The following is a 72,089-nucleotide window of genomic DNA, read 5'->3' as shown; positions in this document are numbered from 1 at the left end:
AGTCAGCCTGTCATAGGTTACTTGGGCAGTGAAATTTATTAAGTATGGTGAGAATTATATAAATGAATAAAGAAAGAGACTGGATTAGTTTTCAAATTTTATTTATTATAAAGCAATTCAAATATATATATATATATATATATATATATATATATATATATATATATATATATATATATATATATTAGAAATTGTTAAATAAAGTGATAAAAAGATTGACAAAATAAATATAACTTAAATAAATAGTGTAAGTGCATCTTCCATAATCATATAAATATAACATTAATATTCTTATTAATTTGGTATCTTATCTATAATTATGGCCAAGTTATGAACTAAGTACTTCCAAAAGGGAGTGAATTAGAATAAAAGATAGTTGATATTAGAAATTTTATACGAAATTGAATTAATTCTCGATCATGCAAATTATGCCTTGTTTCTATCATTGTTTGTATATGGTATTTCTTTGTTATATTATCGCATCACTAAGCAGCAATGCTTAGCGCGATGGATTTGTTTTCTCGCGCCGGTACTGAAGATAAAGTCCAGTGGATATTAGACTGGGATTTTGGAGTCCGGATCTGCAGAAGTGTCAAGGTTGTCACCTCCTCAGTAATACATGTAGATAGGGCCCATATGAGTCATGTGGTGTATTTTGCATATTACAAATATTCCTTATATTGTAATACAAATTAAGAATTGTATTTAATAAGTATGTGATGTAAATTTATAAATTAGCTCCTTTATATGTAATTAATTTGTATATCATGTAAACCATGAATTTATGTAATTGGATTGTAAATTATGTGAATTAATGAAATTTCAGTTATTTTGATATATGAGTTGAGTATGAATGAAAGTGGATGGAAATAAATATAAGAATTGAAATACATCAACATAGGAAATGATGAGTTAATATGAATGAAATTGAGTTTGAGAATGTTGGGAGTGTTTGTTTTTAAGGTTCAGAGGAACTATTTTCTAATTTATAGCCAGCACTCTGCCGGATTTTCTATTAAATTTGCAGACATTCAAATTAATCAAAATTTTAAAGGAAGGACCAATATGGTATGAAATTTATATAAAAGCCTTTTTATCAAGAAACTAAAAACTAGAATTTGGAATAAGAAAAGATAAGGTGTTTCGGCACACTGTATGACATGCCTCGTTCCGCTACACTGGAGATGGGTGAGGGGTGTCACACATAAAGCTAAAAAAATAATCATATCAGACATATGTTGTCTATCAATGATCATTCATATAAGCAGTACTGCAATCTGTGATCCCTAATTCGTATACCAATCGATCCAATCTCTACATATAAGTCTAGGCATACATTGGGCAATTTAGTGTCATTATGTTATTTTATGTACTATTCATAGGTACTATTCATTGGCATATCATGGTCATTCCATTTATGATGGGAACATAGGTCCCAATCTCATTTTCAAGTGAGTTATGTGGTTAACAAATCATTTTGGTTAATTCCATATTATATAACAAGTTATTTCATGAACCTTTCTCAAGGTCCAGATTTGGTGTTGCAAAGCAAAGTCTGTTGGATCACACTTCCTCCATGGAAGTTGTTCTTCTATGTCTTATCTTTATTTATTTATTTATTTAGAATCATATCATTTGTAGTTTTAGAACTCAAGTTATGGTCAATTTTCCAAGATTAGTCCATTGACTCATTACTGTTCTAGAACCAGGCAGATTTTAGAATCCCAACTTTATCTAGTTATTTGGACATGTTATAGTCATATTTAGGCCTAATGTTTGTTCCCTTATGTCTTAGAGTCACACAAGTTCAAGAATCACTGAGTTTCAAGTTGTGTAGGGTGAGTTATGGCTAATTAACTGATCTGGACTCATGAATCCTATACATTCAAGATTTTAGGTTTAGGTCAGTGTTTACAATTCCCATTTTAGGGTCCTTACTCTTAGAATTTGAGTAAAGTTCCTAAACCAAAGTTGGAGTCCTATTTCTTAAGTTTTCAGAATAGTTTGGCTCATCCCAATTGGACTTTCCTAATGGGAGTTATGATTTAATTACTGTCTAGGGGTCAAATGGCATTTTGGTTCAAGTTCAGGAAATCTAGAATTGGAAGTACTGAATTATCCTAGCAAATTGTTCAAGTTTCATTAGGTTCTGGGTTTTGGTCAAAACACCAAAATTGTAGTTCTAGGTCTTATGGAGATTTTGGCTTTTGAATCACTACATTTTCAATTTTGTAAACTGAGTTATGGTATTTTTGCCACAACTGGTCAGATGGCCTAAAGTCCAGAATTTCCAAGTCAGGTTTGGTTCTAGTAGGTTTGTTAGACTAACTTTGCTTAGAAAATTAGTTGGGTTAGGGTTAGAATTAGAGTTCCTGATCTCCATGAAAAATGTTCTACTATGTCTAAGCTTTTCATAAGTTCAAGAATCAGGTCATTTAGAGCTTTCTACAATGAGTTATGCCTATTTGATCATTTACTGTTCATATAATCATTTCTACAGGTTCAGATTAGGTCATTTCGGATTCATTCCAAATTTAAGGCAATTTGTGGTCAGTATCTAGGCAAGGTTTCTTCATGGAATTTACGGTTTTAGGTCTTAAGTTTCATCTCTAATTAGCCTCTCACCAATTGGAGCTATCTAGCTCTACTTATGGCCATATAAATGCACTGGACTCAAGGTCCAAAAATCCCTGCATGGAAACAACACTTCCAATACAACAATTCAACACTACTACCAACTTCAAAACTCAATCAATTCTTATCAAATGGTCAATAATTGACCTCAACAATCTCAATTAAGCCTCAAGGCATAAAACCCCCAACTTATCACAAACCCTAACCACCACAATTCATAATTTCATACCACACATGCAAATTAACTTGCTTTTCATATTTATCACATCACCAAGGTTAGAACTCAAGTTTAAATCCAATTAAACACATCAAACCCTCCATGTACCTAGGCTGGCCAAAATTCCTTCCATACATATATACACAATTTATCATTCTTCTTACTATTTCTCATGCCTAGGACTCAAATTCAAGAATTAAAGAAGAAAGTAGAGTGAAATAAGCACTAACCTCTATTTGTGAGATTTTCAAGCTAGGTAATTCTTCACTTTCTTCTCTTCTTCTTGGTACCAAACTCTTAATCAAGGTCTATAATCAAGTTTTTGTGTTGGAACTTATAAGAAATATGGAGACAATTTAGGGTTTTATGAGCTTGAAAAGCTTAACAATGGAGGAAGAGGGTTTAGAGTGAATTTCGGCCAAGGGAGAAATGAAGAGGAAGAAAACCAAGTTTTCATTTTAATGAATTCTTATCTCTTATGTTTATGGTCTAATTATAATTAGTGTGAATTTTAATGAGGTCATCATGAAATCATGCTTACGTAATAATTAGAATTAGATTTTTTATTTCTTTTATTTTCTTTTCTTCTTTTCTCTACTCATTTCCATTTGAAATTTTGCCAATATTTCTTCATATTTTATTACATAAGTCTCACTTAATTAAATTGATATGTAGGTCAAAAATTAACTCTCCAAGTGAAATGACCAAAATGCCCTTCATTGAACTTATCGAGTCATAATTGTCTTTACCGATTGGTATAAATTTTTTTTACATTTTCTTAACACTTTTATTGTCATTAATCCTCATAAATCCTTTAATTAAATCCCAATTAATTATCTCATAGGGTTTCTCCTGAGTATGGGGTTGGCAGCTAAACTCACAGTTGCTTCCCAATAGGGTTACCCCATTGTCGGAATCTTGGCTCCTTTAACCCATTTGCATTTTATTTCTTTGATTTCTCTTTGATTTTTCTTAACAATTATTTAATTTATTTATAGCTCCTCACTCTAGTTTAACTATAGTTCCAACCATTCTAACTGTCCGAACTGACGTTAGTCATTGGAACAGTCGAATGTACGGAACTACCTAAAACGAGGATGTCACAATTATAATGGTAGAAAAAATATTTTATCAATGCATGGAGTATTTTGATGCACAACGCATGATGTTTTAGGAATAAGAACAAATGGGCTTTAAGTTCATGCAATTGTGTAGCAAAATTTTCCAAGAAAATGTACGGAAAGCTAATGGACATCATTTATGGGTCTTTAACACTAATTGTGGTGAACTTGAAGTGAGGACTAATAGGCAAGGTCAAAAGCAGGTGGTAAAGCTGAATGATCGAAATTGCAGTTGTGAAAAATTCCAAGAGATGCGAATTCCGTGCTCTCATGCCATTGCAGTATGTCTATCCAAAGTAATAGATTATGAACAATATGTGTCTGATTATTATATGTTGCAACGAAAATTAAAATGTTATGAGTTAATGTTTCATGCTTTTGGAGATGAAGCTTATTGGCCAGAATTAGATGGCGATCCTCTTGTTCCTGACTCAACAAGGAAAAGGCAGAAAGGGAGGCCAAACTCCATAAGAAGGAAAAAAGAAATGGACTGGATCCTTAAGGGAAATTTGGGAGAGAGATCTATGATCCACTATTCAATTTGTCGTGAAGCAGGACATTATAAACAAAATTGTCCTATGAAGAATGTAGATCACTAATATTGTTGTTTATATATTTCATGACTTTATGTATTTTTCTAAATCACTAATGAAATTGAATATTTTCAATTGAATAAATTCTCGTAATGTACTAATATAAATTTATTTCAATTTTGTCGCTCATGTAACAGGTAATATGAGTAGGATAAATGTTAGTGCAACTGTAATGGCCCGGCCCACTAGTGATATTGTCCGCTCTGGGCCGAAGCCCTCACGGTTTTAAAACGCGTCAATAGGGGTTACGAACCACCAACTTATAAACCCAGCATCTCTCCCGTGTTTTGTCGATGTGGGATTTGCCTAGGGTGTTACAATCCACCCCCCTTATGGGACTCAGCGTCCTCGCAGAGGTTTGCCCCACCATCGTTCAAGGTTGCACGGGGAGCTGCTCTGATACCATAAATTTAATGGCTCAGCCCACTAGTGATATTGTCCGCTCTGGGCCGAAGCCCTCACAGTTTTAAAACGCGTAAATAGGGGTTACGAACAACCAACTTATAAACCCAACATCTCTCCCGTGTTTTGTCGATGTGGGATTTGCCTAGGGTGTTACAGCAACATTGAATAAGAAACATTTTACATGATCATATGTTAATGTAGGTGGTGTTGTTGTAGACAAATATACTGATACCAATGGATGCACATGGTATGGTCATAAAAGAACTTTTGTCAACTTGCCTAGTTACACTTGTATTCAGAAAGGCTATGCAAACCATATATTTATTGGAAAGCATTTGAAGAATATTGCTGATTTTGGTAAAGCTATAATTTCTCTACAACATGAATGGGAGAGATTATGGGAGATATGTTGTGAGATGGAAGCATATTGTAGATTCCATGATTTACTAATTCCAAAAGTGCGCTCAGCTGAATTAAAAAGGAATATTGATGGAGAAATATGCAAAGTGAAAGCACAATTACAACTTGAGATAGATAAAATGAATAGTCGTCTTGAACATTTTCATAATCAATTTTGTCCATACAAAGATATGGGTGAAAAACAAAGTCCAACTACGTCACAATTAATTGTTGATTATGATAAAATTTCTGATTTTAGTGATAGTGAAGATAGTGATTTTGTAAAATTTCTTCCATCTTCTCTTCTGCCATGTTGTTAGTAATATAATATTATTGTAATAAATTCATAACAATATTATTCTATATTGTCAATTATTACCTTTATTCATTATTATGTGTTCATAATTTTCTGCATCTTTAATATAAAGGAGCGGAAGCATGAAAAACACAAGTTTATACCATTGAATTCAAAAATTTTCACCTAGGGCCACATGCATCATGCAAGATTTATTTTTATCTATTTGATTTCAATGATAAACAACATATTAAAACACTTTTAATATGTTTTTGGATCTGTATTTGCCATTTAAGATTTTAGAATTAATCAGATTAATTTTAGAACCCTAGATTAAATCAAGAACAAATACACTAACCTCTTGATGCACTGCAGTGTATTTGTGCCTTTGTGATGCGTCTTCAGGACACCAGATGTTGTCCCTCTAGCTTGTCCACACCAAGAACACCTATGGTAGCCCTTGAACAGCTTCTAAATCTTTTTCTATTAATTAGAAAATCAAGTTTTGCCTTTTAAGAGATTAAAGATGTCAACAGGACACTAGAAATAATTTCTAGTATTTTTAATTCAAGAGATTGTTTGCTAATCTCTTGGAATAGATGAGAGAAGAAGATGAAGAGAAGGGAGAGTCTCTTGGGTGGCGGCACCAAGGATATCAGCTGCTGGTTGTTTTGTTTTCTTTTCATAACAACACTTTTATAGGTAGGTCAACACATAAAACCCTTGCCACATAACGCCCTCTGATTGGTTCTAGGTTTAATTGACCCTGATTAGTTCTAGGTTTAATTGACCCAATCACATTGTGCCAAGTGTCAAACCTATATTTAATCTTAATTTTAATCATCTTACGTGATTAAAAAATATTTGGCAAGCTTATATGTAGTGCCATGTGTTACCATCTCATGGTGCCACATGTCACCCTATGAAATGAAAAAAATGCCCCTGTGTCTTAATTTTGAGTTCTCAATCCAAAATAATTATTTCTCTTCTTCTAATCAATTTATATCAAATATAAATTAATTAATTAATCTCTATTAATTAATTTCTCATTAATTAAATTCATATTTAAACACTTTAAATATAAATTTAACTTATACTATACATCCAATAACCTAGATTTGGTTTCAAGTCATGCTAGGGACTTTGCAATCTAATTGTAAATCAAACCTATTTAATTAATCAATTAAACTCTTTAATTAATTAATTAATAAATCACATTTAATTAGGTGATAACTTGTGTATGTGTGTGACTTACTAGGCTCATCACTAATTGGTAATGAGACATGATATCAACCCTTAATATCATCAGAACTCTTTCTTACCATAAATGATTTCTCTAAATCATTTTATGCACCTCATAGACCATGGTTAACACCTAGCATAGCATCCCATGGCCACCCAATCAGTAATAAGATTTACCTTAAATGAATCTATAATCATATGTTACCATGCACTAGAATCTCTCTGTTACAAAATCCGAACTCAAGCTGGAGTCATGGTTTATGTCAAACCCCATTTGCTATGAATATTATATTCTCTTTTAATTCCAGTTCTTGATTAAAAAGATTTTCTCATCAGAAACTCTTTTCTGATTAAATCTATTTGTCTTGGCTAGGAACTTGAAATATCAAGAATAATTAAATGAACATAGGATTTTATCCCTATTTACTTAGAGGAACATATTCCATCTTGATCAACACCTACCTCCATATATAACTAGTAGGAGCCAACACATACCCATATACCCATACACAGTACAAGTATGAAAGCAGTATCAAACTCAAACCACCTATATACAAGATAACTGTGCTATCTCAGGTATAAAGATTATATGCACTAATATGATTTATGATAATACATTGACAAGAGTAAACTCCATGTGCTTGTCATAAGTGTCACTAGTTCGGCCTACTTATCATGTATAAGTGCCTATCATGTTTGTTATATGGCATGAGACTCACAATTTCATCTTATTTATATCGCATATAAATAACTTGGGAACAAACATGAATACAATCTTTCTGGATAAGTCATGTCCTTACTATGAAGTATCCTCGATTGTAAACCTATTTATGATACTTTGTACTAGAAATACTGTCACTCGTATTCTTAACAACTTAAGAATAGAATTTCTAACAAAATATCAATGGCACATAAATATATTATGTAAACGAAAAAGTGAAAATGCCTTTTATTAATAAAAACATGTACAAAATACATACTAAATGATATGCTCTAGGGCATACTACTAACAATCTCCCACTAGCACTAGAGTCATTCATTACAATATCTTAGACCCATCTTCTCAAGATGTCGGTCTAGCTAAGTCTGTGACATAGGCTTAGTGAATGGATCAGCTGGATTTTCAGCTGATGCTATTTTCTGCATGGCTACATCGCCTCGCCCAACTATTTCTTTGATAATGTGGTAGCGCCTTTCTATGTGTTTGGATTTTTTGTGAGACTTGGGTTCCTAGCCTGTATGACCGCTCCATTGTTGTCACAGTGTAGTGGAACTGCTGACTCAATGGAAGGAACTTCTATAAGTTCTGTCACGAACTTCTTTATCCAAACAGCTTCCTTTGCAGCATCTGATGCAGCAATATACTCAGCCTCGGTAATGGAATTTACAGTCGTACTCTGTTTGGAACTCTTCCAACTGACCGCACCTCCATTACAAATGAACACATATCCAGAGGTAGACTTTCTATCATCTATATTTGATTGAAAATCATAATCAGTATAACCATCTAATTACAAGTCTCCACCTCCATAGATCAAGAATAAATCCTTAGTTCTTCTCAAGTACTTAAGGATATTCTTGACAGTTATCCAGTGTTCCAAACCTGGATTAGATTGATACCTGCTAGTCAAACTAACAGCATATCTGATATCCGGCCTAGTACACAACATTGTATACATTACACTTCCAATAGCTGAAGCATATGGAATCCTGGCCATCTTATCTCTTTCTTCAGGTGTCTTTGGAGACATCTCTTTAGAAAGATGGATACCATGTCTCACTGGTAACAATCCTCTCTTGGAATCAAGCATGTTAAACCTTTTTAACACCTTTTTCAAGTATAGACTTTGGGATAAACCAATTATTCTTTTCGCTCCATCTCTATAGATGCGAATCCTAAGAATATAGGTTGCCCCCCCTAAGTCTTTCATGGAGAATGTATTTGACAACCATACCTTTACAGTTGTTAACATACATGTGTCATTACCCATCAACAGTATGTCATCCACATATAAGACAAGGAAAGTGATAGCACTGTCACTAATCTTCTTATATACACATGGCTCATCCTCATTTTTGATAAAATCAAATGATTTAATGGCTTCATCAAAATGGATGTTCCAACTCCTCGAAGCTTGCTTCAACCCATAAATGGATCGCTTTAGCTTGCATACCTTGGAACCATCTTGGGATTCAAAACCCCTAGCTTGTTCCATGAAAATGTTTTCTTCAATGTATCCATTGAGAAAAGCTGTTTTAACATCCATCTGCCAAATCTCATAATCATAGGATGCAGCTATTGCTAATAGAATCCTAATTGATTTAAGCATGGCAACAGGCAAGAAAGTCTCCTCATAGTCGATTCCTTGCCTTTAGCGAAACCCTTTCGCTACTAGCTTTGCCTTATAGGTCTCTACTTTTCCATCAGAACCAATTTTCTTCTTGAAAACCCATTTGTTCCCTATAGGTACAATACCTTCAGGTGGGTCAACAAGATCCCAAACTTGATTCTTATACATGGAATCAATTTCGGATTTCATAGCATCAATCCATTTTGAAGAGTCTATATATGATATAGCTTCTTTATAGGTAAGTGGATCATCTCCGTGATCTACTTTTTCATGAGTAGACAACTCTTGTTCCTCTTCATGAAGGAAACTATATCTCACTGGTGGGTGAGATACCCTAGTTGTTCTATGAGGAACAGCTGTAGATGTTTCATTAACGGGTGTAGGTTGACAAGATGGATCTATATCCATCTAATATGTTAGTTAGTCAGAATTCTCCAATTCTAACTCTATTTGCCTTCCTTTGCCTCCTTCTTGAACAAACTGTTGTTCAAAAAATGTGGCATCTTTGCTTATCACAACTTTTGGTGAAGTAGGCAAATAAAAATAATATCCAAAACTATCTTTTGGATATCCAACAAATCGACCTTTTTCTGATCTAGTTTCCAATTTATCAGTGTTCAGCTTTTTAACATAAGCTGGACAACCCCAAATCTTATCATGGTTAAGACTTGGTTTTCTTCCATGCCATATCTCATAAGGTGTGGAAGAAATTGATTTTGATGGAATACTATTCAGAATATACAAAGATGATTCTAATGCAAATCCCCAAAAGGAGATTGGCATATCATATAGCTCATCATACTACGTACTACATCCAATAGGGTACGATTTCTCCTTTCTGATACACTATTCAACTATGGCGTTCCTGGAGGAGTCAGCTGGGAAACAATATCATGCTCTCTCAAGTATTCATCAAATTCAGTACTCAAATATTTACCTTCACGATCTGATACAAGAGCTTTAATACTCTTTCCTGTTTGATTTTCTACTTCAGATTTAAATTCTTTGAACTTTTTAAAGGATTCATGTTTGTATTTCATCAAATACAAATACCCAAACCTTGATTTATCATCAGTAACGGTAATAAAGTAATGAAAATCGCCTCTAGCCATTTTCTTAAATGGACCACATACATCACTATGCATTAGCTCCAAAATATTTTCAGCCCTTAGCCCTTGTCCAGCAAATGGTGATCTAGTCATTTTGCCCTGAAGGTAAGATTCACAAGTTGGAGTAGGCTCAGAGCCCAATGAGGATAAAATCCCCATTTTCTCCAATTTTGCAATCCTATCTTCTGCAACATGACATAACCTTAAATGCCAAATATATTTTGAACTTGAGTTGATTTTCACCATGGCATTGCATTCATTTAGATCACTTGCATTCATTTTGTGTTTGTCATTATTATCTAAATAATAAAAACCTTCATTCATATAACCTGAACCAACATATTTATTTCCAAAATAAATATTGCAAACATCATCTGTGAATTGAAATTCAAAGCCATTTTTAGTCAAACTAAATATAGAAATGATGTTCTTAAAAGCATCAGGTACATATAAAATATTATCCAAACAAAAAACATGTCCAAATATGTAAAAAGATTTAGATCCTATGGCTAAAGCTTCAACAGTTGAGCCATTGCCAATCCGAACTCTAACATCTTGAGAACGCAAGCTGCTACTATTTGCTAGTTCCTACATATCATTAGAAATGTGAGAACTGGCACCAGTATCTAAAATCCAAGCTGTAGATGAACTATGAGTATCATCAGAATCTAAATAACAAGATATGGACATACCTTCCGAAGATTTATCCTTCTTGTCCTTCAGAGAAGCAAGATACTCTAGGTAGTTCCTTTTCCAGTGCCCATCCTTCTGGCAGTGAAAACACTTTCCTTTGCCTCCATCAACTTTAGTCTTCCCTTTCTGTTTAGCTATTTTCTTGGAAGGACCAGGAATCTGAGGTTTCTTTTTCTTAGTGCCCTTCTTATTGTTGAACTTTCCAGCAGAAAAAGATGTAATCAAAGTTATCTCTTTTCCTTTACTGCCCTGCATATTCTTTTGGGCAATAACCATCATGTTAGCTAAGGTGTATTACTATTCAGTCATATGGAAATTCATCACAAAATTCCCAAAAGACTCAGGAAGGGACTGAAGGAACAAATTCGTCTGTAGTTGGAAATCCATATTGAAATCAAAATGTTCCAACTGCTCAATCAGCCGAATCATCTTATCGACATGATCCCCAACATTTTGTCCCTCAGACATCCTCATGCAGAATAGCTGTCTAGATATCTCATACCTAGCATTCCTGTTATGCTCACCATACAACTCTTGTAAGTGAAGGAGGATTTCACTCGCACTCTGCATGTTCTCATGCTGCTTCTGTAACTCATTACTCATGGAAGCAAACATGTAACACTTAGCTCTCATATCATGCTCCTTCCACTTGTCCAAAGTTTAATGTTCCTCTAGAGTGGCCTCTGGAGGTAAGGGACCAGGAACATTTGAATCTAAAACATATCCTATATGTTCAAGGTACAAGTTTCAAATTTCTTAGCCAATCAGAGAGATTAGGTCCTGTCAACCTATTGCGATCAAGTATGCTTGCAAGGATATTGGATGGTGGTTGTTCTTCTGTGCTCATTATTATCAGAAAATTAACTGCAAAAAATAACCAGATTAATTAGCAAATGTATCAAGTAATTAACCAAAATGATTATCATCTTTTAATCAAATTGGTCCTCCCACTAACTTAGCAAATCCTACACTTCCAAAGTAGAAAACGGAAATCCTAGTTCGATGGATTTCTAGTGGGTGATTGAATTCTTATAATTATATTGATCATCCTTAGGTACTTCCATTATTGGAATTACAATAAACTATAAGTGAGCAACTCCTTGCCCATCACATCTCAGGTACATCCAATATTGGCCACCAAACCATTTACATATTTACAATATCTCATGCTTAACAATTATTCTTAAGAAAATCTCTTAAATTAATTGCATCTTATACAAGTATTTAAAATTTCTTAAAATAATTGCCTCAATGGAGGGCCCATATTATAATTACTTTAATTATAGCATTTCTAACTTAACCATTTGTTTGGAAGATTTTATGGTCATCCTAATTACTATTAAGGTCTCACTTTGCTCATTATCCATTTAGCATGCATATATCATATACTGCATACATTCTCATGCATTCATGGACAATAAATAAATATGGTATGATTATGGACTTTCTAAGGGATTCAATTCTGAGCCACCAAGAATTGAATCAGGTTATTCCTAGGTGCATTTCATTCATTCATTTTACAAGAGTTGCTGAAGGAGTACATAATCAACACTTGATCTTGAATTCCTCCCACTGGTCCCACCAATGCTCTTGACCTCCTTGAACTTCTTGCAATCCAATTACATAGTAATCCTTGGCATACCAAGGAGAATTTACAAGAACATAAATAAATGAAATTACAACCCAAAAATTATTACAAACTTAATAATACATGCCCAAGATAAATTAAAATAAATTAATTAATTTACAATCCCAAAGAAACATAAAAGAGATAAATCCAATCACATTGGTTTTTTATAGTCCATGATCATCCATCATGCATATCACTATTTAACAATTAAATAAAATATACATACTTAAATTAAATTGAATATCTCATATTCAACTTAAAAATCTAGATTTGAATATGATTCAAATAAATTTAAAAATTCAGATTTGAATCTCATTCAAACAAATTTAAAAATTTAGATTTGAATCACATTCAAATAACCTTAAAAATTCAGATTTGAATCACATTCAAACAATTTTTAAAAAATCAGATTTGAATCACATTCAAACAATTTTTAAAAATTCAAACCTAAATATTATTCAAACAACTTTAAAAATTCAGATTTGAATATAATTCAAACAACTTTAAAAATTCAAATTTGAATCACATTCAAACAACTTTTAAAATTCATATTTGAATCACATTCAAACAATTTTTTAAAATTCTGATTTGAATCAAAATTTAATTGTGTGATTGAAACTCTAATTAAACAATTTAATTAGACATAGGTTGAGCTTTTAGATCATACAACAATTGCAAATTAAAAGTCAAACCTTGCGCCACCATGAAAGCACCAACCATGCGCACCATGTTGGTGTTCTTCAAGTATGCCACCACACATCCATTGCAACCAGCAATGGATAAATCATCTCATGATCAAAACACGCAATTAAATCATATAATCAATAATCTAAATAGCAAATATAGTGGCTCTGATACCAATTAAAGGAGCAGAAGCTTGAAAAACACAAGTTTATACCATTAAATTCAAAAATTTCCACCTAAGGCCACATACATCATGCAAGATTTATTTTTATCTATTTGATTTCAATGATAAAAAACATATTAAAACACTTTTAATATGCTTTTGGATTTGTATTTGCCATTTAAGATTTTAGAATTAATCAGATTAACTTTAGAACTCTAGATTAAATCAAGAACAAATACACTAACCTCTTGATGCACTGCAGTGTATTTGTGCCTTTGTGATGCGTCTTCAGGACACCAGATGTTGTCCCTCTAGCTTGTCCACAACAAGAATACCTATGGCAGCCCTTGAACAGCTTCTAAAACTTTTTCTATTAATTAGAAAATCAAGTTTTACCTTTTAAGAGATTAAAGATGTAAACAGAACATTAGAAACAATTTTTAGTATTATTAATTCAAGAGATTGTTTGCTAATCTCTTGGAATAGATGAGAGAAGAAGATGAAGAGAAGGGAGAGTCTCTTGGGTGGCGGCACCAAGGATTTCAGCTGCTGGTTGTGTTGTTTTCTTTTCATAACAACACTTTTATAGGTAGGTCAACACATAAAACCCTTGCCACATGTCACCCTCTGATTGGTTCTAGGTTTAATTGACCCAATCACATTGTGCCAAGTGTCAAACTTATATTTAATCTTAATTTTAATCATCTTACATGATTAAAAAACATTTGGCAAGCTTATGTGTAGTGCCATGTGTCACCATCTCATGGTGCCACATGTCGCCCTGTGAAATGACCAAAATGCCCCTGTGTCTTAATTTTGAGTTCTCAATCCAAAATAATTATTTCTCTTCTTCTAATCAATTTATATCAAATATAAATTAATTAATTAATCTCTATTAATTAATTTCTCATTAATTAAATTCATATTTAAACACTTTAAATATAAATTTAACTTATACTATACATCCAATAACCTAGATTTGGTTTCAAGTCATGCTAGGGACTTTGCAATCTAATTGTAAATCAAACCTATTTAATTGATCAATTAAACTCTTTAATTAATTAATTAAATCACATTTAATTAGGTGATAACTTGTGTATGTGTGTGACTTACTAGGCTCATCACTAATTGGCAATGAGACATAATATCAACCCTTAATATCATCAGAACTCTTTCTTACCATAAATGATTTCTCTAAATCATTTTATGCACTTCATGGACCATGGTTAACACCTAACATAGCATGCCATAGCCACCCAATCAGTACTAAGATTTACCTTAAATGAACTTATAATCATATGATACCATGCACTAGAATCTCTCTGTTATAAAATCCCAACTCAAGCTGGAGTCATGGTTTATGTCAAACCCCATTTGCTATGAATATTATGTTCTCTTTTAATTCCAATTTTTAATTAAAAAGATTTTCTCATCAGAAACTCTTTTCTAATTAAATCTATCTGTACTGGCCAGGAACTTGAAACATCAAGAACAATTAAATGAACATAAGATTTTATCCTTATTTACTTAGAGGAACAGATTCCATCTTGATCAACACCTACCTCCATATATAACTAGTAGGAGCCAATACATGCCCATATACCCATACACAATACAAGTATGAAAGCAGTATCAAACTCAAATCACCTATATACAAGATAACTGTGCTATCTCAGGTCTAAAGATTATATGCACTAATATGATTTATGACAATACATTGACAAGAGTAAACTCCATGTGCTTGTCATAAGTGTCATTAGTTCGGCCTACTTGTAACACCCTCCCGGTAACTACTCCGTACATCATACTGTTCCGGTGACCGGTGTCGGTCCGGATAGCTAGAATGTCCAGAAAAATATTTAAATTAAAGTCAGGAACCATAATTAACTCAAATATTAATAAGAAAAATTTAGTAAAAATTTTAGGAATAAAATACAACCGAGTTAAACGAGCCGGTGCCCAAGCGATGGGTAACCAGAGGGAAGTTGCGGTTCTCGCAACGAGGAGCCCTAGACCCGGGAGAAAAATTATAAAATAATTTTTGGGACTCCGGAGAAGGGTTATTGAGATTCCCATGGCATTAGAATGCCAAGAAAATACTTAGAAAAAATTTTCAATCGGTACAGACAATTTTGACCCGTTAAGCCAAACGGAGGGCATTTTGGTCATTTCACCTTCAGAGGTGATTTTTGGCCGACTTGTCCAGTTGAGTAAATAATTAATATGACATAAAATATGAATAAAAATTACTAGAAATTAAATTGAAATTGAGTAGTGATGAAAAGAAAAGAAAAATCAAAGAAAAGCTCATTTATGACATCTTGATGATGTCATTTATAAATTATGACCAATCACAATTGAGCTATCCTTTGACTAACAAATAAAAGAGACTAAACAAGACCAAAATAACAAAATTTCAGCAGCCCTCTCCCTCCCCAAAAAGCCAACCGAAACCTAGCTCCATGGCCACCCTCCATTGAAGCTTTTTCAAGCTTTAGATTTCCATCACTTCCACCATATTTCTCTAACCTCTCTTCATTAAAACTTTACCCCACATCTTAAACAAGCTTTTGGCAGCCAACAAGAGGAAAGAAAGTGAAGTTTGGGACTTTGGAAATTCTGCCCATTCAAGGTTAGTGCTACACTTTCATTTTCACTCTTCTAATCTTAGTTGGAACATCATTTTGAGCTAAGAGATTTTAAGAAATTGAAGTAAATTACATGTGTTAAGGGTATCTTCAATTTTTGGCAGCCCTATGGAAGGATGAGTTTGATTGTTTAATAAACATAGAGTGGCTAGAAATGATGGTTAAGGTATTAATATGCATGGATATGGAACTAAGTATGTTAATTAAAGTTTATGAGCAAATTGATTTGGACATTAGGGTTTGGAAAGGTGAAAATGTGACTTGGCTTAGGAAATTGTTAGAGAACTTTTTAATGGTCAATTAGTGACTATTTTAGGTAGGTTGACCATAGAATGGACTGAAAAATAGGATTGCAAAGTGACGTTGCAGGCTGCCCTAGGACAGCAGCAGAGGGACTGAAAATTCAGTCCACTTGCACTGCCATAACTTGGGCTGTGTTGGTCCAATTGGTGTTTGGCCAATTGGAGATGAAACTAGGCTTATAATGGCACATTTTTTCTGAAGAAACCATGCCCAAAAGATCAAAGCAAGAGGACCAAAACTTGGCCCCAATCCGGATACCCTGCCACTGATTCTGCAGAATTGACCAAATGAACAGTATCTGTTCATTTGGCCATAACTCACTGTAGATATGGTCAATTGAGCTGAAATTTTTACAGCAATAAGTTAAGACATAGACAAACAAATTTCATGAAGGAACCTACCCCAAAGTATGGCCAGAACCTAACCTAAATGGCAGTGGAAGTCACTGTTCATGTTACTGTAGATATGGTAATTTCTGCAGAATGGGAATCCGGCCAGCTGTGGTTTTTGGACCATATCTGGAGCTACAAAACTCCAAATGGAGTGATTCAAAAAAGGAAATTCAACTAGACAAAATAAGGAACAACTTTCATGTTTTACATTTCTTTAAATTCCCACAGAAACAGTATCCAATGGAACAGTGAAGTTGACTCACCAAAACTGAAAATTCTGCTTGTGTTGGTTTAAACTTGAAATGGTATTAACACTTAATGCCAACAAGTTTTAAACACAAAATGTGGTATGTTGGGAGTGCCAAAGTCAATGTACATATTTTTTATCCAAAAGTCAACATTTTTGTTGACCAATGAGGTGAATAGTAACACCAAAACATGAAATTCACAAATTGAAGAATTTAAAAGTTTCAAATGCCCTAGTATACCTAACATGATTGGTTTGGATAGTTTGGCATGCCAATAGGGTTCAGTTAGCAGTACTGCACATGGAAAAAATGCCATTTTGTGATTTCATGACTTTTAGCCATTCTGACTTTGTATTGAGACTTGGCCTTGTGCCTGATATTATTCTGACTTGTTAGTTTGCATTTGCATCTGGGAGATGCATATGTGACCGATGGTGTGACGGCCCGAGGTACTAGGTACCCAGTGCCAGTTTACCCATTATCCAGTCCAGTCTTCTAGTGTAGGTTACTTGGGGCAACCAAATGAATAAAAGTGAACAAAGTTAATGAAATAATGAATATATCAACACCAAACAAAGAAAGCATACACATTTATTTTCTTGCTATTTTCTTTTATTATATTATTGCACCACTAAGCATTATTGCTTAGCGCGTTGCTTTTGCCATGCGTAGGTACTGGAGATCCCGATTGTGAGCCCAGTAGACCACAGACTGGGTGAGTCCATCCTGCAGTTCTGCACAGTGTCCTTGTCACCTCAACTTCTGCAGTGCATTGGTAGGACATTAGGTGTTATTTTGGCATTTTGTAACTTAATTTTGATTTTTCTTCATATGTAATTAAACTTGTGTAATGTATATTGATGTATATGTAAATTATGAAAATTGTATTTGTTAATGGAAAAGTAAATGTTTACTTGTGATTTATATGTGAACATCACATTTGAATGATGAATGAGAATAGAAATTGAAATGTTGAAATCTTGATATTGAGTTTTGTGTTGATATTGGAGTTGAGAATGAATGAATTTGTTTATTGGAAGTGTTTTTAACAGGTTCCGAAGAATTGTTTTCTCCATTTTTAGCCGGTATTCTATCGGATTTTCTATAAAATTTTCGGAACCTCAAATAAATTATGAATTCAATAAATGACTTAAATGAGTTATATTTTACAAGTTATATTCAAAATTATGATGAAAATTAATTAAGGTATATTAGAGTGTGCCGGTACACCGTGTGGCATTACTTACTTGGGTATACAGTACACGGGTAAGGGGTGTCACATTTAGTGGTATCAGAGCACGGTTTAGGCATTTCTGGTCCTAGATTGAGTCCATACCATGCATTGCATTTGTAAGAGTCGAGGTGACACTAATGCAGATCTGTTTGTTTTTCTTATTTTGAATAGGATATGGACCCTTCATTTCAGAGGGCAGTTGAGGAGGAAGTGGAGAGTCATGCTCCACCGGTAGTAGCTGAGACTGTGGGTAGGGGAGAACCTACTCCACCAGCTCAGGCATAGCCTGCTCAGCCCCCACAGGCCATGTTCCAACAAATGGCCGACTTCTTTAGACAAATGGCCGGAGTAATGCCAGCACCACCACCACCACCAGCTCCACAGCAGAAATCACACCTGAAAAGGCTAAGAAAGTTTGGGGCGGTGGATTCCTTCGCCAAGAGGGAAGATGACTCTGTTGCAGTCGAAAATTGGTTGAACAGAACGGGCAGAGTCTTAAAACAACTCCACTGCACCCCAGAGCAGAACTTAGAAGCTGTTGTATCCTTATTACAAGACGATGCCTACGAATGGTGGGACACTGTGTCCAGTGAAGTGCAGCCAGAAGCTGTAACTTGGGACTTCTTCCTCTCCGAATTCAAGAAGAAATATGTGGGTACTGTATACCTAGAAGAGAGAAGAAGAGAGTTCATTAATCTGAGGCAGAGGCAGTTGTCAGTAGCCGAGTATGAGAAGGAATTTGTTCGATTGAGCCGCTATGGAAGGGAGATAGTCCCTAATGAAGCTGAAAGGTGCAAGAGATTTGCAGAGGGACTAAATGACAACATCAAGATCCAGCTCACTGCCTTGGGAATCACAAAATTTAGCAAGCTAGTGGAAGCTGCAATAAGAGTTGAAAAAGTGAGAATCAGTGAAGCGGACTGAAGGAGAGACAAAGAAGAGGACCCGTCGGTCTAGCTCAGCCCCTGCATTTGGAAAGAAGTTCAAGGGTCCACCTGCACAGAGTTCAGCTCAGCCACATGGTCAGGGTCAGTCTCAGGGGCCCAGGCCACAGTTCACCCCTAGGAGAGGTCAGTCCACACCATCAGTGGGCAGCTCTCTAGGGATGGGGTTCAGGGGACCAGCGCCAACATCTTCTGCATGTCCGCATTGCCTGAAATGGCACAAGGGAGAATGTTGGAGAGTAATTGGTGCTTGCTTAAGGTGTGGGTCAACAGAGCATCAGTTGAAGAACTGTCCACGCAGAACTACTACAGCTGCTCCAACACAAGCAGACAGACCTGCTCCTGCACCACCAAGGGGTAGAAGGTCTGGTAAATCCGAAGCTGTGGGACCATCTCAGAGGCACGCATCGAGCCGGCGAGAAGGCGGATAACAGACCACCTGCCAGAAATTATGCCTTAAGAGCTCAGGAGGAGCAATATGCCCCGGACGTCATCAGGGGTACGTTCTCCCTCTACACTACACTTGTGCATGCATTGGTGGATCCAGGATCCACTCATTCCTACATTTGCATCAACTTACCCGTAGAAAAGGGGATACTAGTAGGGGAGAGTGACCAAGACATTCTGGTCACTAATCCATTGGGCCACAGTGTGGTAGTGAACAAAGTATACAAGGGTTGCCCGTTGGGGATTCAGGGGTATGAATTCTTGGCAGACCTGATTGAGTTGCCTTTCCATGAGTTTGACATGATATTGGGAATGGACTGGTTGTCACGTCATCAGGCAATAGTTGATTGCAAATTGAAGAGAATTTCTCTAAAAACTTCAGAGGGTAATGAGATCACAGTTGTGGGGGAAAGGACAGATTTCTTGTCCAATGTCATCTCAACCACAGTTGCAAGAAGAATGATGAGAAAAGGCTGTGAAGCCTACCTAGCACTTGTGGTGGATACTAGGCAGGCTAAGCCAAACCTGAGTGACATACCCACAGTGAGAGACTTCCCAGAGGTATTTCCTGAAGATGCCTGGTTTGCCACCAGAAAGGGAAGTTGAATTTGCTATTGAGACAACTGCAGATGACACCCATTTCCATTGCTCCTTATAGGATGGCACCTTTGAATTGAGAGAGTTGAAAACTTCGGTTGCAAGAGTTGTTAGATAAGGGGTTCATACGCCTGATGTGTCACCATGGGGAGCTCGGTCTTGTTTGTGAAAAAGAAGGATGGGACTTTGAGGCTATGCATCAATTACCGGCAGTTGAATAAAGTGACTGTGAAGAACAGATATCCGTTGCCTAGAATTGATGATTTGTTTGATCAGTTGAAAGGAGCAGGAGTATTTTCTAAGATTGATCTCAGATCAGGGTATCATCAGTTGAGGGTGAAGGATGTTGATGTGCCCAAGACTGCATTCAGGACTTGGTATGGGCATTATGAGTTCCTGGTGATGCCCTTTGGCCTAACAAATGCACCAGTGGCATTCATGGACCTTATGAATCGTATCTTCCATCCATACCTGGATCGGTTCGTAGTGGTTTTTATTGATGATATTCTGGTGTACTCCAAGACCAGGGAAGAACATGATGAGCATTTGAGGATTGTTTTGCAAACCCTGAAGGAAAAGAAGCTGTATGCTAAGTTGTCCAAGTGTGGCTTTTGGCTGAATGAGATTGCATTCCTTGGACACATAGTGTCAGCTGATGGGATTAGGGTGGATCCCAAGAAAATAGAAGCAATGATGGAATGGAAGCCTCCCAGGAATACAACTGAAGTCAAAAGCTTTCTGGGGCTAGCTGGGTATTACAGGAGATTTGTGAAGGGATTTTCCCTAATAGTTGCTCCAATGACCAAGTTGTTACACAAGAATGTCAAATTTGACTGGAATGACAAGTGTCAGACCAGTTTTGAGAAGTTGAAGGCTATGTTGACAGAGGCACCCGTATTAACACAACCAGTGTCAGGAAAGGACTTCGTGGTCTACAGTGATGCCTCTCATAATGGGTTAGGGTGTGTATTGATGCAAGAGGGGAAGGTGGTCGCCTATGCTTCCAGGCAGTTAAGGCCACATGAACAGAACTACCCTACCCATGATCTAGAGCTTGCAGCAATTATCTTCGCACTGAAGATATGGAGGCATTACTTGTATGGTGAAAAGTGCTACATTTACATAGACCACAAGAGTCTAAAATATTTGCCAACTCAGAGGGAGCTCAACCTTAGACAGAGGCGATGGATTGAGTTCCTGAAGGACTATGATTGTGTGATTGACTATCATCCTGGAAAGGCAAATGTAGTTGCTGATGCTTTGAGCAGAAAGTCCATCACAGCTTTGAGATCATTGAATGCCCGTCTCACTTTGATTCGAGATGGAGCTATTTTGGCTGCGTTGCAAGTGAGGCCAAACCTGCTACAGCAGATTTTAGATGGGCAGAAGGTAGATGAGAAGCTAATGGCTATTATGAGCAAAATCCCAGAGGGAAAAGCAGCTGACTAAGAGGTGAAAGCAAATGGGTGTCTGCACTACAAAGGAAGACTGTGTGTACCAGATAATGGGGAATTGAAAGCTAGTATTCTAAAAGAGGCACACACCAGTGTATATGCTATGCACCCAGGAAGTACAAAGATGTATCATGATCTAAAGCTTCAGTATTGGTGGCCTGGTATGAAGAAAGACATAGCTGACTATGTGACTAAATGCTTGACATGTCAGCAAGTTAAGGCAGAACATCAAGTTCCATCGGGTTTGCTACAGCCTATACGCATACTTGAATGGAAATGGGATTGGGTCACCATGGATTTTGTAAGTGGTCTACCTCTCACCCGGAAGAAACATGATGCAGCATGGGTGATAGTTGATAGATTGACAAAGTCAGCACACTTTCTGCCAGTTAGGACTGACTACTCACTGGAGAAGTTAGCAGAATTGTATATCAGTGAGATAGTTAGACTACATGGAATTCCACTTTCCATCATATCTGATCGAGACCCAAGGTTTACATCGAGATTTTGGAAGAAGTTGCATGAATCCTTGGGTACACAACTCCATTTCAGCACAGCTTTCCATCCTCAGACGGATGGGCAATCCGAAAGAGTAATCCAGGTAAACAATTGAACCAATTGAATTAGTACAAATATTGAACTAAAAATGATAACAATAACATGAAATATATGTCAGGTCCTTGAGGATATGCTGAGGAGTTGTGTCATTGAGTTTGAGGGAAGTTGGGATAGATACCTCCCACTGGCAGAATTTGCATACAACAATAGCTACCAAGCTAGTATCCAAATGGCCCCGTATGAAGCGCTGTATGGGAGAAAATGTAGAACTCAGGTGTCTTTGGACTGAATTGGGCGAAGACAAACTGGTAGGGCCGGACCTGGTGAAACAGGCTGAGGAGAAGGTAAAATCAATCAAAGCCAACTTAAAGGTTGCCTCAGACAGACAGAAATCTTATGCCGACCTGAAGAGGAAAGAAATAGAATATGTGGTTGGCGACAAAGTGTTCCTCAAGGTGTCACCATGGAAGAAGGTATTGAGGTTTGGAAGGAAAGGTAAGTTGAGCCCTAGGTTCATTGGCCCATATGAAGTCATTGAACGTGTGGGTCCAGTGGCCTATAGGCTAGCTTTACCACCAGAGCTGGACAAGATCCACAATGTGTTCCACGTGTCTATGCTTAGAAGATACCGCTCAGACCCTTCACATGTCATTTCCAGAGAAGAAATTGAAATACAACCGGATTTGACATATGAAGAAGAACCTCTACGGATCCTGGCTCGGGAAGTAAAAGAATTGAGGAACAAACAGATTCCACTGGTGAAAGTGCTTTGGAGGCACCACAACACCGAGGAGGCAACTTGGGAAAGTGAAGAGACGATGAGGCAACAGTTCCCTCAACTGTTTGCATCAGGTAAATTTCGAGGACGAAAATTAAATTAGGGGGGAAGAGTTGTAACACCCTCCCGGTAACTACTCCGTACATCCTACTGTTCCGGTGACCGGTGTCGGTCCGGACAGCTAGAATGTCCTAAAAAATATTTAAATTAAAGTCAGGAATCATAATTAACTCAAATATTAATAAGAAAAGTTTAGTAAAAATTTTAGGAATAAAATACAACCGAGTTAAACGAGCCGGTGCCTAAGCAATGGGTAACCAGAGGGAAGTTGCGGTTCTCGCAACGAGGAGCCCTAGACCCGGGAGAAAAATTATAAAATAATTTTTGGGACTCCAGAGAAGGATTATTGAGGTTCCCATGGCATTAGAATGCCAAGAAAATACTTAGAAAAATTTTTCAATCGGTACAAACAATTTTGACCCGTTAAGCCAAACGGAGGGCATTTTGGTCATTTCGCCTTCAGAGGTGATTTTTGGCCGACTTGTCCAGTTGAGTAAATAATTAATATGACATAAAATATGAATAAACATTACTAGAAATTAAATTGAAATTGAGTAGTGATGAAAAGAAAAGAAAAATCAAAGAAAAGCTCATTTATGACATCTTGATGATGTCATTTATAAATTATGACCAATCACAATTGAGCTATCCTTTGACTAACAAATAAAAGAGACTAAACAAGACTAAAATAACAAAATTGCAGCAGCCCTCTCCCTCCCTAAAAAGCCAGCCGAAACCTAGCTCCATGGCCACCCTCCATTGAAGCTTTTTCAAGCTTTAGATTTCCATCACTTCCACCATATTTCTCTAACCTCTCTTCATTAAAACTTTACCCCACATCTTAAACAAGCTTTTGGTAGCCAACAAGAGGAAAGAAAGTGAAGTTTGGGACTTTGGAAATTCTGCCCATTCAAGGTTAGTGCTACACTTTCATTTTCACTCTTTTAATCTTAGTTGGAACATCATTTTGAGCTAAGAGATTTTAAGAAATTGAAGTAAATTACATGTGTTAAGGGTACCTTCAATTTTCGACAGCCCTATGGAAGGATGAGTTTGATTGTTTAATAAACATAGAGTGGCTAGAAATGATGGTTAAGATATTAATATGCATGGATATGGAACTAAGTATGTTAATTAAAGTTTATGAGCAAATTGATTTGGACATTAGGGTTTGGAAAGGTGAAAATGTGACTTGGCTTAGGAAATTGTTAGAGAACTTTTTAATGGTCAATTAGTGACTATTTTAGGTAGGTTGACCATAGAATGGACTGAAAAATAGGATTGCAAAGTGACGTTGCAGGCTGCCCTAGGACAGCAGCAGAGGGACTGAAAATTCAGTCTACTTGCACTGCCATAACTTGGGCTGTGCTGGTTCAATTGGTGTTTGGCCAATTGGACATGAAACTAGGCTTATAATGGCACATTTTTGCTGAAGAAACCATGTCCAAAAGACCAAAGCAAGAGGACCAAAACTTGGCCCCAATCCGGATACCCTGCCACTGATTCTGCAGAATTGACCAAATGAACAGTAACTGTTCATTTAGCCATAACTCACTGTAGATATGGTCAATTGACCTGAAATTTTTACAGCAATAAGTTAAGACATAGACAAACAACTTTCATGAAGGAACCTACCCCAAATTATGGCCAGAACCTAACCTAAATGGCAGTGGAAGTCACTGTTCATGTTACTGTAGATATGGTAATTTCTGCAGAATGGGAATCCGGCCAGCTGTGGTTTTTGGACCATATCTGGAGCTACAAAACTCCAAATGGAGTGATTCAAAAAAGGAAATTCAACTAGACAAAATAAGGAACAACTTTCATGTTTTACATTTCTTCAAATTCCCACAGAAACAGTATCCAATGGAACAGTGATGTTGACTCACCAAAACTGAAAATTCTGCTTGTGTTGGTTTAAACTTGAAATGGTATTAACACTTAATGCCAACAAGTTTTAAACACAAAATGTGGTATGTTGGGAGTGCCAAAGTCAATGTACATATTTTTTATCCAAAAGTCAACATTTTTGTTGACCAATGAGGTGAATAGTAACACCAAAACATGAAATTCACAAATTGAAGAATTTAAAAGTTTCAAATGCCCTAGTATACCTAACATGATTGGTTTGGATAGTTTGGCATGCCAATAGGGTTCAGTTAGCAGTACTGCACATGGCAAAAATGCCATTTTGTGATTTCATGACTTTTAGCCATTCTGACTTTGTATTGAGACTTGGCCTTGTGCCTGATATTATTCTGACTTGTTAGCTGTTACATTACCGGGAGATGCATATGTGACCGATGGTGTGACGGCCCGAGGTACTAGGTACCCAGTGCCAGTTTACCCGTTATCCAGTCCAGTCTTCTAGTGTAGGTTACTTGGGGCAACCAAATGAATAAAAGTGAACAAAGTTAATGAAATAATGAATATATCAACACCAAACAAAGAAAGCATACACATTTATTTTCTTGCTATTTTCTTTTATTATATTATTGCACTACTAAGCATTATTGCTTAGCGCGTTGCTTTTGCCATGCGTAGGTACTGGAGATCCCGATCATGAGCCCAGTAGACCACAGACTGGGTGAGTCCATCCTGCAGTTCTGCACAGTGTCCTTGTCACCTCAACTTCTGCAGTGCATTGGTAGGACATTAGGTGTCATTTTGGCATTTGTAACTTAATTTTGATTTTTCTTCATATGTAATTAAACTTGTGTAATGTATATTGATGTATATGTAAATTATGAAAATTGTATTTGTTAATGGAAAAGTAAATGTTTACTTGTGATTTATATGTGAACATCACATGTGAATGATGAATGAGAATAGAAATTGAAATGTTGAAATCTTGATATTGAGTTTTGTGTTGATATTGGAGTTGAGAATGAATTAATTTATTTATTGGAAGTGTTTTTAACAGGTTCCGAAGAACTGTTTTCTCCATTTTTAGCCGGTATTCTGCCGGATTTTCTATAAAATTTTCGGAACCTCAAATAAATTATGAATTCAATAAATAACTTAAATGAGTTATATTTTACAAGTTATATTCAAAATTATGATGAAAATTAATTAAGGTATATTAGAGTGTGCCGGTACACCGTGTGGCATTACTTACTCGGGTATACAGTACACGGGTAAGGGGTGTCACACTACTTATCATGTATAAGTGCCTATCATGTTTGTTATATGACATGAGACTCACCATTCCATCTTATTTATATCTCATATAAATAACTTGGGAACAAACATGAATATAATCTTTCTGGATAAGTCATGTCCTTATTATGAAGTATCCTCGATTGTAAACCTATTTATGATACTTTGTACTCGAAATACTGTCACTCATATTCTTAACAACTTAAGAATAGAATTTCTAACAAAATATCAATGGACCTTTTCTATTACACATAAATATATTATGTAAATTAAAAAGTGGAAATGCCTTTTATTAATAAAAATATGTACAAGATACATACTAAATGATATGCTCTAGGGCATACTACTAACATAATAGTCCTATCATTATTTATTTATTTATTTATTTTTTGTAGATGGTCATTATGAAATTCACTCCCAGCGTTTTAGGAGGGCCATCTGTTATAGAAAATGTTAGTTCTAGGCTGCAGAACATTGATAAACTTAAATGGAAGCTCGGAAGATGAATAACGGAGCATGTTGTTGAGATTAATAATTTCTTACAAAAAATTATTAACATTGGCTACTAGATACATGAAACTGAAAAAGTTAATGTCCTTATTGAAACTGTTCCCCTTCGATATTTCCATTTATTATCTCAAATTTGGGAACAAAAAGGTGTTGATACTCATGATGAACTAGTTTTAATGTTTTTCCTAGAGGAAGTCATCCCAAATACAAAGAGCTCTTTAACCTAGATGGAAACTCTACCTATTCTATAAGAGATATATTGTCATAGAGAAAACAGCAAAAGATTAAGTATGTTTATAACTATAGTGTTATTTAAAATGGATTTATCAGGTATGTTTATAACTATAGTGTTATTTAAAATGGATTGTAAATTTATTTATACTATCACATTTGTATTATGTTTGAGTATGTTAATGCAGTCCGTGTGAGAGAAGAATTTGGGAATAACTATTTCCAATTTTATGAATATATGAGACAACTGAAAAGTCATTAAAGTTTCAAAGTTGCCAAGCGCACTATTTGTAACACCCTCACTGTAGCAATTATATACATTCTACTGTTTCGGTGACCAGTATCGGTCTGGACAGCTAGAACGTCTGGAAAAATATTTAGACTAGAGTGAGAAGTCATAAATAACTCAAATAAGTGTAAGAAAAATTAAGAAAAAATTTTAGAAATAAAATACAACCAAGTTAAATGAGACGGTGCCCTAGTGATGGGTGACCTTACGGGGAAGTATTGGTAAAGATAGTTACCAACTCCAAACCCATAGGAAAATTTATGAAATCATTTTTGGGACTCCAGAGAAGAGTCATTGAGGTTTCTATAGCATTAGAATGCCAAGGAAAGGCTTAGAAAATTTTTTCGATTGGTACAGACGATTTTAGCTCAATAAGCTAAACGGAGGGCATTTTGGTCATTTCGTCTTCGGAGATGATTTTTGGCCAACTTGTTCAGTTAAGTAAATAATTATTATGACATAAAATGTGAATAAATATTGCTAAAAATTTAATTGAAAATGAGTAAAAAAGAAAAGAGAAGAAAATTGAAGAAAATTGAAATTTTGACATCACATGATGTCATTTCAAAAGCCCCACCCAATCACTATTTGACAAGCAAATTAAAAAGGATAAAAATGAGATAAAAATGAAACAATTCCAGCAGCTTTCTTCTTCCTAGTCCTGCACCAAAGAAAAAAGAGAAAGAGAGAAGAGAGAAACCTCCATTGGAGCACACTTCAAGCTTGTGTTCTACCTCCAAAACCACCTCAAAACCCTAGCTTCCCTTCACAAAACTTCTCCTCACACCTAAAGCAAGACTTGGACAGCAAAAAGGAAGAGAAAAATTAGAGTTTTCAAGCCTTGGGAATTGGCTAAGTCAAGGTTAGTGCTACTTCTTCCATAAATCCATGAGTTTACCTTGTGTAGATTATGAATTGAGTGTTAGTTTTGGAAGAAAGAAAATAAATTATGTAAGTATGAAAAACCTTCAATTTTGGCAGCCTAGGGTACTTTAGAGTTTCAATGATTCAAGTGAATTATAGTTGTGAATTGATGCAATTGAACATGAAATTGATGATTAGAACATTAGATAGCATGATGTTTGAGTAAATTGGAATTTTGGAGTTAGGGTTTGGAGCAAACCTAGGGTTTGCTTATGTGTTGGTGATTGGAAGTTCTAATGGTCAATTAGTGACCATTTGGCTGTGTATGATAAGGAAATGAAGTGAATTATGGCTTTGGAATTGAGCTTATATATGTTGTCCAGTGTGCACTATAGGTCAGGATGTGAGTCCAGTATGTTTGGGCAGCTATAACTGGAGTTGTATAGGTTCAATTGGTACAAAGCCAATTAGATATGAAACTAGACACATAATGGCACAACTTTGGTGAAGAAATCCTACCCAGAAAACCAAACTAAGTTGACCTAAAGATTACCCTAATCCAGGTGACCAACATGCTGTCTCTGGAAAATGACCAAATAAACAGTGTTTGTTCAAATGGTCATAACTCAGTGTAAAAAAGTTTAATTGATCTGAAATTTTACCAGTAGAAATATGAGACATATACCTACAACTTTCATGAAGAACACAAACTCAAATTCTGAACCTAACCAATTCAAGTTGCTAGTCCAAATTAGGACACCAAATCTAGCAGAACCAAATTGCCCAGAAATTCTGGATACAGGTCACTCCGGCCAGTTATGGTAAAATGACCATAACTTGAGCTAAAAAACTCCAAATGGAGTGATTCAAAAAGGGAATTAAAGAAGACACAATAAGAAACAACTTTGATGAAGAAAAGTTAGCCCAGTTTCCACTGTAAAATTGTCCAATGGAATAGTAAACTTAGGTAATCAAAACTGAAAATTTAGAAGTGCATCTAGGGAATTTTAAATTGCAATTGGCAATTAATACTAGCAAATGTAAAACTCAAAATGTGGGATCTTAGTGTAATTAGAATTAACATATCTATTAAATATGAAAAAGTCAATATTTTGGTTGACTAGTAAGGTGAATAGTAATCAAAATTATTAGCAAATTAAGATGAAGACCTAGAACCAATTCTAAGCTTAAATGCTTAGAATTATATGACAAATGTAGACTATGCATCCTAGTCAAAATTGTTAAAGGGAAATTAAGGCCATAAATTTGAAATCCATGAAATGTTCATGGATTGCTTGAAACATGAAAAGTAAGTTACCTAATTGATGTGAATAGATAGTTAGGGCTTATATGCCCATCACAAATAGAATTCATAAAATGTTAGTAATTCAACTTGAAATATAAAATTTATAATTACATAAGTAGATTTTTGAATGTATAAATGAGAAAGGAAAAATGTTTTGAATACAATGGTACATGTGAACCATTGTTTTGAATTGTGATCAATATGAATAACATAATGAATGAATAAATGAACCATATTAATGTATCAATGAGATATTAGTTCTCGTTATTGTAGAAAGGAAAAGTACTTTGAGTACAATGATATAAAAAGATAATTGATGTGAATTGTGATCATATAAATGATCAAATGAATATATAAATTATAATTAAAATTTATTATGAAATAATGAAGTTATAAAACACAATATATTAATATTTAATGATATTATGTGCCCTTGTGTTGCCTAGACATATGTGTCAGATTGGATAGATTGATATGCCAATAAGGTATTGTTTTAGCAGTACTGCGAAAGGCCTTATGTCCGTATTCATGGCTTTATGCCCGTATTCATGGCTTTATGCTTGCATTCATGGCTTTATGCCCGCACTCATGGCTTAATGCCCGATTATGTGTTATCATGGCTTTTTAGCCATACTAACTGCATACGTGGTTGACGTTCTGCATCCCATGGTATGACGGCTCGAGGCACCGCGGTGTCTAGTGCCAACGACCCTTTATCCAGTTTAGTCAGCCTGTCGTAGGTTACTTAGATAGTCTAATTTATTAAAATAAGTTATGAATATTAGCAATTAAAAATGCTAGAAAGTAAATAAATGAGAAGAAGTTCCAAAATAAATTAGATTAGCTCCAAAAATTTATTCCTTAGAATGATCTGAAATAAATTAAATTAGTTCTAAAAATTTTAAATATTACGAAATAATTGTAAACAACTTAGAAAGTATCAAGGAAGTGATAAAAAGACTAGTAGAAGAATTATATCTTAAATAACATTACAAATGTGATTTTCATAAGAATATAAGTATAAGTATAAATTTTAGATTTATTTGTACATTATATAAATGATTATTGTAAACTTATGAAAGAAGTGATTCTAGAGAGCAACATAAATGACAAAAAAAAAATGTACTGCATAAATAACAAAAAAAAAAATATACTGTATGTCAAATTTTATATGAACTTAATAAAATTCTTGAATATAGAAAATATGCTCCAATTATTTTTATTTGTATACATTATTTCTTGTCATATTATTGCACCACTAAGCAGCAATGCTTAGCGCGATGGATTTGTTTCCTTACGCAGGTACTGAAGATAAAAACCCAGTGGACATTATACTGGAGAATTTAGAGTCCAGATCTACGAGAGTGTCAGAAGTGTACAAGGTTGTCACCTCCTCAGCAATGCATGTAGATAGGGCTCACATTAGTCATTTTATGTATTTTGTATATTATAAATATTTCGTATGTTGTAATGTAAACTAAGAATTTATAAGCAATATTTATGTGATGTAAATTAATGGAGATATAAAATTTTCACATATGAGTTGAGCATGAATTGGAATGTATGGAAATGGATATGAATGAAATTGTATGGATTTGAATACATAATTGAAATATATAGATGATGCTTAAAATGATGAGATTTTTATTTTAAAAATATTATTGAAAATTTCAAGCAGGTGAATAGTAAAATACATCAATTGATAATAAAATAGGGGAAAATCCACTGGTTTCTCTCTGAAAAAATAATTGATATTAAAATATAACGAGATCAAATTATTAAAATAATAAAGTAAGACAAGATAGGGTGCTCCGACACCGAATGTAGCACACTTCACTCGGCTATACTGTAGTCGGGTGAGGGGTGTTACACAATTAAAGGTGAAAAATTCAGACATTGCAAGAAAATTGCCTAGTCATGATATTTATAAGTATGGACTGTACGAATTATTGTATGGATGTATAATTTTTATGTTTATGACTGCTACTATTTGGTGAAATTATGTTTACTTAAATTAGTAACTACGTTCTTGATGGTTAAGTTAAATTTCAAGACTTATGTTTATATATCTATAAATACATTATTCTATAAGCAGAGTTTACATTTGCAAAATTAGTGACATCAATACAATTAATTTCAAATATTATAATAAATGAAGATTGTTCTATAAAAAAAGGTCACGTGCCACATCCTGGATGCCTCCTCTGTCCTGCAGGACGTAACATTCTAACCCACCTCTCGTGTATGTGATGTTCTCCTTCATCTTCAGGTACATCAACATCATGTGTGGACATTAGTTGAAGTTCTGGTCCAGTTTGCTGCATGCTTAAAGATCGACCTACCTCATTTTGCCTTCAACTAGATTCATAACTCCTAAAGAGTCCCACCCCTGATGCAAAAGTCCTAAGCCCAGAATCATGAGGTACAAAATACATCTCTGAAGCTTCTACAGCACTAAACCCATACCGTGATGTCGAAGATACATCAGTGTATGGTCGAGAGAAAGAGGCGAACATTGCATCAAATGGTGTCCTCTCATGTTAACTCGGAATGAAGTCAAATGATGTCCTTTCTTATTGCATCATATGATGTGTAGACGATGGCATCCACTGTCTAGAAGGGCTTGGCATGGATGGACCAGGGGTCTAATCCGTATACTGGCTTTGTAAGAATTCAGTGAAAATCAGAATGGATGTTGATGGACCAACTTCAGGAATTTGGGTGGGAGGTTGTGTCCATGCATCAAAACTGTCAAAGGGATGGTAAAAGACAGGGTGTGGCACCGGTTCAATGATTGGCATTCTAGATTATTGGGATTGCTCCCTTTGTCTTGCTTGACCACCCCTATGCCTTCTCTGCTGTTGCTATGGTCATGCAATCAATGGATCTTCTAACAACTCCCTAAAAACATGCACTTATGGGGCCGAATCTGGATATGGTGGTCGTTGATTAATAAGACGCTTCTCCTGCTCCAGGGCTCGTAGCATGTTTAGGACCAATCTTTTGTTATATGTAGCATTCTACGTGGATGGGTCCTCCAATGTAATAAGCAATTCTTCCAAGCCATATTTTGCAAAACATAATGTTGAATATAACAAAATTATACACTTCATTTATTACTAAATAGGCAAATACATAGTTAAGGAAAAAAAAATATACGAATGACACTTTACCATAGAACTTATAGTAACTCCTGTTACTGAGATCCATCGTCTAGACACGCGGCAATACCACTTCATGTACTGTGAATGATGGTGGAGTGGCCTTGTAACAGCTTCACCTGGTACAATGAATTGGTGATGTCTATTCCATCTATTAATATACTGGGCATTAAATGTTGCCCAGTCACCATCACCTTATCGCAGCAAAGTTTGATGCATGTTATCTGTTTGACAAGGGGGCCGAGGGATCGGTTGTTGCAAACCAAATTGCTTTAATACCCTATGAGGTTAGTGCCACTCAATAATGTGAAAGCAGATTAGTGGCACCATTGCCTATCATACACCCTCCCTTTGCATGCAATACTCAGGCAAACCATTTAGTACATCTTGGGTGTATGGTTCCCATATAAATTGCAAATATAAATAGAGAGAAAAATAGTTGTTACATGGAAATCATGAAAATGAGATTAACTCTTTTAGTTAATTTAATAGAAATATGTCATGATGTATCTTACATCATTATTTGCCATTTTGTCAATATTATCGCTCATTTGGATTAATACGTGCGTCGTTACTTGTGTTACCTATCGCATATTGCTCCACCTGCAAAGTAATCCATTAATTTATATTTTAATTTATAAATATGTGAATTTTGTATTAGATATAAAAAAATATTATCATATGTACCTACTACCCAATAGAGCATTATCATGCAGTGCTGGATCTGGTAATGATGGAGCAACTGACTTAATTCTCTCCCATGCCCAAATTCGTAAGATGAAAATGGCACCAGATATCTCTTTAGTTTCAGGATCTGCACCATGGCAAAGCTCCCTATATAGATATGTAAGGCATGCTAAACCCCAACTATATTGCCCAGCCTGTCCCATATCTGCAAGCAGTGGTAGGAATATCAAATTAACACGAGCATTTTACTTGTCATTGAAAAGCAAACCTCCAATTAGATGCATTATATATGCTCGTGCATGTATAAATAAAGTCGTGTCATCTGCTGCTTTAGGAATAGCTTCAAATTGACCCATAAGCCATAACATATCTAGTCTACCTTAAATAGATGTGGAGGTGGCCTTACACCTAGATATTCTTCACAAACAAATAGCCAATCCTATCTAGAATTGTCAGTCATTGCATGACCATCTATAGGCAATCCAGTCATTATGTCGATATCTTCTAGAGTGATAGTGCACTCTCCTATCGGCAACATAAACATGTGCGTCTCAGGCTTCCACCTTTCAACTAGAGCTGATATCAGGTGCCAATCTAATGCAAAAAATCTGATTCGAGATACTCTAATAAAACCACTTTTTTTCAAATGAGGGACAATCAATTCTGGAGGGGCATCCAAGTGAAGAACATCTACATGTCTTCTACAGGTTAACACCTCTTCCTGTATTGTACCTTCCCAAATGGACTCCAACGGATGAAGTCTTTGGTGTCTGAGTATTGATGGATCTGATGGACTTGGCTGGAGGTAATTTCTACTGTGCATTTGTTATCCTTCCATTCCTATCAAGCGTAATAATCAACTTATTAATCTCTCACTGTGATGTATTATTACTCTTCTATTATCAAAAAAATTAACAAACATTCATTGTAATTATTAATCTCTTAATGTATTAATATCTATTATAACACCTTATATAAAAAACTTAACAAATAAAGTTTTGCATTCACATCAATTTCTGTTTAAATTTTCATATAACAATAATAATACAAAAATTAATGTCAAAATAAATATTACCTTAAAATTTTCCACAGTAATCATAAAATGTCATATATGAATAATAAACAAAAATTAGCTCAAAATAAAAATTTTCTCCAAATTTACTGCACCTTAATTTCTCTACAAGCAAAGAGAGAGAGAGAGAGAGAGGAGGGAGGGAGAGATTAGAGTGTCACAAAAAATTATACTACAATAGTTTTTTTAGAATGTTCTTATAAATTAAACTATAGTAATTTATATTATAAAATTATTATTTAACATCAACAATAAAAAAATTATCTCAAAATTCACTACACCTTAATTTTTCTATAGGCACAAAGAGAGAGAGGGAGTGTAACACCCCTATTTGCATAGCCTGGTACATTTTATTGTTCCGGTGACTGGTGTCAGTCCGGACAATTAAAGAAATTATAACCATGTCTAAGACACATAGATAAGCCTTGAACTCAAATAAATAGTGGCTACTTGATAAGTAAGTATAAATAAGAAAAATAGAACATAAAAGCTTAAATGAGCTGAGAATCACAGCGATCGGTGACCTTCCCGAGAAGTGACTGCGAGGTCAGTCTTAACCCGAATCTTGAACCAAAAAATGTGATGCCACGGTCCTTAGGACTATTGCGAACACAGTGAAAAAGAGAAAATCACAGAAAAAAATTGTTAAGTAGGTCAAATAATTAGGTCAATGATCTGGAAGAAATATTAAATAACTAGCAAACTGGATTAGACCGGTGAGGGGCAATTTGGTCAATTCACCCCTAGAGCTGACTCCTGACCTAATTGTCTAATAAAATCAGAGAAATGAAAAATTTGGAATAGAGAATTAAATTAAAGAAGAATAGAAAAATGGAGAAAATAGAAAAAGAAAAGAAAAAAGTGGATTATCACATCATCATCTTACCTCATGCATGATGCAATAATTTCTAAATTTTAAAATTTGATATTAGGGGATAATTATAACTTAAAAGACCATTAAAATAAAATGAAAATCTTTTTTTTTTTTACTTGGTCCTCTTCAAGTACCGTAGCCTTCTTCCTCACCTCCCTCTCTCTTTCCATTTCCACCTCCATTAAAGCTTGAATACAAGCTTGATTTCACTCAACAAAACCCTAAATTCCCCAAAATTAATCCATAAAAACTTGTTTTCTTCACTTGAGGAGGCATTAGAAGAAGGAAAGAAAAGAAAAAAAGGAAGAAAGTGAAGAATTGAAAGTTAAGTGGAGGTTAGTAATTTAAGTTGAAATTTTTAATTTATTATTTGTGTGTTTAGCTCAATTAACCTAGAACTCAACTTAAAAATCAAAAGAAAACACCTATGGGGGATTGATTGGGATTTCGACTAGCCAAAGGTGGAGTTGGAATTGAATAAATTTGATGCATTTGAATGGTTATTTAGGTTGAATTATGTATGTAGACCATGGATATATATTTTGATTTCATTAGATATTAAATTTATGTAATTAGGGTTCTTAAGCATGTGAAAATTTGGAGAAAAATTGGGGAATTGGTCAATTGAGGCAATTGACCTTAGTTGAGTTGAGAAATGGTCAATTGGGACCATTTGTGATGTGTGTGAATTGGTAGAACCAAATTGTAATTCGGATTGGTTAGTGTTCATATTCTGGCAGCTTGACCTAGGTCCCTTTCAGGGATCAAAACTGAAAATTTACCAACCCAATTAGTATGAGACCAATTGGGAATGAAAACAGACACATAATGGCACATTTTTCATTTAGGAATTATGCCCTGAAAATGACCATAACCTAGTGAACAATTAGGTCAAACCCGAGTGTAGTGCACTATCACTGTACCAAAATGACCAAATGAACAGTGTTTGTTCATTTGGCCATAATTTAGGCTATACAGGTCCAAATGACCTGATTTTTGTGGCATTAGAAAGGTATGACATAGCACTACAATTTTAATGAAGACACCAACCCAAATTCTGCCCATAACCAAGTCATTTGGCCACCCAAAGTTAGTGATCCAAAACTGTCAGAACCAAATTAAGTGCCTAGAAATTATGGGTTGACCAATCCTGTCAGCTATGTTCAAATGGCCATATCTTGGGATACAAAACTTCAAATGGAGTGATTCAAAAAAAGAAATTAAAGTTAAGATAATAAAGAACAAGTTTTATGAAGAACACTTTGTCAAATTCCCATAGCAACATGACCAATGGAACAATATAAAATAAGACATCAAATCTGAAAATTTTGAAATTGTACCTAAGAGAGCAAAAATTTAAAGAAACAATCAAAACCAATAAATTTGGCACCCAAAATATGGTATATAGGTATAATTGGATTTCTCATACCTATTAAGCATAAGAAAGTCAACATATTGACATGAATAGTAACCCTTAAATGAAAATTTCCAAGAACGTTAGTTTAAGCATATTGGGGCTAGAATTAAGTATATATGAATTAATTATTAAATTTATTGTGAGATAAGGTACTGAAACACTGTCAATTGTGTGTTTAGACTGAAAAAGACCCGGAAGGGACAAAGGACTGAGTCAAGGCCTAGAGGTGACTCATATCAAGTCTGTGCACAGTAATTTTTGTTTAAATATATGATTCTTGAAATTTTGATTTTTGAATTAATTATGAATTGTGTTGCAATTTATAATTGTGAATATGATTTGGAAATTGACCAGATTTCTCACAAATTATTTGAATAAATTGTTTTGAATTAATTTTGTGTTCACACTTTGTATGACAGTATCACATCATTCCTCCTCCATTTATGGGGTTGAGATCATTCATTTTCCTCTCTCTTTGGCTTACCAGTTAAAGTCGAGATTGGATGAGTACTCATTAGCTAGCAAGCCACCTCCCTCATTGATTTTGATTAGTGAGGTTGTAGATTGCTTTGTCGTGGTGTACAATATGGCATTGATCGAAAATTTTGTGTCATGACTTAAGTTGTGTATGAATTGGTAACACTATATTTATTAAATCATTTGACCAAAACGGTGCTATAATGAGCTTTGAAAAAGTGTGAAATGTGATTGTGAAAATTTTGAATTGTGAATTGTTCATAAATGTTTTATATTATGCATTTAATATATTATTGTGTATCACTGAGTATTTTTATACTCAGCGATAGCTCTTTTTGCTGTCGCAAATAAAGGCAACCAAAAAGTAGCAAAGTGAGCTACTGATTGTGGGGACTATCCAGAGACTTTTGTACGAGTATTTGATTATACCCTTCTAATTTCTAGATGTAAATAATTTTGTAGTCATGTGTACTTTTGTAACTGAGCAGTTGTACAGTTAATGTGTAATACTATTGTCTTTTGGATTTAACTGCAAATATAAATTTCTTATTTTGAATGCAATGTGCATAGCTTATTTTGAACTATTGAGATAAAATTTTATTTTGAACTGTGGAGATTGAATGGATTTATGTTGATTGAATGATTTGGTGGTTGAGATTTGATGAAGTGCTATTATTGGAAGCGTTTTTCCACAGGTAAATTTTTTTGTTTTTCTCAATTACTGACTGCACTCTATCGAAATTTTTCCAGAATTTGCCAAAAAATAAAATTGGTCAAAAATTTTACATAACTTTTCAACTTCAATTAAATGTTTTTAATTCCTACAAAAAATGCTCACCACTTTTAAAAAATAAGAAAATGGTTTTAAAATCCATTGTAGTGTGCTTAATGGGTTATCGGTAGGTGAAGTTCGGTAAGTCATTAGGTATACTACGGGATTATGTTATGTCTTATAGAGGAGTAAGGTGTGACAGGGAAGGGGAGAGATTAGAGTGTCACAAAAATGTATATTACAGTATGTTTTTATAGTATAATAAAAAATTAATCTATAGTAATTTATATCATAAAATTATTATTTAACTTCAATAATAAAAAAATATCTCAAAATAAAAATTACCTCAAAATTTACTGCACCTTAATTTCTCTACAAGCACAACGAGAGAGAGAGAGAGAGAGAGAGAGAGAGAGACATTAGAGTGTTAGAAAAAATTATGCTCCAGCATTTTTTTACAGTATAATAAAAAATTAAACTATAGTAATTTATATTATAAAATTATTATTTAAAATCAATAATAAAAAAATATCTCAAAATAAAAATTACCTCAAAATTTACTACATCTTAATTTTTCTATAGGCGCAAAGAGAGAGAGAGAGAGAGAGAGAGAGAGAGAGAGAGAGAGAGATTAGAGTGTCAAAAAACATTATACTATAGTATTTTTTTACAATATAATAAAAAATTAAACTATAGTAATTTATATTATAAAATTATTATTTAACATCAATAATAAAAAATATCTTAAAATAAAAATTACCTCAAAATTTACTGCACCTTAATTTCTCTATAAACACAAAGAGAGAGAGAGAGAGAGAGAGAGAGAGAGAAAATTATACTACAGCATATTTTTTATAGTATAATAAAAAATTAAACTATAGTAATTTATATTATAAAATTATTATTTAACATCAATAATAAAAAAATAATGTCAAAACAAAAATTACCTCAAAATTCACTATATCTTACTTTCTCTAGAGAGAGAGGGAGAGAGAGAGAGAGTAGAGTGTTGCATAAAATTTTACTACAGTAATTTTTATTATAAAAATATTATTTAACAACAATAATAAAAAATAAATATTATACTTTACAAAAAATTATTTTTTTTTCTTAGAGTGTGCAAGAATTTTAATAAACAATCATTTTTTTAGAGTATTATGAAAAATTATACTATATTAATTTTAAGATAATTCTTTTAAAAAAATCAATAATAAAAAATTACCTTAAAATGAAATTTACCTCAAAAATTCACTTTAATTTATCTACAAGTAAAGATAAAGATATTGTTAGTGTATAAAAAAATTTATAAATGACATTTTATATTGTAAATTATTTATAAAATATGAATAATAAAAATTAACTCATAACATATTTACTTACCTTTTTTTCTCTATAATCAAAGAGGATTAATCAAATAAATAAGTACTAAAAAATTTTCCCCACAGTTTACTTACACTTAATTGGAGGAAGAGTAGAGCGAGGTTGTCAATTTTTTTTTTTTTTTGTTATGGCTACAGGTCGGGAAGGGGGGGTGTTATATAGCAATCTAAAACGCTATTATCAATTGTGTCCAGCTGTTGGGACAAGACCATACAGGTACACTTACACGCTAGATAATGAGCTGCGACACGCTAGACGAGGAGAGTGGGATGCTACCATGAGTAGCGTGTGGCGCTAGACGTTACTTATGGTAGCGCCTGATAGGTGGGCAGGTGAGCCCTAGGCCACACCAGCTTGCCTCGGTTAAATCTCCAGCCCTTTTTTAGGTTTTTTTTAGACATTTCAGAAATTGAGACCTTTTTCAGACATTTCGGAAATTGAGAGAATTTTATTGTTGATCAGCTAGGCGCTACTATGGGTAATACCTAACTGTGTAATTTTTATTTTTTACATTTCAATCCAAAGTAAGTTTTTATTTTATAATTTAGTACCTGATCACTATTTATATTAGAGTCTCTCTCTCCCCCCTCTACGTCATCAAAAATACCCCATTCTGGTAAATACTTTTTAGCACACCCCCTTTTGGTAATTTATTTTCAAACTCACACCCTCCTGTTCATTTCCTCGTTTTTGCGATAAGGATAGATTGATGCAGATTCAAGAAGTGTAAGAGAAGCATTTGAAGTTGTTCTTTCTCTTTGGTTTGTAGAAGTTCTCGTCTATAATGCCGATCAACCAGTTTCTTGGCTCCCCACCAATTTCACTGATATTTGTCGCAAGGTGTTTTGCGGTCGCCTGGACGAACCCTCACCGAAGTGGGAAAGAGTGAGGAGTCGCCACTTTAATTTTGAGGGAAATTAAAGAAAACTATTTGTGAAATGCAAATTAAAATGAAACCACTTCAAATATAGAGATTCTAGGTTCGGGGTTCGCAAACGGGTGGGGAAGGTGTTAGGCACCCCACCTCGTCCCTCAATGAGGATGAGCAGATTTAACCTTATGTTCTCTATAAATTAGAATCGATAGTTAGAGGGGTTCGAATGGAAATGTTAATCCTTTTGATAAAAAGGAATATTTGATTTTTCACTAATTCGGATTACCCAGATACATAAGTAAATGGGACAACCCTAGTGAATTGGTGTTGTGTTGCGATTTTCGTTTGTGGGATTACTTTGCATATTTGTTAGAATTCGATTTGAGAATCGGATAAGAACTCTCCTCCGATCTCTTAAAATTTCGATTGGAGATCGGATAAGAACTCTCCTCCGATCTCTTTTAGATATTTATGAGAATTTGTAGTGAGAATCGGATAAGAACTCTACTCCGATCTCTTTTGAATATTTATTAAAATTTTTGGAATGAGAATCGGATAAGAACTCTCCTCCGATCTCTTTTGAATATTTATTAGAATTTTTGGAATGAGAATCGGATAAGAACTCTCCTCTGATCTCTTTTGAATATTTATTAAAAATTTTGGTTGAGAATCGGATAAGAACTCTCCTTCGATCTCTTTTGAAATCTGATTACATCTACACATCATAAGAGCCTAAGACTAAGGGTTCTGGCATTCAAAGATGCCAGGGATCTGAATAAGGCTTCTTTTAACTCATTGATACCTCCTGACTAGACAGGGGATATCAGACTGAATTTTACCGACCTCCTATGTGATCGCCTTACCAGTACCTTTTGATAGGCGATACCCGATCTGTTCCATTTACTTATCTAAGATTTGGTTTTATTCCGCCTTATGACGTCTTACCCAATCATCTTCTGTGTTAATATAGTGATTCAACTTTACTATTTCCCTGACCTTTTATTATTTTAAAGAAACTCTTAAGATACAGTTACCTACATTTTATCCAACTACTTATACGCTACTCGGGACTAGAACACTTGCATTTAGAAGTAACAAAGATTAACAAAAAGAATGGACTGATTAACAAAGAAGTAAACTCGAGAATAACCTTCTTCGCGTTTTTTAATGTAATATAAACTTGGTGAAAATTACAAACATAAAAACAAAGGAAATACATAAAATAAAATGAGCACTTGATAAAGCAGCGACATAAGCACTCACCTGTAGGGAGTCGAATCTATTGAACTAACTACAGAATCACAAAATGTAATAGGACTGCAGGCTGATAGCTTTAAGGTTAAGGTTCGCCTTGAAATGAAGGATGCTCAGATCCTGATCCACTCGCTGGAGAAGAACCGCACGGTTCGAGAGAACCCGGGTTTTACTAAGGTCTTAGGGTCCTCCATCTGCTTTCGGGAGGATCGGGATAGGCTATCCCCGAATAACCTTGATGACATCTTGACCCAGACTATGAGCCTAAACGTGGAGAGCTTGGTAAACCAACACATTGTCCGAGAAAAGGCTCACCGCTTGAGGCAAGAGGTCAAAAAGGTGGGTCAGGAAGCCGCTTCCCTCCGGTCTCAACTTTCATCCGCCCAAAACTACATATCTGAAATTGAGGGGCGGATGAAATTCTACGAGGATAAGCTGGCCGAACAAGCCCATGTTCTTGAAGAGGTTCGGGCGCTCTAAGCCGCTGATGTCGCTCGCCTAACTGAGGAGCTTAAAGCAAAAGAAGAAGAGGCAGTGACGAGGGAGGCTGGTGCTTATGTGAACGCTCATGGGGATCTCTTGGCAGAGCTCAGGAAGCGATATCCCGAGGAGTACTTCTCTTGGATGGTAGATCTGGCTCCCCAGGACGAAGGTGAGGATAGTGAGGAGGCTGAGGGTGAGAGAGGAAGCAAACAAAATGTAGAACAGGCTGGGGGTGATCCTCCAGCCGAATGACTTGTATATATTTTGGTTTGAAATGAAATGAAATTCCCTTTTTGTTCAATGATTGGATGTGATCAAAAAGTCTCTAAGTTGCATAAGCACTTGATTATCTGAGCATATTAGAACAACAACTAAAAGTGATTATTAATCTAAGTGTAAGAGGTCGGAAAACACTATAAGCATGAGATCGGCTAGGGACCAACGCTAAACGGGACTTGATTAAAATTAAAAATTTGACTTGAACACTTAAGATCGAAATCATCATTAAACCGGATCAGAACCTTAACTTTATTATTCCCAAACTTTTAAAAGAGAGATCAGCAATATAGACTGGTGGCACGAAGGTCTAGTGTTGGTTCAATCTCGTTTAACAAGAAAGATCGGAAATATAATTGACTGGTCAGGGGACTTGACAATTGGTTTGAGAGATCGGTGAGGCTTTAAATGATATGGGGACTTAGTATTGGTTCGATTCCTTTTGAGGAGAGATCGGAAATGTGATTGGCTGGCAAAGGGAGACTCAATGCAAGGGATCGGCTTCAAAGTTTATTGATTTCAGAGATCGGCCAAAATATGGTGTCGACAGCTGCCCCTCTTTGCATAATTCCTACTGGAAAAAATTTCCGTGTATGGATTATATAAAGATTCAGACCCATAATTTGGACGATTAAAATTTGAAATTTGAAATTAAAGTGAGGAAACTAAAACCCACTTGGGTCGGTACCCTGAGGTTGGTAACAGGAAATTAAAATGCTAGAAAATTAAAATCAACTTAGATCGAGGAACCAGAGGTTGATTGACAGGAAATTTAAATGCAGGAAAATTAAAATCAACTTAGATCAAGGAACCAGAGGTTGATTAACAGGAAATTTAAATACAAGAAAATTAAAATCAACTTAGATCAAGGAACCAAAGGTTGATTGACAGGAAATTTAAAATGCAGGAAAATTAAAATCAACTTAGATCAAGGAACCAGAGGTTGATTGACAGGAAATTAAAAATGCAGGAAAATTAAAATCAACTTAGATCAAGGAACCAGAGGTTGATTAACAGGGAATTTAAAATGCAGGAAAATTAAAATCAACTTAGATCAAGGAACCAGAGGTTGATTGACAGGAAATTAAAAATGCAGGAAAATTAAAATCAACTTAGATCAAGGAACCAGAGGTTGATTAATAGGAAATTTAAAATGCAGAAAAGTTAAAATCAACTTAGATCAAGGAACCAGAGGTTGATTAACAGGAAATGCAGGAAAATTAAAATCAACTTAGATCAAGGAACCAGAGGTTGATTAACAGGAAATTTAAAATGCAAAAAAATTAAAATCAACTTACAAAGCAAATCTAATCTCGACACGAGGAGTTTCTCCACGATGAAGTGTACTTAACAAGATCCCGAAGGCCAATGATTAATGGAGGACGAGTTACAAGACTTGACCTACGACCTCCTTTTCATTACTTATTTCTTCGGATGCCCCTTTTCTGTTCTTTACTTTCTTCTTATTTTGCGAAAAGCGGCCTTGGGGGTTTTCACTTTCCTTTCGCCCATTTGACTAGAAGCGCCCTTCCAGGTTTTTACCTCTAGTTTTTTTTTTTTTATCATTTCCTGCAAATCTCATAGCAAAGTACGTGAGGATATCAATTTTCAAATCCTAACCTTATGACAAGATTTTAACTGATTAATAGCGCATTAGATAAAGAGGTTGAAGAAGGACAATATTAAAAAGTGAGTATACGAGAAAGATAAAAGCAAAGAGACAAATGCGAAGAAAGTATTACTTTATTATGGTTTTAAGAAACAAAGATACAGTTTCAAAGACAAAGGGTACAAGGATAGATCTCACATATTCCTTGTAGTTAGCTTTGAAGTCTCTTAACTGCCATTATTTCAAGTACTCTGAAGCCTCATGCCATGACGGTTTCTTTCCATCCTCGGTTTCATGCCCCGTTCCTTATTTCTCCCTTTTGGTTCTCGGGATGCCCTTTTGGGTTTTCACCCCTAGATTTTTTTTTTTTTTGCTCTTTCAGGACGCCCTTTCGGGTTTTCGTCCCTCACTCATTTTACAGAAAGCACCCTTCCAGGGTTTTCGCCTTCTTTCACACATTTTGCTAGGAGCGCCCTTTCGGATTTTCACCCCTACTCTTTTTTTTTTTTTTTTTAGGCATAGTATCTCTTGACGGTGTCAGCATTCACAGGTCTTGGAAATTCTTCACCGTCATCCGGGTCAAGATCAATGCCCCACCAGAAAATGTTTTTTTAACCACATAGGGTCCCTCGTAGGTTGGTGACCATTTACCCCGGGGATCGTTTTAATTCGGAAGCACTTTCTTCAGGACTAGGTCCCCTGGTTGAAATTCACGTGGGCGAACACCTTTGTTAAATGCCCTGGCCATTCTTCTTTGGTATAACTGCCCGTGACATGCCGCCGCTAGCCTCTTCTCATCTAGCAAATTTAATTGGTCCAACCTTGACTGGATCCATTTCGACTCATCAATCCCTGATTCTTTCAAAATTCTTAGAGAAGGAATTTCTACCTCAATAGGTAGTACAGCTTCCATCTCGTAAACCAGTGAGGATGGGGTTGCCCCAGTTGATGTCCTTACAGAAGTTCGGTATGCGTGAAGAGTGTAGGGAAGCATATCATGCCAATCCTTATAAGTGACTGTCATTTTTCGGATTATTCTCTTGAGATTTTTGTTTGCAGCTTCCACTGCTCCATTCATCTGGGGACGGTATGGTGAGGAATTGAGATGTCAGATTTTGTATTGATCACATAATATCTAAATCTTTGGACCATTCAAATTCTTAGCGTTGTCAGTGACGATTTCATTGGGGAGGCCATGCCGACAGATGATATTATTTCTGAGGAATTTGAGAAATGTGTTCTGTGTAATGTGGGCATATGATGTCCCTTCGACCCATTTAGAAAAGTAATTGATAGCCACCAGGATAAATCTATGCCCATTGGATGCCTTAGGGTTGATGGGACCAATCACATCGATGCCCCACATTACGAAAGGCCATGGTGAAACGAGGTTGAAAAATTGGTGAGGCAGAACATTTATCGGATCCGCGTAGATTTGACACTTATGGCACTTTCGGAAATACTTGACGCAATCCTTTTCCATGGTAGTCCAAAAATATCCCCGTCTCATGATTTGCTTAGCCATCATATGCCCATTGGCATGGGTTGCACAGTTTCCCTCATGAGTCTCGAAAAGGATTCTCTTCGCCTCTTTTGCATCCACACATCTCAACAATTCTTCGTTGGAGCTCCTTTTGTATAGAATTTCTCCACTGGGGAAGTATCCCAATGCTAATCTCTGAATCATCCTCTTTTCGTTTTTGCTTGCCCCTGAGGGGAATTCTCTGGTTCTGATGTAAAGCAAGATGTCATGATACCAAGGTTTACCATCAGGTTCTTCTTCGATCATGAAGCAGTATGCCGGCTCACTCCTTGCTTTAATCTTTAATACCTGAGTCGTCTGCCCTTCTTCCATTTGAGCCATAACAGCCAGGGTGGCTAAGGCATCTACAAATTGATTCTTGTCTCGACTAAGGTGAGTGAAAGAGATTTCTTTGAACTTCTTAATTAGCTCCAGTAAGTACTTCTGATATGGGATTAGCTTTGGATCCTTAGTTTGCCATTCTCCCTTGACTTGATAAATGATCAGGGCTGAGTCTCCATATAACTCCAACTTTTTGACTTTCATTTCAATGGCAGCCTGTAGACCCATCACACAAGCTTCATATTCTGCGACATTGTTGGTGCAGTCAAATCTCAACTTGATAGCTATCTGGAAGTGTTTTCCATCTGGGGATACCAATACAGCTCCGATTCCACTACCAGACAAATTGATAGCTCCGTCGAAATACATTTCCCATACATCAGCTGGCTCTTCTTCTCCGCAGTCTATTTCGTTAATATGCTCATCAGGGAACGCAAAATCCAGAGCTTCATAATCCTAGATAGAGTTTTCTGCTAGGAGATCAGCGATCACGCTACCCTTGACTGCTTTCCGGGTCATATAGACAATGTCATATTGGGAGAGTATGACCTGCCATTTGGCTATCCTTCCTGGCACGAATGGGCTTTCGAATACATATTTAATAGGATCCATCCTGGAAATGAGCCATGTCTTGTGATTCAACATGTAGTGTTTAAGGCGATTTGCTGTCCAGGCTGACGCGTAGCAAGTTTTCTCTAGGAAAGAGTACCTTGACTCACATTCATTGAATTTCTTGCTCGGGTAATAAATAGCCCTCTCCTTTCGGCCGGTATCATCATGTTGCCCCAAAACACATCCCATTGAGTTTTGTTGGACTGTCATATACAGGATCAGAGGCCTTCCCGCCACCGGCGGAACCAATATTGGTGGGTTTGACAGGTACTGCTTGATTTTCTCGAAAGCCTCTTGACAAACTGAATCCCATTGAGTGGTGTTGTTCTTTCAGAGTAGTCTAACAATAGGCTTAGCTTTAGCGGTGAGATTGGAAATAAACCTCGATATGTAGTTCAACTTCCCCAGGAAACTGCGCACCTCCCTTTCTGTTTTTAGGGATGGCATCTCTTGAATGGCTCGGACTTTATCTGGATCAACTTCTGTTCCCTTCTCGCTCACTATGAATCCTAATAATTTCCCAGATCTAGCTCCGAATATGCATTTGGCAGGGTTCAGTTTCAACTGATATTTCCTGAATCTCTCGAATACTTTCCTCAGCACCTGCGCATGGCTCTCTTCTCCCCTGGATTTGATGATCATATCATCCACATACACCTCCACTTCTTTATGCATCATATCGTGGAATAATGTGACCATAGCACGTTAGTAGGTGGCGCTAGCATTCTTTAACCCGAAAGGCATGACCCGATAGCAAAATACCCCCCATTGGGTGATAAAAGTAGTTTTCTCCTTGTCTTCCTCATCCATTGGTATTTAGTTGTACCCAGATGCCTCATCGATACACGAACACCTGTCCAATCCCGCAGCATTGTCTACTAACACATCAATATGAGGAAGAGGGAAATCATCTTTCAAGCTTGTTTTATTAAGGTCCCTGTAATCAACGCACACCCTGACTCTTCCGTCCTTCTTCATTACCGGGACGACGTTAGCTATCCATTGGGGATATTTGACCACTTCCAGAAACCCAGCATCGTACTGTTTCTTGACCTCATCCCTAACTTTGAGCAGTGTGTCAGGATTCATTCTTCTTAATTTCTGCTTTACCAGGATTGTCCCCGGAATTAGGGGGATTTTGTGCATCACTATATGAGGGTCCAAACCAATCATATCATCATAGCTCCAAGAAAACACGTCTAGGAATTCTTTGAGCAAACTGATCATATCTTCTAATTCTTCACTCTCCACAACCTTAAGTTCCCTTTTTACTTATTCCATGCCTAAGTTTACAGTGTACGTTTCGTCTCCACAAGGCACTAGGGAAGGTTCATCTCTTTCATCTCTTTCTTCTGTGAGTTCCACCTCAGAATCACTTGGAGTAATGGCAGTTATGGGGATTTCAAAATTAACCAGAGGAATTTCCGAGTCTATTGAATTATTAGGTGTTAATTGATGAATGGTCCTGAATGAACGAAAATGGAATATATTATAAGAATGGATTTCAAAAGGAAAGAAAAAGAGAATTGGATATAAAATGCGCTATTAATTCATTAACATTTATGACATAAGAAAAGGGTCCATTTATGATATTACACTTGCCACCATGGACAAAATAATCAAGTGTAGATAACCAAAAGTACTTTACCCGAAATTAAGTACAAGGATGTCCTCTGCTGTCCAGTTGTCCAGCTCTTGCCCTTCAGCTATCAGCGAGACTAGAGCCTCATACAAGGAATCAAGATGGATGACATCAATGGATGGTTCTAGAGGAGACTCTTTGCTTTCATCCCCAGGTAATATCATATTCACGCCACTGCCTGTACCATGAGTGGGCAATGGGTTTGACGTGACATTGGGGAGGGAACCATTCCCTTCAGTCTTCAACCACCCATTCCTGATTAGGGCATGCACCCTTCCCCTGAGTGCCTCGCAGTTATCGGTTGAATGCCCTTGTGCCCCTCTATGATACTCACACCGGGCAGTGGCATCATACCACCTGGGATATGGCGGCTGAATATGGTCAAGGGGAATCGGCACTATTTGGTTTATACCGACGAGGTATCGGTATATTTTGCTAAGTGGCAGGGGAAGAGGTGGATCAGGATTTCTTGGTGGTCTTGGGTTATTTTGAGGTGGTCTGGGTTGAGTAGGTGGAGGAGGTGGTCTGGGTTGGTAATTTGTCGGTGGTGGATACTGCGGGCGTGGGTGAGGATAATTTGGAAAAGGGGGTGGAATGTTTGCAATGGTTTGGCCATGAGGAGGATATGGCCGGTAGTTATTCTGAGGAAGTGGGGAGTGATTGGTCTGCCGGGTGATGGAATGCACATCACCCTCCTTCTTTTTGCCAAAGCTGGCATTTTTCTTGGCAGGGTTCTCAGTCAACTCCTGTAGTCGTCCCATTCTTAAGTTGGCTTCTATTCTCTCACCAGCTTGAATGATGTTCGAGAAACTGTTGGAAGTGTTTCCAATCATCAGATTGAAGTACGGAGCCCTCAATGTCTCAATGAACAGGGAGCAAAGCTCGCTATCAGTAACCGGAGGATATACTTTTGCTGCTTTCTCTCTCCATCTCTGGGCATATTCTTTGAAGCTTTCCCTGTCCTTTTGCATCAAGTTTTGGAGATCTCTCCTTGTGGGGGCCACGTCGTAGTTGAACTTGTATTGCTTCAGGAAAGCATCTGCCAAATCTTTCCAGAAGTGCAATTTACTCCTGTCCGACTGAATGCACCATCTCAAGGCTGCCCCGGAGAGGCTCTCATGGAAGAAGTGGACTAGAAGTCTGTCATCTTCTGTCAAGGCAGACATTTTGGCAATGTAAGTGGCCAGGTGAATGCGAGGGTCTGAGTTTCCGGTGTATTTGTCGAAGTCCGGGACCTTGAACTTAAGCGGCACCACCACATCTGGCACCAATCTCAGTGACGCCACATCAACGAAACCATACATGTTCAGTCCCTCTATTGCTCTTAGTCTCTCTTCTAGAGCAGATAGCTTCTCATTTTCTCTTGTCTTATTTTCTCCTCCCACTACAAGAGATACTCCCCCAGTTGGGAAATGAGGGGCGGAATGAATTGGAGGGATCTGGACTGAAGGGTATGGTTTGGTATTCGAGATAACCAGATAATAGGAGAAAGTTGGTTCATTATTCAGTGGGGCCGGATTGACAGTGATTGTCGGATCCGAGATCGATGGCTGAAAAGTGAAAAAGGTTGAAGCATGGTGAGAATCAACCGTTGTAGGAGGTGGGGGAGGTAGTGGTAAGTTAGGTTCTGAAGCAGGCTTATTATGGGACATTTCTCTCATTAGTCTCATGAGCTCTAAGACTTGGTCTTTCAATTCGGAAACCTGTCCTTGTAGGTTCTGGACTTGTTCCTGGTCTTCCATTAACCTTCTTGTTCGTGATCTTATTAAGTACACTCGTCTGGGTTGAACCGCGTGTTTGGTCAGGCTTGCTTTGTTTGAAGCAATGTTGATTTTCTGTAGGAAGTAAAAAAGGAAAATTTTCAATGAATTTTGAATTAAAAATTAAAAGGGTCCTGGTGTGGACAAAGGATACGGTGGCATCTGAGAGCCAAGACAAAATCTGCAGAAGGATAATTGTGTCACTTTTATCATGGCATCGTTCGATAGTCTGACTGTGAATGACTGGATTGAATGCGCATCTATGATACCTGTCTATATGGCACATCCAATTTTTCGCATAACCCTAGCGAGGGGGTTCCTACGGGAGTTATACTATTCATTCACAATTTTGCTAAACCATGGCCCGAACCGCCTCATAGGTTCAATAATGGTTTAGCATTCTGTTCTGATCTAAGAACTTCTTCTACCGACTGACTCGAGGATGCCATGTTAAAAATGATACTTATCCTTTTACAGACCTTAATTTGGTAACGCCTGCAGGAAAAACTTATTAGCAGGATAAATTTAGGTAATTTTGAATTATACTGTTGGCAGAGCAACACCTACACATTTATCAAAGTAGGAAAGTGTGTAGGTTTTCCTAACAGTATGATTCAAGATTAACCTAAAAAAATAAGAACAAAATAAAACAAGCAGAATAGGGTAAGAGTAAATATGCCCCTTTTGTCCTAAAATAGGGAGAGTCCTGGTACCGGATGGGTGCTGCCTAATTGGATAGTTCTATCTTATAAGGTAGCTTGCTACGGCTTCCAGCTATCGTGATAGTTTAGCTCAAGGTCTAATTTTCTAAAAGCCACAGGTTCCCAAATTGCCCCTACTGTAAACAGTAGAGCCCCATTCTATCACCACGATACTGACGAGAGAATTCCACGGGTATCACAGTGAATAAAACGAGTTTCAATTTGAGCAAAAGCCTTCACGGATACTAACGGGGTAAAACCCACGGGTACCGCTACATGACTCCCTCCTATTTCTTAAAAGGGTAAGAAAGCCCGGGTATAGGGCTGGAGTGTGTGAGGACTTCGTGTGAGTGTTCAATGTGTGAAGGGACACCTTTACCTCTTCCCAATATAGGGGGAGTTTTTTTTATTTTTCCTTTTTAGACGAAGAATGCTGTAGGATATAAAACAAAAATAAACAGAGCGGTTAGCGAAAATAACAAACATCAATAGACTAAGGTTTTCGAATTTCGTAAATTGAACCCATCTAAATATAATTCTAGTTTATAGGAACATAAAATTAAATCTGCTTTTGGACCTCTAGGCTGGGGTTGAAGGAAAATCAAACGTCCCCAGTGGAGTCGCCAATCTGTAGGTGTTTTGCGGTCGCCTGGACGAACCCTCACCGAAGTGGGAAAGAGTGAGGAGTCGCTACTTTAATTTTGAGGGAAATTAAAGAAAACCATTTGTGAAATGCAAATTAAAATGAAACCACTTCAAATATAGAGATTCTAGGTTCGGGGTCCGTAAACGGGTGGTGAAGGTGTTAGGCACCCCACCTCGTCCCTCAATGAGGGTGAGCAGATTTAACCTTATGTTCTCTATAAATTAGAATCGATAGTTAGAGGGGTTCGAATGGAAATGTTAATCCTTTTGATAAAAAGGAATATTTGATTTTTCACTAATTCGGATTACCCAGATACATAAGTAAATGAGACAACCCTAGTGAATTGGTGTTGTGTTGCGATTTTCGTTTATGGGATTACTTTGCATATTTGTTAGAATTCGATTTGAGAATCGGATAAGAACTCTCCTCCGATCTCTTAAAATTTCAATTGGAGATCGAATAAGAACTCTCCTCCGATCTCTTTTAGATATTTATGAGAATTTTTAGCGAGAATCGGATAAGAACTCTCCTCCGATCTCTTTTAAATATTTATTAAAATTTTTGGAATGAGAATCGGATAAGAACTCTCCTCCGATCTCTTTTGAATATTTATTAGAATTTTTGGATTGAGAATCGGATAAAAACTCTCCTCCGATCTCTTTTGAATATTTATTAAAAATTTTGGTTGAGAATCAGATAAGAACTCTCCTCCGATCTCTTTTGAAATCTGATTACATCTACACATCATAAGAGCCTAAGACTAAGGGTTCTGGCATTCAAAGATGCCGAGGATCTGAATAAGGCTTCTTTTAACTCATTGGTACCTCGTGACTAGACAGGAGATACCACACTGAATTTTACCGACCTCCTATGTGATTGCCTTACCAGTACCTTTTGACAGGCGATACTCGAGCTGTTCCATTGGCTTATCTGAGATTTGGTTTTATTCTGCCTTATGACGTCTTACCCAATCGTCTTCTGTGTTAGTCTAGTGATTCAATTTTACTATTTTCCTGACTTATTATTAAGACCTTTTATTATTTTAAAGAAACTCTTAAGATACAGTTACCTACATTTTATCCAACTACTTATATGCTACTCGGGACTAGAACACTTGCATTTAGAAGTAACAAAGATTAACAAAAAGAATGGACTGATTAACAAAGAAGTAAACTCGAGAATAACCTTCTTCGCGTTTTTTAATGCAATATAAACTTGGTGAAAATTACAAACATAAAAACAAAGGAAATACATAAAATAAAATGAGCACTTGATAAAGCAGCGACATAAGCACTCACCTGTAGGGAGCCGAATCTATTGAACTAACTACGGAATCACAAAACGTAATAGGACTGCGGGCTGATAGCTTTAAGGTTAAGGTTCGCCTTGAAATGAAGGATGCTTCGCTAAAATGCAATCAGGTCAAAATAATAACCGAGTTTGAATGAAGTTGAGCTTGGACAACGGGAGTGGAAATAAAGATAACAAAGAATTGAAAGTGAGAGTGTCACAGGATAATGAACGAACTGAAAATGGAGAGTTTCAGTATTCAAAAATCCCTTTGCAAGAAAATACTTCAGAAACTAGTTTCTAAAGTTTTTCTTATGAAAGCTTAAAAATAGCAGAGTAACGAACTGAATTAAGTTTCAGAGTCCTTCCGCTATAGTCACCACCTTTTTCTTCGTCCTCCTTTGAACAGTTTTCATGTAAGTATTTATAGGGACCGGGTGCTTCCAATGAAGGGTCAGGATTTATTTTGAGGGAGATGGAAGGTTTGGATTTTGAAGGACATGATCGGCTTGGGAATTAAAGAGAATCAGAATGAATGGCGGATATCCTTTTCAGAAATTTTTGTCCTTTTTCTCTTCTAATCTGACGGCTCAAATTTTCTTGTCCTGGGCGATCCGAGGGCTGGGAATAAAAGGCGCCGGTCTTATCATCTTCTTCTTTGATCTAAGGGCCCTGGGTTCGTCCTTATAAGTAAGATCAACGGTGGAGATTGGGATGCATAGCGCTGTCATGACATACTCTGGCATCTGTCAGTAATGTGGGTGATTCTGAGGCGTACGGTGGAGATTTCTTCTGCAACGCTTTAACTACCTCGGCTCTGATTATGATGACATTTAGCAGCAGTTGTCTTATTCTCTTTGTTTTCCGACCTTCCCTCCCTTCTGATCTTTCTAACACGATCCTTTTCCGATCTCTCATGCCGGGCTCCCCTCTTTCGACCTCTCCTACTCCGGTTTTCCCCTTTATCCGGTCCGATTCAGTCAAAGCATTCATTCCTTCGATTCCCGAGGCCTCCGCTTCGTTTTCTGCTTGCAATAAATGCTCAGACTTTCCCTATATATATACCTTCAACGGGAAACCCCTTCGCATTTGGTTTTCTCCTCTTCCTTCTCACATTTCCTGTTCTAACCGCTCCGGTAATAATCCCGGCCATGATAGTTGCTTTTGATCTTTTTTCGATTGTCCTTTTGATTCCTCGACTGAAAATTTATGATCCCGGTGATCGGAGAATTACGATAACTCCATTTGATCACAGTGAGAGAACCGAACTAATTTGCTGACCTGGATCGAGGACCTCGATCGTGTCGATCTCGAATCGTTCGACCGATATAGTCGGCGAACTGATTTCGGGTGAGAAGACTGCTAATATTCCCCTTAACATCGGTGACTGCCCCTTGAAGTTCATTTGGCTCCTCACCTCATTGGGCATCCTGACTACAGCTCGGTTCTGGTCGATGACAGTGGAGATGACTCTCCATCCTCATGAGAGTCATAATCACCCCATCTGAGCTGTACATCTATCCGCTGTCTATGGCCTGACAAATCTTTTGATTCAGCCACGAGACTAGGCTTTGACATAGGCCTTTATTAGATAGGATGTTCCACCGATCTCTAAAGATCGCCCCTATGATGTAATCAGACCTTTAATGTAATCCGATCTCTAGAGATCGCCCAAATGATGTAATCCGACTTTTAATGTAATCCGATCTCTAGAGATCGCCCAAATGATGTAATCTGATCTTTCGGAAATAAAGTTTTATTTTGACAACTATCATTTTTATTATTATTGCATTGATTATTTTCCGATCTCTGATGTGTTTATCCGATCCGGTTCCTAACTGAATAGCCCTTGATTGATCCGTACTTCCAAACATTCACCTTAATTCACCGATCTCTAACTAGCCGATCTCTCCTTATCATGGAATTTCTGGAATATTTGTGAGACGTGTCAGGAAAGGGCTGGCGAATCTGCTAACCGATGCACCGCTTGGAACAATGTGAGCATTAAATGCTCAGACGGGTATAAATAGGGGATGGGTCAGCCAGTTGCTCTCTTATGTCATTTTCAGCATCCTGCGAGTGATTTCAAAATTCTCTCGATTTTTCAAGTTCTTCCGACACCGATCAAGCTCCAGTAAGGGTTTTGATCTTTCTTTTAGCTTAAATTTTCTATTTCCTTTGAAAATGAGCAGCGCTGAGGGTCAGAGAGCGGCAAGCCCCCCTTCCATTCAGATCTCGTGGTCGTCTGATGAGGTAGAGGTGGTCGGGCCAAGCGGGCGACCTGAACCTCCTAGGACCTCTATTTCGGCCCGTGGTCAAGCGGCACCTTCGAGGCAAACACATTCTTCAGGGAGAGAAAACCTCCCCATGGATGAGCTGCCATCAATTCTTCAAGAAGCTGACCTACAGTCGTTCAGCCAAGAGTATAACATTCGGCCTGATTCATACGAGCTGATTAAGTCTCACGGCGATCTTCGTGCCGTTCACTTCTTCGAAGAGAATGATATGATCATGGTATACGAAGAGCAGTTAAAAGCCGAGCTGCGGTTCCCTCTTGACGACTTCTTCAAGGAAGTTCTAAAATTTCACCAAGTGTGCATAGCCCAAGTTCACCCGAACTCATGGCGGATCCTAGTAGCCTTCAGAGGCCTTTGCCGAGCCAAAGGACTCCGTCCTACAGCTAAGGTGTTCGCCGAACTACATAGGCTAACTCGTTGAAAGGATGACAAGTATTGGTTCTTCCAGGCGAAGCCACATTGCTGGCTTTTTACCGATCTGCCCTTCTCCCTGAAGAATTGGAAGAATCGCTTCTTTATTCTGAGGAGCAAAATTTCGAACGGCTTTGAGGGTTTTCCACGCAGCTGGCTACACCAGGGTCCCTTACTTCCGAAGCGGATCACCCTGAATAGGGAAGAAGGCCTAATGGTGATGGAACTGAAAGATCAGGCAGCCCATCAGAAGTACTCTTGTTTAGATGCAGTTACAGCCGAACTGCATCACTGGACAATGGAGTTGATCACTGGCGAAGATCGCGGGCTTCAGCTCTCTGACCTCGGCCTCGGTATTTTCTATATCTCTGATCTTTGGGCCTTAGCGATCTCACTGACCTTTTCTTTGTGCAGGTATGACGAGCGGTGAGGGTTCGAAGGAGAGCCGGAAGCGGAAAAGAGAGGTCTCCCAAAAAGTGTGGGAGATGAAGCGGGCCAAGCTGCTTCAGACGCCTAGGCATGATGCTGGGGAAATACAAGGAGGCTCGTCTCAACCCTCGGGACAGCCGATCCCCGACATAGAAGTGGTTCTATCTCCTCTCCGTCAAGAAGAGCCGCCACCACCCCTCCAGTTGCTTCGAGTGCGAAAAGGGGTCCTTCCCAACCACCTGTGAGGACCCTTTCCCACGGCGCTCAGATCCTGATCCACTCTCTGGAGAAGAACCGCACGGTTTGAGAGAACACGGGTTTTGCTAAGGTCTTGGGATCCTCCATCTGCCTTTGGGAGGATCGGGATAGGCTATCCCCGAACAACCTCGATGACATCTTGACCCAGACTATGAGCCTAAACGTGGAGAGCTTGGTGAACCAACACATTGTCCGAGAAAAGGCTCACCGCTTGAGGCAAGAGGTCGAAAAGATGGGTCAGGAAGCCGCTTCCCTCCGGTCTCAACTTTCATCCGCCCAAAACTACATATCTGAAATTGAGGGGCGGATGAAATTCTACGAGGATAAGCTGGCCGAACAAGCCCATGTTCTTGAAGAGGTTTGGGCGCTCCGAGCCACTGATGTCGCTCGCCTCACTGAGGAGCTTAAAGCAAAAGAAGAAGAGGCAGTGACGAGGAAAGCCGGTGCTTATGTGAACGCTCATGGGGATCTCTTGGCCGAGCTCAGGAAGCGATATCCCGAGGAGGACTTCTCTTGGATGGTAGATCTGGCTCCCCAGGACGAAGGTGAGGATAGTGAGGAGGAGGCTGAGGGTGAGAGAGGAAGTGAACAAAATGTAGAACAGGTTGGGGGTGATCCTCCAGCCGAATGACTTGTATATATTTTAGTTTGAAATGAAATGAAATTCCCTTTTTGTTCAATGATTGGATGTGATCGGAAAGTCTCTAAGTTGCATAAGCACTTGATTGTCTGAGCATATTAGAACAACAACTAAAAGTTATTATTAATCTAAGTGTAAGAGGTCGGAAAACACTATAAGCATGAGATCGGATGGGGACCAACGCTAAACGGGACTTGATTAAAATTGAAAATTTGACTTGAACACTTAAGATTGGAATCATCATTAAACCGGATCGGAACCTTAACTTTATTATTCCCAAACTTTTAAAAGAGAGATCGGCAATATAGACTGGTGGCACGAAGGTCTAGTGTTGGTTCAATCTCGTTTGACAAGAAAGATCGAAAATATAATTGACTGGTCAGGGGACTTGACAATTGGTTTGAGAGATTGGTGAGGCTTTAAATGATATGGGGACTTAGTATTGATTCGATTCCTTTTGAGGAGAAATCGGAAATGTGATTGGCTAGCAGAGGGAGACTCAGTGCAGGGGATCGGCTTCAAAGTTTATTGATTTCAGGGATCGGCCAAAATATGGTGTCGACAATGTTTGCATCGACTCCTTTGAGTAGTCCCTTGCTGTCTCCTCCGTGAGTGCCCTTCTTTGCGCCCAGCAGGTACTCTCTTTCAGTTTCTTCTAGTTTTCCTACTTAATTCTCCTGGGTTTCAGATATTTTATGGCATGATCAAGTGCCTAAATGCCTAATTAGTATTTCTTGGCAAAAAGATTTGATATTTTATGTGTGGAATCTGCAGGTAATTCCAGGCATGGTGGAGAGAGGAAAGGGGACAATTCTATTCACTGGCTGTTCAGCTTCTCTAAATGGCATTGCTGGTTTCTCTTAAATATGTAAAAAGAAACTCTAGGGTGAATCCAAAAATTGAATCTTGAAAAAGATTCACCTTGGAAAACCTTGTATATAATAATTTTCTACTTTTTCTTTTTCAACAAGCTGTGGCAAGTTTGCTTTGAGATCTCTATCACAATGCCTAGCCAGGGAGTTTCAGCCTCAAGGAGTGCACATTGCCCATGTTATGGCCCACCTAGGTTAGTTCTTATTCATCTCTCTTTCTCTCTTTCTCTCTCTCTCTGCATATATATATATATATATATATATATATATATCTTCATTTCTTTGAAAAGAATCTAGCTTGTCATGTTCATCCAAAAAAGAAGAAAAAGAAAAAATCTGCTTTCTTATTGAAAATTTTAGATAGTTCAAGTACTTGTAACCTTTTTCTTTCTGGTTATACATATAAGAATTGGTGAACTTTGGTAATTCATTTACTGCTTAAACCATTACAAAGAAACGATAAAACTTAAACAGTGAGTGAATAGTTAAGAAAAGAGGGAGTGAATGGTGTGATGATGATAAGCAAAGCAATTAATGAAAGGGAACGAAAATTAGCAAATTGTAGGCGACCATCAACATCAAGCTGTCAGAGGACGTCAGTTGGGGAACAACAACAGCAAAGTATAGTTGGAGAGGTGATGGACCCAGACTCGCTAGCTCAAACCTACTGGCACATGCGTTTTCAGGACCAGACCGCTTGGACCCTAGAGATCGACCTCCGTCCCTCCAATTCCCATCCCCAGATTCTGCTAAACTCTTCCCTTTCCACTGCTAAATCTCTCATAATCCTTTGGCTTGCAGATATATATGTAGTGGACAAGGGGTTTTTTTTTAATGGAAATGGGACAGGGTTTGCATGGATGATTCAAGGAGGACTTCGTGTTCTGTTTTTGGATACTCATTCCTTCCATTTACTTCTTAATTTTTTATTGGGTGTTTTATTATTTTTAAATAATAATTTTATATCGTTTTATTTAAGCTTCATCTTGATTAAAAATTTGTCCCAAGGAAAATATTAATATTAATTGATTTAAATTAAATATTTAATAATATTATTTCTAATTGCTCTTTTGATATAAAAAAATTGACAAATATAAAAAAAAATATAGTATATATAATATAATTATTTTATCATGTCATATTATTTATTTTATTATTAAAATAAATATATAATTGTTGATAAGTTATATCATATTATTTATTTTTATTAATGAAATAAATAAATAAAAATTAAGTACTTTAAAAAATATAATTATAAAATAATTTATTACCTAAATATTCTTAAATAGTATATATTAATAAAAATTTAATAATATTTTTTTACCAATATTTAATTTAATTCTTTTTATTAATATTTAAAAGAAAATTTTTTTAATATGTATAAATTATGTTTGGAAGATGTATCAATTCATTCCCAAAAATGAATAAATTAAAATAGATGAAAATTTAGCTCAAATAACACATAACTATAACTACTAAAAAATATATAGAAATGGAATTGTTTTATACCTGTGACCCTCATGAGGTTTAAGAGTTGCAGCGTTGCAACAATTATGCGTTGTGAGTTTTATTCAGTTAATAGGCAAAGGTTATTTTCGTCAAACAGTAAAAAATTTATCTTCTTGCTGTGTATAAAAAATTTATCTTGCTAGTTGCTGTGCATAAACAGCTTTGTGGTTAAAGCTGATATGAAATGTAGCTAACAGGTATTATAATAATTATTAATTTTCTTTTTAAAGAGTTTATTAAATTTATTGATTCAATTATTTGAATGTATATATAATTATTTGGATGTATATATATATATATATATATATATATATATATATATATATATATATATATATATATATCCCTATGCTAATTAATTAACAAACCTAACTAACAGAAATTTTCTTTTAGATAAAATATAATAATACAACAAAATTAAAAAAAAAACTAAATTAAGGATCTAAATAAAAAATATGAAAACATTTTAAAGAACACTTGAATTATATTTTAGTTATATGTGTTTAAGTAAAAAAAGATATAATTATTATTTATCAATAATATTTTTCTATTTTACTTAATTAGGATTCGAAATATCTGTAATAATTGGTGCAACACTTTCTACTCTTAAATTTTTTTCATCCCTCATAATTTTTTTTGAAAATTTAAATTAGTTGTGATAATAAAAATTCTATTTTATCTACTTTTTACTATTATAGCCAATTATTTAATTTTTAAAAATTTTAACTTGATTTTAAATCTTTATTTTAAAAATTAAAATAAAATAGTTGTAAGAAATATGATATGTCAATTGATTAAAAGAGAGATTAACAGTAAAAAAATCTTTAATGTTAACTTATTTAAATCAATTTCGGTTATAGTTTCAAAAACTTTTAAAATCAAGCTAATATTGTCCAAAGAAAAAAAAAAGCTATAATTTTAAAAATTTTAAAAAATATATTATTTTTAAGTCTTTAAATTATGTTGTATTATTTATTATTAGTGAAATTTTTTATGAATTAGGATATCTATGAGTAATTTTTGAAATAAGATGATATTTTACCATATTAATTATTATTTATTATAAATTAAAATTATAAAAATAATTTAATTAGTTAGTAAATTCTCTCAATATATTTATTTTTATTAATTAATTGCTAAAAAAATAAGACTATAAATGTAAATTTTGGTTAATGATTGGATGAATTATTATTATTATTATTATTATTATTATTATTATTATTATTATTATTATTATTATTATTATTATTATTATTAAATTGAAATATTTATAACAAGAAGTATATATGATATATATATATTGATGAAAATTTAAATTATATAATTTAAATAAGTTGTTGTAATTATATATTATATATTAATTTTATTTTTCAATATAATTTTAAATATTTATATATTTATAATTAGATAATAATATAAAACTTATTTAAATAGATAAAAACTTAAAATGAATGTATAATTAATTTTGATATTATTATACTTTGTTATATTTTATTATATTAAATTTGAAATGATATTTTATTATATTTTTTATTAATATTTTTATAAATAATAATGATAATTTTAATAATTTTAATATTGCTCTCCTTTCTATTTTTATATCTTTCTACTATATTATTGAAGATTAGGTTTAAATTTGACTTAAATTTTTTTCATTTATAAAATTTACGGGCTCACTTAACATTTGTCAAGTTTTTAATTGAGGATATAATTTTATACCTATAACATCATTTAGCTTATTTATTAAACTCATAACCTTCATTATCAAACTAAGTTAATTAAATTATAATAAAAAAAATTAATATTATAAGGACATTTTTAATGAAATTATAATGCCATAAATTATTATTTTTATAATTATATAAATTAATTATACTCTTAATTTTATAGTTATATTTTTTAAACTTAATTATTTTATAATTTTTTGTCATATAAACATAATTATTATAATTAAAATTAGTATATTAATATAGAATTATTTAACGAGTTAATTTATAAATATTTATTAAATTAATCTTAAAAAAAAAAAATTGAAACATGATTTATTAAATAAATGAGCCGAGTGGAGTCCAGTGTCAAATAAAGCAGCTCGCGACAGCAAAAATGATCCATTCTTATTCTAAATATTTATTAATTGAAAGAAAGCTCAAGTATTTCTTTCCATTAGTCTACAATTTTCTGTTTAAATTTAAATAGTTCTATTTTTTATAAAATAAATTAAAATAATAATTTTTCTAATTAATTTATATATAATAATTTTTAATAAAATATATTAATTTTTTATTAAAAATTAAGTTTATTTGAATTTAAACTTAACTGAAATAAAAATTTAAACAAACAAAATACTACTACTACTACTATTACTATTATTATTATTATTATTATTATTATTATTATTATTATTATTATTATTCCTGTTGTTTTCGTTTTCTTAATAAAATAAAATTTATAGAAAAACATTATTCTCAATGATTTATAATGGACCACTCCAAATCAATGCAATGGACTATAGGAAATGGATAAATGGCATCACAAGTGCTCTAATTTTTCAAAAGCCCATGAAAACTAAAGTCCATGCCTTTATGCTACCACACACAGCAGCGCCTCCTTCAGTGTAGGGCAAAACTTACCTTGTGGCTAGGCTCTCAACGTGGTTGTTGGAAAGAGAGCAAGCTAATAATTTCACCAGTGATAATAATATTTGCTTCTGCCTAAGACAGCAAAATCCATCAATAATCACAGTTGTTGGCTTTTGGCCATCCATATTCCATATATGCAACCATCATATACTTCACCAGAAAATGAACTCCAAAGGCAGTTTATGGTATCACACATTCTCTCTCAACCTGAATTCTACACCATTAAAAGATGGACGCAATACAAGTAATACTGTAGTTTCACATTAAGAATTTGTGATTAAAGTGTTGTCGAAGAGAGCAGAAGACTTACCAACTAAGACTACTTGGAGGTAACCGTTACATGCATTTCTCCACTTTGTCCGCATCATTTGAAGTGAGGTTCATCAGCTTCCATGTCTAGGACATGAGACTCACAACACATCGACGATAAAAGACTGAAAACCTTCTGTCCTCTGTCCATATGTCTCCACTCCATGAGAAAATTGATGAAATGACCTATCAGCGTTAATCAACTCAGAAAAATGCTTTAAATTTGGCCTTTCAAAGTTGTAGTGAGGTTTTGAATGGGCACGGTAGATATCATTCGTATGGTTAAACCCCTGATGTTGGAAAGCAGTCATCAAAAGTGTATCAACGTCTCAAAGGAGGCAACTTCATCATAGTTGAAGTGGAGCCCATTTCATGACCAGAGAAATGAAATCGTTCATTACGCTGATGTTCCATTTGTGATGGGAAAGGACCTTGGCGAGTGTAAGTATGTGAGCGAAGATCTGGGTCAATGTCCACATTGAAGCGCCCCCGTTTCTGATGCCTCCAAGTAGTCTTAGAACCAACTTCTGACCTGATATTTCTCTTCGAGTTCAGTTGTCTAGATGGTGGAACCTCTTGATGATGATTATTAACTTTGACATATTGTTGTAGCATATCTCTTTTGTGCCCGTAAGCATGCTTCCTCGTTGCTGGTTCAGCCGATTGTCTTGTTTGAAACGATCCCACATGATGATGGGAGCATTTTTTATGCTTCACATCTGATAATACAAGAGTTTAAATGCGGCAAACAATCTTTAATGCTTTAGAAGAATGAAATTCAAGATCAACCTCCAGTCAAACGACCATTTGCAGACAGTTTTTTCTTCGAATTCTTCATTGCTCTCACAAGTCTTGCAGCTCTACCTCGTTTGTGCTTCTCAGCAAGGACTATTTCTCTTTCTACTTCATTATTCCAACGCTAGGAAGTAGATGTGGAAACAAATAAAAGACTAACTTGTTAATATGATAAATCCATAGATAATAAGTAAGCACCGCCCACTAACCTGTCTGAAAGTTTTTAATCTGTAGAGGTTTCGGCCTTTCACAAGCAAAGGAAAAAGTGGAGGCAATTTCTTTATCCCCTTGCTCCACAGTACTTCAACCTTGTACATCAAAATCACCAATCAAAATATATCAATCAGTAGAAGCTGAACTGTACCCTTGCCCAAGGCTCAAACTATTACACATTCGAAACGGTCCAAAATGTTTTGTGAAAAAAAATTCCTGTGAAATTAGATTTCTTGGGCACAAATCGTAAGGGTCAAGTGAAAATTTTTGCCATCAGGTTAGCCTTACTGTAAATGTATGTTGCTGTTTGGCTGAACCATAGCTTTCCTTTACAACCCTGCCAGCCACAGTTCTTTTCCCAAGAAGATTCCCTTGTCTTCTCACTTTATCAAACCTGATTTAAATCAAATCCTCACTTTATATAAAGCTTAAAGCTAGCAGAATTGAAATTTAAATTAAACATCAGACAAATAAAATGACATAACAAGAAATGGGATAACAAGGTACTTCGCATAAACTTTCTGGCTGAACAGAACTACATCTCCCTTACAGACATCACCTGCTTCAAATTACAGAGCTTCATATCATCTACACTGCTACAAATATATATATACATAGAGAGAGAGAGAGAGAGAGAGAGAGAGAGAGAGAGAGACATGCACAAAACTTTTTACCTGTGCAATTAACTACAAAGGATGATCTTGGATAAAGTGATTCACCATTTCCATCCTTTATCCTGTGATATAACTATACATAAAAATTTTATCTAAACAATACTACTAAGTTACCAAACAAAATGGAAAGACATACTACCACTGCATGCAAAATTGCCGCTGCATACAAAATTGCACATGCACACATGTAGACGCATATATTGAGTTGTAATCATTAGCTCATTAATTTTTTAGTAAGGGAGTGTTTTGATTAAAGGTTTCGAGTAGCTAATGGAGGTTTCATACCCTATAGCTACGCCAAACCCATTTGGTAAAAGTTTTGAACAGCCATTGCTTAGCTGATACACAACCTGAACTACTGTAATTCAAAAAGTTGTAAAATTAGAGCTGATCTCAATTAGCTGCTGCTATTTCAGGATAAGAAGACCATTTTACCCTTTTCTCAATCTATATACATTTATACACCATTGCTCATATTTTCTTATATTATTTAATTTTTATTTTATCTATTCCAATAATTAAATAAATATGATATAATAAATAAAAAATCATATATTTATTTGAATATTAAATTAAATGATATAATATAATAAATTAATAATTATATATTTGTTTTAATAATAAAATAAATTATATGATATATATTCTTATTAGTCATTTTACACATCAATAGTAGTTAGACAAAGTTTTATCAAACACCTAACATAAATCAACTACCACCAGCTATTAGCCATCAACCATCAATTAACAACAACAGCTACCAGTTATTAGTTATTAACTGCATCTAACAGTTAAACCACAAAGACCTTAAATCTATATATTTTCCTAACGGACATATCACCCGTTATGGCAAAGCCATAACTGAGCATGAAAACAGGGAAGAAGAAGAAGAGAGAAATAGAGTAAGAAGGAGAATTTTATTATTCTATTCAATTGATGATTGCACATATTTAGTATCAATGTATTTACACATCTTATATGTCACTCTTTCTCTGTTACAACCAATTCAACTAACTAACAGCTCACTTAACTAATCTCTCCTTACCTGGTTCTCCTTTGCATACGTGCCTACATCATAACATTACCCTCCCATCAAGCTCATTCTCGTCCTCAAGAATGAAGTCTAGAAATCGCAGCACCATGAAATCCTTATCATCCCATGTATTACCATCAATATACAGATTACCAATGAACTAATACTTGCTCTACTAACCTGCCAACCTTCACAAGTCTTCTCATAACTCTTTAGCAGCTGATTGTCTTCTTCTTCTTCTTCTTCTTCTTCTTTTTTCCCCTACATTTTGGTATGTATAGGTGCCAGCAAAGAAATGTTGCAATATTTTCCTATGCCTTCTCCATATCTCAAATTCCAATTCTTTGAGAACAATTGCAAATGTGGAATGCCATTTCAATACAAAACCCTCATAACTACTCACAAAATTATTTCCTTTTTCTTTCTCAAAATTATCCTCATCAGTTAGAAAATATTTTTTCTTCCAGCTTTGCATACTGAAATTGATATTTCTACGAATACCTTGAAAGCACCTTTTCTCTATTGACTGAGAAACACAAACACCATCAATTTGTTTCTTTTCCTTATTAATTTCATTGACATAACAAGATCCTAACACCATAGAATCACTCTCAATCATTTTGGCAGAATTGGAAGTTAAGAAAGATCCTTACCCTCTTGAGTTCCCAATAGCAAATTGCTCGTAGGTTTTGTACTTTACATTGTATCAACTTGCTCAAGAGATTCTGCAACCTTTCTTCAAAATCAGATTCTTGAATATGGTTTAGCAATTGTCCTGATTCTAATGCAATTTCTCTCCAGAAATTGAAAACTTCCTCCATGTGTTGCTCATCCAAAGTCATCCACCTTCCAATTCTTAAAGAAAAGTGTCTAATTCCCCAACATGCCCTCCATGTTTGGTCGAGTCTTCTTGAATCATCCAAACCTTCAACAATTTCCTTCATAAGAATTAGACCTCTCCAAGACTATGCAATTTGGGGTTTTCTGCCATAAATTTCTTCAATTTGAGTTGTGATAGAGGCTAGTGTTTGTGTTAAATGAAAATGGAAACAAGAAGTCGAAAAAGGTGCTAAGGTATCTAAATTCATAAGAATCTAGATTAGAGTGTTTGGTAACCAGGAAATCAAAGGAAAGGAAGAAAATTTAGAAGAAGAAGGGAGAGATTCAGAGAGAAGGAGGTGAGGAAGAGAGAAAAGATATTATAGAGGAAGAAGGAGAATGTCCTTTGATCAAACCTACTATGATAGCCATAACCTAGCATGGAAACAGGGAAAGGAAGAAGAAGAGCAGAAGAAGAAGAACAAGAAGAAGAAGAAGACAGAAAGAAATTGAGTAGGAAGGAGAATTCTGTTATTCTATTCAATTGATGATTGCACATATTCAGTATCAATGTATTTATACATCTTATGTGTCACTCATTCTCTGTTGCAACAATTCAACTAACCAACAGCTCACTTAACTAATCTCCCCTTAACTAATTCTCCATTCCATATGTGCCAACACCACAACATCACCCAAATGGGATTTTTGTGGATGCACCTTTAAATCAAAGCCTCCTACATAATCAATCAGATTACAAATAGAGTAATAGACTGATGCACATTCTAGGCTCTAAATAGTTTCTTCAATTAAGTGTCTACATACATACAATATGCAAAAACATACATATTTTTTTACTACTAGAAATAAGTTACCTCCAATGCTCCTTAATTCTCTGCAAACAAACTGCTTTGGTCCCAGCTAGCCTGAGGCCATGCTTTCGCAGATATGCCTTGCACTCTTTTAGGCTTAAAGCTTCTAAATTTTTCATCTCTGCACAATATTAGGGGGAAAAGTGAAAATTTCACAGTTATTTCTCACTGATTACAAGGAAAACAAGAACTAAGGATTTTCAAGAATGCATTCATAATGCTTCATGTGATGAGACACCAACACTCGAAAAGATAATGAAAGCAATTGATTTCACTCCTTTCATCACTAAATGATACCATACATTTCTCAGAAAATAGAGTGCCGAGCTGATTATGTTTACGTATTATTATGATATATTCCTCACTTGAAGGCATTGTTTTCTTGACAATACATGATTCCGGACAACAGCGCTGAACAAATATAATCAATTAGATCAATGCAAGAGGAAATTAAGATCACAGCAAATCCTTTCCACCTTTGAGAAGACGAATGACTCCATTGCAGAGAGACTCCTCCTTCGCGCCGCCGTCATCCTCATCGTCCTCAATTTCCTCATCAACATTGTCCGATTCACTCTCCTCGTCTTCCTCATCTTCGCTGTAATTGTTCTCATCTCCGCTGGATTTTTATTTCGTTTTAAATGAACCATAAAGAAAAAGAAAAAAAAAAGATATGATTGGAGTGATTGATGTATGATTATGGCACCTGATTTCTTCATCGTCTTCATCATCATCATCGCCTTCTTCTTCTTCTTCTTCTTCACTGGAAGAGGAGGAAGAAAGAGAAATGATGGTGCGTTTGCGCTTCCTGTCAGTCATATCGTCCGAGTAGAGAGGGGAATTTTCTGATGGTGTCGAATTGTTTTTATAGAGACTTTGTCCCTTATTTTTTAGGAAAAATCTTATTAAACATGTAGAGTAGCTATAACATATGTTGTCCCAAAATAGTCCAAGAGGGAGTGAATTGGACTTTAACAATTTTTCGCCTTACTTGTAGCCTAATAAAAAATTGCTGCGACTTTGTTCAACTAGGTGCTTCTCTATATAAAATGAAAATAATATGTGCTTCAACAATGTGTTCCTAAGTTGCAATTCAAGCCTCAATCAATGTATATAACAATAACTAACAAAGCTTACATCATACAATGAATAACTAATTTCTCAAATCACTCAATATGTCCACAAATTTATCAACTCAATCTATTCAAGCAACATTCAATATCATGTATAGCAAGAAAAATTTAAATTGCATAAAAATAAGGAGGTCAAGGTTAGAGAGATCAAACACAACGATTTTTATAGTGGTTCGGCTTAACTAGCCTACATCCACTCTCTCAAAGAACCCTCTTTGAGTCTTCTCTTCACTATTTGCTCTTTTGAAGGCAAGAGACCAAAAGCCCTTTACAACTTATCAACACCAAGTTTTTACCAAGGTAGCTTGAAACCTTCACAAATGCTATCACAAGCACTTTCTCTCTCAAGCTTCAATAGGTGCTTGTACAACCTCTCAAAAATGCAATTCAATATTGTAACACTCACTCTTACTCAATACAAATCAAACTATAAAGAAGAGATGAGTTGATTTGCCAATGGAAGCTCAAAATCTTTAAAGCTCTTGAATGAAAGCAATAAATGAAAAATCAATGTTGGAGTTCAAATGTAGGCTTTCATCAAGTATAAATGAAGTGAAGAATGTGTATTTATAGTCCCAAATCATTTTAGACCATTTGAAACCCTTTTGGAACGTTATACACACTGCCCAAGACAAAATAGCCGTTATTTTGTCCTTTTATGCGAAGTTGAGCAGCTCTGATAAATTAGCAAACTAATGAAATTTTAGGAGCAGTCAGTAAACTGGTTAGTAAACTAACTTTTTTAGCAAACTCATTAGCAAACTAAAAAATTTAGCAAACCAGTTAGCAAACTAAGTCAACAGCTGCATATCTCAACTTGCAATGTTAAATAATTTAGACCTAAAAAAATATTTCAATGGTAGTATCCAAGGTCATGATGAGAAAAAGTAATCAGAAAATAAAATTTCATTTTTGAGCTCCATATGACTAAATTCTCATCTATCCTTTTCACAAAAGATCTAAGACTCACTCCTTAATACTATGCCTTTCATACCTTTTCTTTGAGTCTTGGCTTCCATAGTCTTGTCCTTTTCTCATTTTGAATTTGTCTTGAAATGCCTTTGAGTATCCTTTCTCCTTAGATGCAACTTCAAGAATTCTTTAGTAATGAGACAAAGAATCTACACATCACTTTAAAGTTGGGTTAGATAGATTCTCTTTGAGTTTTGTTATCATCAAAATCAATGCTCATTTTGAGCTACACGGGGTCAACAATCTCCCCCTTTTTGATGATAACAAAACTCAACTGAATCAACAATCAAAGATAAAAGTGTGTGAAAGTTTATGTGAGTATGTAAATTCAAGTATAGTATACCGAAAATGTTCCCCCTAAATACATGCACATAATTTCCAAGAAATCTATTATAAGCTCCCCCTGAATTTATGCTATAAAGCATATTCACAATTCGCAAGTATAAACACCAGTATAAACACATATCCATCAACACAAGTATCAACACATATTCACATATCATCACACTTCACAAGTATATCAACACATTTCCATATTTCCATATTCATCAACACAAGTTCACATAAACACATATTCACATATCCATCCACACATATTCACATATCCATCCATATCCATTCTCCCCCTTTTTGTCATCAATCAAAAAGGAAACAAGAGAAAATAATCCAAAAAGAATCATGTTAGCCCAAAGTAAACGCAGTAAGGCAGACAATAGCAAACTAAAGATCAATAGTAGCAAACAGACTAGTAAACTAAATATGCAGGTAGTAAACTAAAAATCCAGATGAGATGCTATTTAAGTCTTTTACTCCTGCGAGTGGATTTTGAAGGCACCATTTTCTTCCTAGGGAGTTTAATAATAGGGGGCTGAGGTGCTTGTTCAGCCACTTGATCATCTTTCTCAGGCTCATCTTCTTCAGATTGTGGTTGAAGAGCAGCAGCGAGGGTCTGGTATGGATTTGACACGGTTGGCTTGTACCTTTTCTTACCTTTCTTTGCTGCAGAGGCAGCTGCAGATAGCTGAATTTGAGCACTAGCTTGGTGATCTTTTAAAGAAGTTTCCTGGTGCTGCGTAGGAACAGCAGCAGTCTCAACTGGTTGTGCAGGAGGAGGTTGAACAGGCAGCTCCCTTTCAGGTTCTACAACCTTTTCAATGGTATGCTCAGTAGGGACATCAGCTGCGAGGCCCATTTCAGGTTCAATGACCTGTTCAGTAGCATGCTCAACAGGAGCTTCTACTGCAGGTTCAAGCTCAGGTTCAGCTACTTGGTCACGTTCATGTACCCTATCATCAGGAGACTCACCAACCTTATTGCTTTCACCCTTATCAGCAGAGACTTGGGTAGCAGCCTCAACTTTAGTTGGAGCACCAGTTTCCTTGGCCTGCTGAAGCCCCATAATCAGCCTTTTTAACTCCTCATTTTGAGTGAGCAGGTGACTCACTTTATAGTCAACCACATCCACAAATTTTCTGAGAATGTCAAGGGACTGATTTGTTGAACTAAAATGTTCATTAACAGTAGCTTTTATCCCTTGAATTTCACTCAAAAACTCACTAGCAGAATCAGAACCAACCTTAGCAGAGGAGGAACCACCCTTTTCAAATCTTGTCTTTCGCCCATCAGTGTCTGAATGTATTTCTCTAAGTACTATCAAGTCAGCCCTAGAGCTTTCCTTAGAAACATTCACATGTAGCTCTTTAAACACAGCAGACAGAAGATGTGCATACGGCAGTTTTCCAATCCCATAAGCTTTGCACATGTTTTTGAAAATTAAATAAGCTAGATTCAACCTAACTTTGTTCACAATGTGCCACATAATACACATGTCCAAGTGACTCAAATAACCATAACTACCAGATTTGGGACAGAAAATATAGTTCACCATACTGTGAATGATTTTGATATGTTGAAGTGCCTTTGTGCTAGTGGACTTCTCGTTTTTGGCAGTGTTAGCTGGGAACACCTCGTTTTCAAACTCAACCAAATTGAATCCTGCCACCCTAGCAACATCCTTATGTGTGGAAATTTTATTTCCATCATTGGGCAATTTCAAAGCCGTGACTATCAGTTCAACAGAAACACTATATGTATTGGTATTCAAAATCACTTCAAATCGATCCTCATCATCAACAGTTCTCATGGTTCTATAAAATTCTTGAACAAGCCTAGGGTAGTACTCATTTGCACATTCACATACATCCAACCATCCTTGAAACTCAAAAAGCTCTTTAAATTGAAAGTTTACCTGATTAAAGTTCTCCCATTTGATGAATTTGCAATCCAACAGAGCTTTATCCACTGAACCCGAAAATTTTTCAGTACGCATTTTTCGTTTGGTATCCATCCCTTGCTTTTGTCCTGTCTTTTTCTTTTCTGGCGTCGATTTAGGGGATTCGACACCCTTGGACGGGTTTGAAGACTCACTAGCTGATTTCAATCTCGGTAAGTTTTGCTTTCCTTTCATTTTCTTTCGCAATGCCGCGACAGGAACATCGTCAGAGGCTGACGAGGAAGATGAAGCAGCTGCAGCAATAGGGGATTTTCGTTTGGTGCGAGCCATTAAATCAAAATGAAATCTGGTAATGGCGTTTCGTTGAGTGGAGAGTGGAAGAGGAAAGGAGACTTGAGATATTTGGTGAGTTAGGGTATGTTTTGCCGGAAAGAGAGATTGGGTGTGTTTTGGAAGGTGTCGAAAATCGATACAGAGGAGAGAGAGAAGGCGTGGGGGTTTCGTGTGGCGGAGGGTTTAAGTCCTCTTGAGTCCCGCGCTTTTCAGTGTCACTGTACTTTCAACTGAACCAGTTTTCTTACTTTTTATTTTATTTTATTCTATATTTCAAACAATCTGTCCCTATATGCACACATAAACATTTTTACATGTCTGACACAGCACTGAGAATGTGATATCAAATGAGAAAAGATAAATGCATTGCTGGACATGCAGAAAAATTTCAAGAACAATCACCTTTCGGTTTGAAATTTGAATAGTACAAGATATAGCAAACTAATTTTAGTCACGCAATATTAGCATACAACATAGTAAACTAATTTCACGAGAACACAAACAAGTTAGCTAATATTCTTTAAAGATTTCTTAGCAACCCTATATTACAGCAGATCACTTACATATTTAACAAAATGTAAATCATGAAATTATTATGAATTAAATTTCAAACAACTAGTTCACGCATACCAATTTCCCTTCTAATTCTGTAAAATGTTTCTTCATTAAGAGGTTTTGTAAAAATGTCAGCAAGTTGATTTTCAGAGGCAACAAACTCGATTTTGATATTTCCATTTTGAACATGGTCTCTAAAAAAATGATGTCTGATCTCAATGTGTTTAGTTCTTGAATGTTGGACTGGATTTTTGACCAAGTTTATGGCACTAGTGTTGTCACACCTAATTGGGACAAGATTATATTTTAGACCAAAATCTTCCAATTGTTGTTTCATCCATAAGATTTGAGCAACACAACTACCAACAGCTATATATTCTGCCTCAGTTGTAGATAAAGCTACTGAAGTTTGTTTCTTACTGTGCCAAGAAACTAGTGCAAGACCAAGAAAGTGACAAGTACCTGAAGTACTTTTTCTATCCAGTCTACTTCCAGCAAAATCAGAGTCACTATAGCCAACAAGATTAAATGATTCACACTTTGGATACCATAAACCAATTGATTGTGAGCCAATGAGATATCTAAAAATCCTTTTAACTGCACTTAGATGAGATTCTTTTGGACATGATTGAAATCTTGCACACAAGCAAACACTAAAGTGTATGTCTGGCCTAGATGCAGTAA

General features: G+C 35.8%; 2 protein-coding genes and 1 pseudogene across 3 annotated transcripts; 1 reads left to right on the top strand and 2 right to left on the bottom strand.

The window, feature by feature from the left end:
* Positions 1-33,303: 33,303 nt before the first annotated feature.
* On the bottom strand, positions 33,304-34,229 carry LOC110670066 (serine/threonine-protein phosphatase 7 long form homolog). Its single transcript, XM_021832007.2, has 3 exons — positions 33,875-34,229; positions 33,407-33,611; positions 33,304-33,322 (listed from the first exon to the last, which is right to left on the bottom strand). Exons 1-3 carry the CDS (start codon positions 34,227-34,229, stop codon positions 33,304-33,306), a joined length of 579 nt encoding a protein of 192 aa, XP_021687699.1.
* Positions 34,230-39,525: 5,296 nt separating this feature from the next.
* Positions 39,526-59,019, top strand: LOC110656834 (uncharacterized; annotated as a pseudogene).
* A 2,578-nt stretch (positions 59,020-61,597) lies between these two features.
* Positions 61,598-67,064, bottom strand: LOC110656777 (zinc finger CCCH domain-containing protein 62). Of its 2 annotated transcripts, XR_002495196.2 has the most exons (10): positions 66,886-67,064; positions 66,656-66,798; positions 66,183-66,300; positions 63,456-63,517; positions 63,289-63,340; positions 63,070-63,175; positions 62,778-62,876; positions 62,563-62,692; positions 61,775-62,492; positions 61,598-61,678 (listed from the first exon to the last, which is right to left on the bottom strand). XR_002495196.2 is itself a non-coding variant. In XM_021813720.2 (9 exons), exons 1-9 carry the CDS (start codon positions 66,996-66,998, stop codon positions 62,095-62,097), a joined length of 1,221 nt encoding a protein of 406 aa, XP_021669412.2. In that variant the 5' UTR covers positions 66,999-67,064; the 3' UTR covers positions 61,598-62,094. The 2 variants fall into 2 exon arrangements, 1 of the variants encoding a protein (XP_021669412.2); XM_021813720.2 differs by having other exon boundaries at positions 61,598-62,492.
* Between the last annotated feature and the right edge of the window lie 5,025 nt (positions 67,065-72,089).

The sequence above is a fragment of the Hevea brasiliensis genome, chromosome 7 (genome assembly GCF_030052815.1).
Source record: "Hevea brasiliensis isolate MT/VB/25A 57/8 chromosome 7, ASM3005281v1, whole genome shotgun sequence".
NCBI lineage: Eukaryota > Viridiplantae > Streptophyta > Magnoliopsida > Malpighiales > Euphorbiaceae > Hevea > Hevea brasiliensis.
The sequence above is the reverse complement of the archived record's forward strand: the minus strand, read 5'-3'. Positions and strand labels throughout refer to the sequence as shown.

Coding starts and splice junctions, on each gene's coding strand:
- LOC110670066 (XM_021832007.2), bottom strand. CDS start 34,229: ATGCACAGTAGAAATTACCTCCAGCCAAGTCCATCAGATCCATCAATA. Junction 33,612..33,874: donor GACTGGATTGCCTATAGATG/GTCATGCAATGA, acceptor CACTGCTTGCAG/ATATGGGACAGGCTGGGCAA.
- LOC110656777 (XM_021813720.2), bottom strand. CDS start 66,998: ATGACTGACAGGAAGCGCAAACGCACCATCATTTCTCTTTCTTCCTCC. Junction 66,301..66,655: donor AGTCATTCGTCTTCTCAAAG/GTGGAAAGGATT, acceptor AATATTGTGCAG/AGATGAAAAATTTAGAAGCT. Junction 62,693..62,777: donor GATTAAAAACTTTCAGACAG/GTTAGTGGGCGG, acceptor TCTACTTCCTAG/CGTTGGAATAATGAAGTAGA.